The 72089-nt window shown below is 40.1% G+C and overlaps 1 protein-coding gene across 1 annotated transcript; it reads right to left on the reverse strand.

The window, feature by feature from the left end:
- Window positions 1-13215: 13215 nt before the first annotated feature.
- On the reverse strand, window positions 13216-13620 carry LOC142182063 (uncharacterized). The gene is made up of 2 exons (XM_075255962.1): window positions 13378-13620; window positions 13216-13293 (listed from the first exon to the last, which is right to left on the reverse strand). Exons 1-2 carry the CDS (start codon window positions 13618-13620, stop codon window positions 13216-13218), a joined length of 321 nt encoding a protein of 106 aa, XP_075112063.1.
- Window positions 13621-72089: the final 58469 nt, after the last annotated feature.

Genomic DNA, 72089 nt, shown 5'->3' on the forward strand with positions numbered 1-72089 from the left:
AAACCCATTTAGAAGTGGATAATCTTTATGGATATATTATTCTGGTCATATTAAGTTATTTTATCTCCGATAGAGGTTGGGATAGATTAAGTCAACTATGTCTCATGGGATCTAAAGAATTTAATCTTACTTCAATCCTATATCAACTTGGAGTCCAGGATATTTTCTTCAATATGTGGCAACTGTTTACTTTTAGAGTACATGCTATCTCATTGGTTTTCTGTATATAATTTAAATGAGTCGATGATCGATTTTGGCTAAATATCATCACTTATAAATTAGCTTTATATTTGAAATTCAAGAAAGTGATTTTAAGGTTAGAGCTACTCAGACATGTATTGGAGGGTATGGAACCTACTCTATTGGCAAGATAATTTTTTCCTTAAAAGAATCTAGGGAAAAAGAGTTTTGTTAATTAAGTAATATCTGTTAACGTGAATTAATTTAAAACAATTGATTAGTATATGAAAGCGCTAAGATATATTTTAGAATTTAGTATTCATCGTTTCTTTTGGGATGGAGGGGGTGGCGGAGGATCTTATAACCCTAATAAGCTAACATAATTAATTTACTTTTGCATAATCTTTTAAACAAATCATAAGTTCATCTTTAATTTGTGATTTAATTAATCTATTGAATTGTTGTAATCTTTTCATGCATATAGGGTGAACATGTATCTCTGCATTGACTAAATTTATAAACGGTATTAATTACATTCTTAATACCTAATAATAACAGTTACAAAATGCTTCAAAAAGTTTGTTGCAAAAATATGTTACACTTATTAAATAGTACTAATAAATTGACAAAATAATTATTTTTAAAGTGTTTTTTCACGTCTTTAATTACCGCGCGAAGCGCGGGCAGCTTCACTACTTTATTATAAAAAAAGGGCAAGAAAAGGTTTAAGCTTACTCTTCCAAATAGATATATCAAACAAACTGACATATTGTCTAAGAGAGAAACACATCATGTCAAAATTCTACTAATATATTTCATCACAACTATAGAAAAGAGCCTAAGACATGATTCTTCTAGGTAAAAATAGTATGTTTAAACTAAAGAGAATCAGAAACTAAGTCGGACGTTACTTGTTGTGGGGCAGTGAACTAGGACTTTGAGGGCTCAAATCTACCACTCCTTAGCTGTCAAGAATGTAAAAATGGAGACTAAATATTGAGAAGTTTTTCACCGATTGTAAAGCTTGAAATTAAAAGAAAAATGGAGTATGATATAAACTAAGTTTTTCGGTATTTTCCAAAAAAAAATCCCCTTCAGCTAAAGGTTTTAGGAGTATTTATAGGAAGAAAAATCTAGGGTTTCAATTTTGGGCGGGATTTCATTTTAGATCTGAGCATGGTCAAACAATTTTGAATTTCGAATGTTTTAGATTTTGACCAAAGTTGATGATATTTGATTCGTCAAAGAATAGCTAGAAACAGTGAGATTTGGACTGATTTCCTCTTGATTTTGAAATGCCATTGTCACACCTCCTTTTTCTACACCCGTAAGGGTATAAGGGAGTTTTTCCAATTAAAGTGACAATCGAAACGAGATTATTTATTCAGATTCAGAGTCGCCACTTGGGATAATTTATGGTGTCCCAAGTCACCGGTTTAGAATCCCGAATCGAGGAAATTGACTCTTAATTATGGTATGCGAACACAGAAATCCGGGTAAGGAATTCTGTTAACCTGGGAGAAAGTGTTAGGCATTTCCGGGTTCCGTGGTTTTAGCACGGTCGCTTTGATCATACTTGGATTATTAAATTGTTTTACTACTCATTTTTAGAACCTATGTGCTTTCACCTCTTTTAATTAAGAAATTATCTTAAAACGAGTCACGCGTACGTATACTCATTTTGTTTGGCACGTCAACAATCATGTCACGCGTACATGTCCACAATTAATAACGCTTTATTATTATTAAGAAAGTTTGGCCAAAGTTGCGCGAACGCATACTCCAGTTTTGTTTTTTAAAATCGTAACCATGTCACGCGAACGTGTCCACAATCACGACGATAGATTAAATGTGCCTAAAGCAAACTACGAACATTCATCATTTTTTATATCTAGGTTATGAAATTAATACGAGGGCCATAGATGATTAAATTGGATGGCGCACCTCGAACTATATGAACTAAATTGAATTAACAGCTTATTAAAACCATTTTATTAAGAAAGTTTGATCAAAGTTGCACGAACGCATACTCCGAGTTGATTTTTAGAACTGTAATCGTGTCACGCGAACGTGTACACAATCACAATTGTATTTTAAATGTGCCTAAAGGCCTTTCTACGAATATTTATTCTTAATAATCTAATTATAACATTTGCGAGGGCCATCAGCGATTTAATTAAGATGGCACCACCATGCAATTAAAAGAGTTACATTAACCAACGTAATCTAAGGCCACTCTTGCACAACTATTAGTTGAAAGGAAAATGGTGTTCGTACTAGGCCTTTAAGTATTTGGGCCAAGTCTGTTTTGGGCTTTCACCCGCAGAAACTGTTTAAAAGGAAAACTGGGCTCGAAGGCGAGCCTAAGGAATGTGATTAGGCAAGTGCCCGCCCATCTCCAAATGGCCCCAAAATCCAGGCCCAAATCAACATTGTTCTGAGTAAGCTAATTCTGGTGAGAAGTAAAAGCTGAGGGATGTGGGACTCAATATCGAGCCCAAACAGAGTGGAGGAAACATCTGAGGCTTAGGAAAACTGATTGAGCCCATTTGACTATGATCAACATGCAACAATATGATATACAAGTCCTAAATGCTACAACACCCAAATGACCATATCACACATCTAAAAGAAATATTGTTTTGAATTTAATTGAATTAGTAACATGAGGATAAGACTAGTCGTCCTGCTTTAAAGCATACACACAACAAAAGAAGAAAGCTTCCGATTGAATCATAAGGCATAGCAGCGTTCAAATCTCAATTTAGCTCAAGCTGAATTGTAAATAATTTGTAGAAAATTCAAACCTGAATTTTAACTTTTCTAATACAAACAGTATGGAAGTCCTTCACAGTTTGGAATATTTAGCACTTGTCAAACTAACAACCTATTATTTAAATTATAGCTCTTAAAGAACACAAATGCTCAAACCAGATAAGCCAACGAAGTTGTAATATGACCAACCCTGAATCTGAAAATCATCATTGACTTTGAACAGATTTAAACGAAACCAAAAAGAAGTTCATCATCTGACTTAGATCCCTACTGCAGAAAGCTTTAAGCATTCTCTATACCCACGACAGGTTTTTGACCAACTCACAACCCAATATAATAAACTAAAATCCTAATCCAAGACTTAACAATGTGATACAACATCAGTAACATGAAGGAGTAAGCAAAATGCATATAAGAAAGCTAACTTATTACAGAAAAATGAATGAACTTAAGGAACAAGGAATAGGATTCAACAAGCAACACATATTCATTAGATTTCCACATCGGATTGCACATTTACACTTCACATGCTATTCATAGTCCAAGAAGTACTTGAAGGTCAAAATAAAATAAAAGAGGATGAGAATTTCAGCAATAGCAAAAGAGTGAGCAAATCAGCAAATCAACATAGCAATATTCAGCTCCCTTCGACCATCTTTAACCCCAGATAAGTCAGAAGTCCCTTGAAACTTTTAAGTTCTTATTAACAGTGCCAACCAAAGAGTAATTTCAAACAATTTTCAACCAAAAAATAATGCAGAAGCTTTGAGTGTTTTTTTCAGGGTCCGAATATATCCTTTTTGAGTGAAAGAAGGGTCTATATATAGCCCTTTTGGGTGCCATGTGCTGCAGAAACAGAATGAGAATTATTCCCTCACACAAGCATCTTTTTAACAGAATGGGACAGCTGTCAACCTCTAATTGGTTTCAGCAATTTTTGCTGGTCAAATAGGGCCAGCTGCCCCTTATTCTAGATCCTTCCAGTAGGTCCTTTTACCCTATCAAGTTACCCACCCCTCAGATAAACCCCTGAAGTTTTTCTTTTACCATTGAACCCCTCCAAACTTCCAATTGCCTTTGAATTAGTACTAACAAACAAAAGCAAATACTGGTACAACTTGATTGATTGAAAGTACCAAACACTTAGGCAATTAACTCTAAACTTAAACAATTTTATCACTAAGAGAGATCAGAAACATTAATGACACATCATTTAAACAATTGAAACCAATATTAACAATAATTAAGGACTGAACCATCCCTGAGGTTTGAACCTTTTGAATCCAGTTACACACTTTCATTAACAAGCAATCACACTACAATGACAGATTAAACATTCTTGTTCCCAAACTAACTTGCCTAAGCATGAACTAAACCAATCCGGATAAACCCTAACAAAAAACTGAAAATCTAATGACATTGATAGAAAATTCATGAACTAATCCTAAAATAACTGACTAACATTAGTGATTAATCATAAAGAAAAGAAAAGGAAACCTAACAGCCTAAAATTATGACTAACTACACCTTTTCATTTTTTCTGCAAAAAAAAAAATAGAAAAAGTAAAAGAAATCAAAGATGTAAAGAAGAAGCTAAAGAAAGACGGAAGGATGAGGAAATAGAAAAAGGGAAGAAGAACAAGTACCTACTGCAATGAAAGACCAGTGGCTCCGGCTGGACCTGTCCTTTTCCGATTTAAATCCAAAAATAGGTGTCATATGACTGTTCCCATTAAGAACAGACACGTAACACCCATTTCCGGCTCAAATTGTCTTGGAATCTCATGCATGCCAAACCAGATTTGAAATTTGTGAAGTTTGAGAGGGATTCGAGGGGATTGATTTAGGGATCTGGGAAGAAGAGGAGGTGGGGAGTGTTTGGTGTAATTTGGGTGAATTAGGATTTTTGGGGTCCGATTTTAGATCTAAGATTGGAGAGGATTGAGAGGGATTCGAGGGAAACTGTTTTGGGATTTAGAAAGAAGAGGGTGAGGAGATCATATGGTGTTAATTTGGAAGGGATTGGAGTGCCGGAACAGCCGTGAGCATATGGAATGTGGGGGTTCTAGGGCGGCGGTCTCTAGGGTTAGCTTGAGGGAGACAAAGGTTAGGGTTTGACTGGGGGGGGGGTGTACCGGTTCGGACACATATATATCAAATAGGTAATTAGTTCTGAACCGTTGGATTGACCAAATCCAACGGCTGTGAAGAAGGGCCACAAAACGGGGTCGTTTAGCATGGGGAGGGGGAACCCTGGACCGGGTATTTTGTGCTTGGGGTCGGATTTGGGGCGGGTTTGGGGCAGAATTGTTTGGGCTTTAGCATTTTGGCCCAATGAAATTAAAACAAAGCCCCCCTTTTTCCAATTCTCTTTTATTTCCTTTTTCTTTATTATTATTTTTTTAACAAAAATCCTAAAGTAAGCTAGGTAGTAAAATCAAACTAATTATGAAATTATGAAATTTATAAAACTTAACTGACCCTAAATTAAAAGAGAAGAAACTACTGATCTAGAATTAAAATTAAAAAAATGTAAAGTAAACCAATTTTTGTGATTTTCAATTTTAATAAAGCAACTAATTCACTAATTAATCTTAACAATGTAAAAATAAAAGCTAAATGCAATGCATGGTATTTTTGGCATTTTCATAATTTTAACAGAAAAATAAATATGCACAGAAATGAAAACAATTAGTACAAATTCCCACAAAATCTTATAAAATTGTAAAAAATGGAAAAAATTATTTTTTTTTGTATTTTATAGGAGTAATTTCTATAGGGCAAAAATCACGTGCTCACAGCTACGCTCTTTGCTCGGAAACATGAAGAGTATTCGTACAAAGATAAAGTGAGCGGATACGAGCGATTTTTGCCCGTTTGAATACTCTGTGGGAAGCATTTTTGAAAGATTTGACCGCACCTTGCTTCCGAGGTTGCCTACATATCCTTGGCTATAAAAGAATCAGGTTAGTGTAGTTCGGGAAGTTTGGGTAGTTGGGACTACCAGGAAGCTGTGATTTTCACTGTTGTTGTTGCTGCTACTGTTTGCTGAACTCCTTACTACACCAAGACAAAATGAAAAACTAGACTAAACTATAATCTATGAATTTCAAGAATCCTATCTACATATCTTCAAACATGATTTAGAGTTTCTGCTGCTCTGTTGCCTTGTACTCTCCAGGTGAGCTTCCTTTGTTGCTGACTTGAATTGCATTCTGAAGCGAGTTCCCTTATTCCCCAAGTAGGCGCCTGATTGTCAATACTCGAACTGTCTTCTTTTGAAACTTGGACTGCCTTCCCTTGTTCTCCAGGTGGGCGCCTCATTTCCATCACTTGAACTGCTTTCTCTTATTCTCCAGGTGGGCGCCTGATTGCTGAACTTGAACTGCTTTTCCTTGTACATTGAACTACTTTCCCTTGCTTTCCAGGTGGGCGCCTGATTGCTGATTTTCAACTGTTTTTCCTTGAAACTTAAGATACGTTCCCTTGTTTTCCAGGTGGGCGCCTGATTGCTGAACTTGAATCGTCTTCCTTTCCTCTAAAACTTGAATTGTTTTCCCTTGTTCTCCAGGTGGGCTCCTGATTGCTGATCTTGAACCTTTTTTCTTTGAAACTTAAGCCGCTTTCCCTTGTTCTCCTGGTGGGCGCCTGATTGCTGAACTTGAACCATCTTCCTTTCCTCTGAAACTTGAATTGTTTTCCCTTGTTTCCTGGTGGGCGCCTGACTGTAAACACTCGAACCATCTTCTTTTGCTACTTGAAACTGTTTTCCCTTGAAATTGAACCATTTCCCCTTGTTTTCCAGGTGGGCGCCTGATTGATGAGCTCAACCCGCTTTCCTTTGAACTTGTGTCGTCTTCCCTTGTTCTCCAGGTGGGCACCTGATTGCTGAACCTGAACTGCTTTCTCTTGAGACTACTTTTTCTTTGAATTGTCTTCCCTTGTTCTCCAGGTGGGTGCCTGACTGCTGAACCTGAATTGTCCTCTTCTTGAAACTACTTTTCCTTTAAACTGTCTTCCCTTGTTCTCCAGGTAGGTGCCTGATTGCTTGAACCTGGACTGCTTTCTATTCTTGAAACTCGTGTTGTCTTTGCTTGTTCTCCAGGTGGGCACCTGATTTCAATAAAACAGACAAAACAAAAGAAATTTTTCTACCCAGTTTGATATTGCGAACATCTGTGAGTGTTAACCGATTCTTGTTGTCAAAATAAATTCTAAACTAAAGTCCTTTATCCTGAAAATTTCATTGCCTCATCTCGAAAGTGAAAAGCTTAAATGCCAAATTATACTTCCCAAAAGTAGACCTCTCGTCAGACCTTGTCATTTGCGAGGGTCTCAAAACTTACTAAATCCTATTATCCAGGAGGGTACTGGAACTTACTGCCGAGCCTGTCTGGCACCAACTTTCCTCACGGAGGGTTTCTCCGAAACAAACAAAATTTCTTACCCCTATTTCAATCAAAGAAAAATCTTGTCAGTTTGAAAATGTGGTGGTTAGTTTGCGGCATTCTTGCCGAGGGAGGCTTTTCCACTGCCATGCTTCGTTCTGCTCAGCTGCATCTCACTGGCAAAGAGTTATTTCACCTTCTAATTGAACCTCAATCACGAAACCTGAATGACCTGAGTGATCTGTAGTCAACCCGCTGTTTTATCATATCTGTCTTTCCCATCTGAAACTCTGTGTTTCTCCCCACAATTCATGAAACCACTCGATCACTTGAACCTCGGCTAACACCTTATTTCTGGCATGCCGACCACACTTTGCTTTTGTGCAATTTGGAAGTTGGTAATAAGCTTTGCAATCCTTTTTTTTTTGCTTAGCAAGGCTAACATTGAAAAAACCTTAGAGGAATAGACCCAAAAGGAGATGAAATGCAATGACTTCGAGAGTTATGAATAGGGAAAAAAATCAAAACAGAAGGACTATTTGAGGAACTAAAGGAAAAAAGGGACTTATCTAAGTGAGGCTGCTGACATCAATGATCATGACATGCACTTCGAATTAATCAGCCTAGTCCATTGATCAATCCTCTTTCAGTCTTCACACTTTATGCTGGGGTTCCCATAATCCGATTCCTTTGCAAAGTCAACAACCTTATTCGACTTGCGGTGCCCTAAAGGGTTTTCACCAGGAAACCTCTCTCATTTATTCATCTCTCAACTCACCGTTGCCTTACGATACCTGTGAGGGTTTTCACCAATAAGACTTTCTCATTTTTTAATTTCTCTCAGCTTTCTATCTCCTTACGGTGCCCGTGAGGGTTTTCACCAATAAAACTCTCTCATTTTTCATTTTTCCTGCTTAGACTGGAGTGTTGCCCCTGATATGAATCACACCTCTACTTGCTCGACTTGGCATCTCTCGAAGACTGATCGGAAGGTCTTTCTTTGAACCGTAATGTGGGCTTTTGGATAGGGTTAGAAAGAAAAGATATCACAAAGGCTCAAAACATCTTGAATGGGTTCGAAATTACAACTTTTGGAATCAGATCTCTTACAACAACCACAATTTCTGCCCCAGTTTCTTTGCTTGGGGACTTTTGAATTTTTATTTTGATGGGACCGAACCGTGAGGCTGCCTACGTATCCTTAAAAGGAATCAGGTCGAACGTAATTCATGTCGTAGGAATTGCTTTGTTGTCGTTACTCTTCTCTTTCCTTTTTCTTTCTTTTTCCTTTTCTTTTCTTTTCTTTTCTTTTCTTTTCTTTTCTTTTTCTTCTTCTTCTTCTTTTTTTTTCTTCACTCTTTTTCATTCTTTTCTTTCCCTTTTTCTCTTATCTTTTTCTCCTTTTCTTCTTTACTTACCTTTTGCGTCCGTGTTTCTGAATTTTGTTACTGATTCCAAAAGAGGGGTATGAAAGGAGATAAATAAGTCTCAAAAGGGGTAACAAAGGGTGAAGTGTTTAGATAGCAGAATAAAATGCCTTCGTCATTCCAATATTTAAAACACACCAAGTACAAACAACAATCATACAAACCAAAGAAATCATACATAATATCTTTTGACTGCATCAGAATTAATGGCCATATCTGCAAATTTGCCTTCTATATCTGTTAAATATAAAGTAACATTGGACAACACTCTTGTTACAATGAACGACCCTTGCCAATTTGGGGCAAACTTGCCTTTTGCTTCAGCCTGATGTGGAAGGATGCATTTCAATACTTGCTGACCCACTTCAAATTTCCGGGGACGCACCTTCTTGTTGTATGCTCTTGCCATTCTCTTTTGATACAACTATCCATGACACACTGCTGCCAATCATTTCTCGTCAATCAGACTCTATTTCTCCAGACGGGTTTTGACCCACTCATCATTATCAATTTCGGCTTCAGCAACAATCCAAAGGGATGTAATTTCAACTTCCGCGGGTATCACTGCTTCAGTGCCATATACCAGCAAATAAGGAGTTGCACCTACTGAAGTGCGAATAGAAGTGCGATAACCCAACAAAGCAAAGGGCAACTTCTCATGCCATTGCCTGGAACCTTGTACCATTTTCTGAAGTATCCGAAGTATCTTCTTTATGTTCTTGTTGGCTGCCTCGATTTCTCCATTCTCCTTGGGGCGGTATGGGGTGGAGTTTCGATGCGTAATCTCAAACTGTTGACATGCCTCTTTCATCAGATGACTGTTTAGATTAGCACCATTATCTGTGATGATCAGCTTTGGGATTCCGAACCGACAAATGATATTTGAATGAACAAAATCGACCACTGCCTTCTTGGTCACATATTTGAAAGTTTTAGCTTCAACCCACTTAGTGAAATAGTCAATGGCCACCAGAATGAACCTGTGCCCATTGGATGCTGCTAGCTCAATTGGTCCGATGACATCCATACCCCAAGCAATAAAGGGCCATGGTACGGACATTGTGTGCAATTTAGATGGCGGAGAATGAATCAAATCTCTGTGTACTTGGCGTTGATGACACTTGCACACAAAGCTGATGCAATCTCGCTCCATGGTGAGCCAATAATAACCTGCTCGAATAATTTTCCTTGCCAAAACATACCCACTCTTATGCGGCCCGTAGACTCCCGAATGCACTTCGGTCATGATAGTTGTGGCTTTTCTAGCATTTATGCATCTCAACAATCCAAGATCTGGAGTTCTTTTGTACAAAACTATTCCACTGAAGAAAAATCCACTTGCCAAACATCGAATGGTTCTCTTTTGATCCCTCATGGCTTGTACCTGATATACCCCCGACTTGATGTACTCCCTGATATCGTGGAACCAAGGTTCACCATAGAGTTCTTCTTCCACCATGTTAAAGTAAGCATGTTGATCGCGAACCTGAATATGCAAAAGGTCAATATAGGCCTTATCTGGATGACGTAGCATCGACGTCAGAGTAGCCAAAGCATCAACAACCTCATTGTGGATCCTAGGGATATGCCTGAACTCCACTGATCTGAACCGCTAACAAAGATCCTGCAGACATTGTCGATACGGTATGAGCTTCAAATCTCGAGTCTCCCATTCTCCTTGAATCTGGTGTACTAACAGATCTGAATCTCCTAAAACCAGCACTTCCTGGACTCCCATGTCTACAGCTAACCTTAAATCCAGAATGCATGCTTCGTACTCGGCCATGTTATTGGTACAATAGAAACAAAGCTGAGCAATGACAGGGTAGTGATGCCCTACTTCAGAAATGAGTACATCTCCTATTCCAACAGCTTTCATATTAGTAGCCCCATCAAAGAAGAATTTCCAACCGGGCTTTTCGTCCTTCTCGACCTCGTCAATATACATTACCTCTTTATCAAGAAAATAAGTTTTCAAAGGTTCATATTCTTCATCCACCGGGTTCTCGGCCAAGTGATCGGCTAAAGCTTGGGTTTTCATTGATGTCCGAGTCACATATACGATGCCAAACTCTATGAGCAAGATCTGCCACTTTGTGAGCCTTCCTTTGAGCATGGGCTTCTGGAAGATATACTTCAAAGGATCCAGGCGAGAAATGAGGTAAGTAGTGTATGATGACAAATAATGCTTCAATTTCTGTGCTACCCAAGTCAGGGCGCAACATGTCCTCTCAAGGAGGATATACTTAACCTCATAAGATGTGAACTTCTTGCTGAGATAATAGATGGCTTGCTCTTTCCTTCCAGTGATGTCATGCTCACCCAACACACAACCAAATGAATTATCCAGGACTGTCAAATAAAGAATCAAAGGTCTCCAGGTTCCGGCGGGACAAACACAGGTGGGTTCGACAAATACTCTTTGATCTTATCAAATGCTTCCTGGCACTCATCAGTCCATTTGACCGCAACATCCTTCTTCAGCAACTTAAAGATGGGATCACAAGTTTTCGTGAGCTGAGCAATAAACCTGCTGATGTAGTTCAACCTCCCTAGCAGACTCATCACCTCGGTCTTGTTCTTTGGTGGTGGTAACTTCTAGATAGCTTTGTTCTTTGACGTATCCAACTGAATGCCCCGTCGACTGACTATAAACCCTAACAGTTTCCCAGATGGAACATCAAATGCACACTTTGCAGGGTTGAGCTTAAGATTGTACCTGTGGAGCCTCTAGAAAAACATTCTCAAATCTTTGACGTGGTCAGACTGCTTCCTGGACTTTATGATCACATCATCCATGTAAACCTCAATATCCTTGTGTATTATGTCATGGAATATGGTAGTCATTGCCCTCATGTAAGTTGCCCCAGCATTTTTCAAACCAAAGGGCATGAACCGGTAGCAATATGTTCCCCACGGCATGATGAATGCCGTCTTTTCGGCATCCTCTTCCTCCATTAAGATCTGATGATACCCCGCATAGCAATCCACAAAAGACCCAATCTCATGCTTTGCACAATTGTTGATCAAAATATGGATATTTGGAAATGGGAAGTTGTCCTTTGGACTTGCTTTGTTGAGGTTACGGTAATAAACACACACTCTGGTCTTACCATCTTGCTTTGGCACATGCACAACATTGGCTAACCACATGGGATACCCCGTGACTCGAATGACCTTTGCATCAAGCTGCTTTGTAACTTCTTCTTTAATCTTCACACTCATGTCAGTTTTGAACTTTCTCAACTTTTGTTTGACGGGAGGGAATGCTGGATCAATTGTCAATTTGTGGACCACCAAATCAGTACTCAATCCTGGCATGTCATCATACGACTACGCAAAAATATCCTTATATTCAAACAATGCTTTAATTATTTCTTCCCTGATTTGCGGTTCAAGATGGACACTTATCTTAGTTTTTATAACATTATATGGATCTCCTAGATTGATTGCTTCCGTTTCATTCAGATTAGGCTTGGGTTTTTCTTCAAAATGATTTAGTTCCTTAATAATCTCCTCAAGTGCCTCATCCTCATCATATTCTGATTCATCATCACACTCTATTTCTTGGATTATTATTTCAGAATTAGATTGACTTTTAAGACATGGCCGGAGATTCCTCATGCATGTCATGTCATTGAAACCAGTATAAAAAGAAATGTACAAAGAAAAAAAGAAAACAAAAATAACACTATCAGGAATGATGGAAAAAGGGAAATTGCATTTCATTAAAAATAAAGGATAACAGGGTTTGTACATCAAACAAGCGAAAAATAAAAATCTGGGTTACAACCTTAGAATGATCTAGATAGAAAGGAAAACAAAACAAACTACCAAAACTCCTTCCGAGTAGGGAGAGTAGTAGCTTTCCAATTGTTAAGCTTTACGTTCGGCCCAACAAACTGCACGTCTGCTTTGCTAGAACCTTCTCCAGCTTCTACCATGTTCACATTATCAAACAACCTCTGGAACCTTGCAATTAACTCTTCATCAATGTCAACCATAGGACTTGGCGCTGCTGACACTGGACGTTTCCTGGCACCGGGCTTGACAAAAGACCTAGAAAGACGCGGGATAGGCTTTGGAAGTGCCCACGCCTTCCATTTCAACCTTTTAGCTCTTTTCACATCTGCCGTTGTAGGTTTGAATCCAAGACCAAATGTACCTAAGTTTTCAAGAAGGGATACTGGCTGTATGATACCCTGCAAGGATGCACCTAGACCTTTACCTAGCACATAACCATTTTTCAGCATTTCAGAGGTCACTATGACGGATGCAGAGGCTATCTTTGGAGTTGGAATACATTTTCCCTCTGGAACCTTATCGATCGGCATTGTTTCAAAAATTTGATAGACCCAAGGCCCTTTGTCATCTTCGGCCTCAATAAATGGGACAGAGGCATCACTGTGAGCACACAAATTCTCCTCACCATGCATGATGATCTCCTATTTGTCCCACTCAAACTTAACCATCTGGTGCAATGAGGACGGGACTGCTTTGGCGTCATGTATCCAAGGTCGACCCTACAACAAATTGTAAGAGATGACCACGTCCAGTACCTGGAACTCCATGGTGAATTCGACCGGTCCTATTGTCAATTCAAGCACTATATCACCTAGCGAGTCTTTTCCTCCACTGTCAAAACCTCGGACGCATATGTTGTTCTTGTAAATCCTCTCATCGTCCACTTTTAACTTGTTCAAAGTAGAGAGAGGGCAGATGTTTGCATTTGAACCATCGTCAACTAACACCCTGGTGACCATAGAATCTTCACATTTTATTGTAAGATAGAGAGCTTTGTTGTGTTCAGTACCTTCCACGGGCAACTCGTCATCAGAGAATGTGATCATGTTCACCTCAAATATTTTGTTGGAGATCTTCTCCAGATGGTTCACTGAGATTTTGTCGGGGACATGAGCTTCGTTCATAATTTTCATCAAGGCCCGACGATGCTCAGCTGAATGGATCAACAATGATAGCAAGGAAATCTGAGCGGGCGTCTTTCTTAGCTACTCCACAATAGAGTAATCTTGTACCTTCATTTTTCTCAAAAACTCCTTCGCTTCTTCTTCAGTGACTGCTTTATTTACTAGAACTGGATTATCTTTGGATGTTTTAGCTTTCCTTAACTCTTCCGGGGTAAAGCATCTCCCCGAACGAGTTAATCCCTAGGCCTCATTGACTTCTTCTTTCACTTACTTTCCCTTATAGGTCACTAGAACCCGTTCATAGTTCCATGGGATAGCATTGGTGTTGATTACCAACAATTGGGTTATAGGCTTGATGATGATAGGGTCCATACGGGTACCATCTACAATTATGATTGGCTTATTTGCCAACCCTGGCATGACCACTTTTGACTTTTCTTGCTTTTCTACAACATCACTTGGGGATCTTTTCTCAACTACCACAGATGGCTCACCATTTGTCATGCTCAACTTGGGTTACCCCTCCTTGTGTACTATCTCGATCATGTTTGTTTCCTCATGGGTTGGCAATGGGTTCTGATTGATGCTGGGTGCCTCCGGAGTTTGGACTTCAATCCCGTTTGTGTCGATTAGCTCCTGGATAGCATTTTTCAAGTGCCAGAACTTCTCCGTATCATGCCCCGGAGTACCAGAACAATATGCACAGCTTAAGGAGTAATCAAGAGTCTTTGGAGGAGGGTTTGACAATTTTGACTCAATTGGCCTCAGCATATCTAACTACTTCAATCTCTAGAATAAACTGCTATAAGAATTCCCCAACGAGGTGAAAGTTTTCTTCCGATGCAACCTCTCATTTTTGATCGCTGGATTGGGCCGAAAACTTGGGCCGACAGGGTTTTGGTAGGCTCGTAGGGGTGGGTAAGCATTTTGTGAAGCTAAGTAGGTATTTTGTAGGGCTGAGGCATGCCATTTTAAGTATTAAGGAGGTTGAGTATATGACTAGGCGTGGTGGACAGAAATCTGAGGGTCTGGTGATGGGAAGTAATGCTGGAGTGGATTATATGGGGTTTGGGTGTAGGTTTGGTGATAGGGTCGAGGCTGGATATAATGGTGTGACGGGTCCCTCGGTCCAAACCAAGATCCTGAATCAACTGTTGCCATATCTTCTTTCTTCTTCTTTCCGATCACTCTCTCGGTACCATTCTGAATGGCTTGGGTAGTTGCTTTGATGGCCGAGTAACTCATGATTTTGCTTGATTTTTGCCCTTCTTCCACCATGCCACCCATCTTCACTACCTCGTTGAAAGGCTTGCCTATGTCCGATATCAGATGGACAAAATAAGTACGCTCCAGAGCCTGTAGAAAGTACTCCACCATTTCGCTCTCCTCCATTGGGGGGTTAACTCTTGCCGCTTGTTCTCTCCAGCGAAAACCATATTCCTTGAAACTTTCACTAGGATTCTTCTCAATCTTAGTCAAAGACAAACGATCTAGAACAATCTCGATGTTGTATTGGAAATGACGAGCGAATGCTTGGCCCAAATCGTCCCAGGTATACCATCTACTGTGATCCTGACGAGTGTACCACTCCAATGCCGCGCCACTCAGACTCTGGCTAAAGTATGCCATCAACAGCTCATCTTTCCCACTGGTTCCTATCATTTTACTACAGAATCCCCTCAAGTGGGCCACTAGGTCTCCATGCCCGTCATATAGATCAAATTTAGGCATCTTGAATCCCACAAGCAACTGAATATCGGGAAATAGACACAAATCTTTGTAGGCTACGCTCACCTAGCCTCACAAACCCTGCATGTTTGTGAACGATTGTTCCAGGCTTCTTACCTTCCTCAATATCTCCTCTTGTTCTGGGTTTTTAGGTGTTTTCCTTAGTCTCAATAGGGAGGTCGAAACAAGGAGTGTAGGAGTGATGATCTGGGGCGTTGAAAGTTGGCTCCGGGGGATAGTATTGATTATCTTGGGTCTAGAATAATGGCTCACTGGAGGATCGATAGAGTGTAGCAGGCGGGGGTGCTACGAAAATAGGGGTGGCTGGTGGATGGGGGTATGGGATTGGTTTGGCTAGCAGTACTTGTGTGGTTTGGGAAATGGTGCCTTGATAGTGGTGGTAATGGGGAAAGCCTGGAGATGAATCAACAGTGAGAGGTTCTTAGGATTGAGCCAGTGGCAGGACGAAAGCAGGGTTGGCGGGGTATGATGGTGGTAGATTCCCTTTCATCCATGCATGGTACATCTCTGCCATTTGGTGTTTTAATTTATGTAACTCCTCTTTTAGATTCACATCAGACTCTTCCCCCTCCTTTGACGGATCAATAACACTTGCATCTAGTTCTTGGCCAGCCATGATCAACTTGTCTTTGGACCTGGTGTTGTATGGGCGAGTTGCCAGAATGCCAAACAAACTAACCACCTGCCCGAACTTGATGACAACAAGCAAACTTGTTAGTGATTAAGAGCTTAGCAGATAGGCAACCCCACATTGGGGATGCAATGCACCTAAGCATTTAATCATTTCTATTATGCATTTCAAAGAATGCTTGCGTCATCCCGGCTTTCACTAATTTCCATTTTGCAATTTCTTCCTCTCTTGTTTTCATTCCTGCTTTTCTTTGCTTGATTCTTATTTTTTATTCTTTTATTCTCTCATTTTTCCTCTTTTGTTTTGCCATTACTTCTTCCCCGCAATTTTCTTGTTTTCTCTCCTCTGTTTTTCTTTTGATTTCATGGTTATGATCGAATCCTATGGGGATTGCCTACGTATCATGATGCCGCATGAATCAGAGCAATCTTAGTTCTAGGACATGCGCGAAATAAAATAAGAAAACATTTTTGGGGTTTTAAAATTTTCATAAAATAAAATAAAATAAAACATCTTGATTATGACAACTTCCCCTACAGATTTAAGCATAAAAACTGACAGACTCGATGTGTGGACCAACAAACTTCAAAAGAAAACTGAAAATACAGACTCGAAAATGAACTAACAAACTTAGAAGAAACTGACAATATAGACTCAAAAATGAACTAACAAACTTAGAAGAAACTGACAATACATACTCGAAAATGAACTAATAAAATACAGACTCGAACAAACAAAATCAAGAATACATAAGTGCCTCAACTGCTACTCCAATTGGCCTTGCTGCGGGCCTTTGCGCCATATCTTCTTGGAGGCGAAACAAGTCATCCATGATTTGCTGGACAAAAAACTGAAGCGAAGAACATGGACCTGGTCATGTCTTCACACTCGTTGCACTTCATCACAATGTAGTCTGCAATTTTCCTAATCCTTTCCTTGATAATACCCTTCTCCTATAGCAACCATTAGATTTACTGAGATCTGGCATCCAAAACTTGTTTGACTGTATGATTTTGCTCTTGAAGCTACTGCAGGTCTTTCTCTAGCTGTGACATCAGGGCATAGCAGTGCTCCCTTTTTGCTTTGAAGTCTCTCGCCTGCTTAGCCATTTCATTTTCAAGGACATTGACCTTTTTCTTTATACTCACCATTCCTTTGTCATACTTCTCCTTCAGTTGCCGAACGAAACTAGTGCATCCCTCCGCATTCTTAGCTAACTTGGCTCGGGCATTTGCTAGTTCAGCTTCAGTCTTTTGCAAATCGTCCTCACAGTCAGTTACTTTTTGCATAAGGCTATAGATGAGCTTTTCATCTTTTCTGCTTCTGCCCGGGTTCTCAGCTGCTATTCTCATTTTTCGAACTTGGGCTCAGAGAACTTCATTATCTTGGGCCAACCTTCTTCTTTCACCTTCAGCTTCTTGTGCCTAGACATCATTATTGAATTCCATGTTTCTCAGCTTCTCTTCCAAGGTGTGAATCACGGCTTGATATTTTTTCTCCTTTTCTCCCCAGGCCAATCTTTCTCGGATTTTATCATCAAAAGCTTGAACATGAGGTCTCTTGGCAGGCCTCTCGGGCTTGGGCTTTGGCTTAGGCTCTGGCTCGTTGTTTACACAAGACCTTTTCTCAAACCCTGTAGTGTAATCTGGATCTACTTCCCCCTTTTCAACTTCCGGTACCTGGGTGCCATTTTTCAGAGAACGGCAACCATTCCAATCATGCTAAACTAAAGTCTCGGGCAATGCAGCTTCTGGATGTAGCTCAATGACCTAGGTGTGAGATCCTTATCTTCGGGCACCACCTGATATCTTCCTAACTGCCTTAAGACCCTCTGCGGTGCATATGGCTGGACACTCCTCAAACCCATCAACCTTAGGTAACCCTTGGTAGCCATCATGTATATGGCTTCTGTCATCGGGATCCATCCTATAGTTCACTCGACCTGACTTGCTTTGAGAGCTTTCAAGTGGGAGACCCAGGCTTCAAACCCTTCTGGCACGTTGTAGTCTTTCACCCTTTCCTCATAACTCTTGACGAAGTTATCTGTGCTTGAACCATAACTCATGAATTTCGGGGGATGGCGGAGATGCTCGATCAACCACATTTGTAGAAGCATATTGCAACCTTCAAAGAATTGAGCCCCGACTTTGCATAATGTCAATGCTCGATAAATGTCTTCCAGCACTAACGGAGCAAGTGTATGATCTTTCTTGGTAGTGAGGATTTGTGTAATTCTGAACATACAAATATCCACTGCCCCTTCCGCATTTGGAAAAACCATGATCCCCAAAAACGCCACAATAAAAGCGAACCGACGATGAATTTGCCAAAGGCCCTTATCTTATTTGTTGCTCAAACCCTTTTCATGCATTTCGAAACCATCTGAGTGCCCGAACCTGAAGTACAAGAAGTAAAAAGAGCAACACCCTTTGCTTACATAGGCCTTCTTCATCTGTTTACTGATATTCAGGAGATCAAAGAACTTGTGCACCGAAGGAGCCCTTGGAAATATAAGTTGTTGTTTCCTTAAATCCTGGCCAAACTCAATATACCCGGCCATTTCCTCCAAAGTAGGGGTGATCTCAAAATCTGAGAAATGAAAAACATTGTGGACAGGGTCCCAAAAAGTTACCAAAGCCTTGATTAGATCTTCCCATGGTTTGATTTCCAAAATGTTTATAAGGGCACCCAACTGTGTTTTCACCTAATCTTGACCATCTTCATCTAGATCATTCCACAACATACGCAATTGCAGCTGAGCCTATACTATGACCACCTCTGACGGGTTCTAGGCAGTGTTCATTTGGACATGTGGCAGATTAAGGTTAGGTTTGACTTCGGTGGACCCTTTTGTAAAACAGGTTTTTCAATTTCTAAAAAAAATCAACGGACCATGATTCCTTCCCCTACATGCTAATTTTAGCAAAAATAGTCGTTTTTGCAAACGTGGCCCCTTCCCAATTCCTAATAAATTTTGAAGCCGAGGAGAACTACTTTATGGAAAAATGACACTTTAATGACAGAATTGTCCGTTCTTTTATGAAAATATCCCTCTCGGCAAGAACGGTTTAAGACATTGCCAAAGCGGGATCATCTTATTTTGACCAAAAATCAAGATTGCATTCACTCGACCACCGACTCTCTTTTCTTATTTTCTTTCTTCTTCTTTTTTCAAAAATAAGGCCGAACCTTATGTAGGTTGCCTACGTATCCCACATCCAGTGAGAATCAGACCTGCGTAGTTCAGTTAGTTTTGACACATTTGAAAGAACACAGTGTTGACTTATTTGAAATGACTCTTTTCTTTTCTCTTTTTCTTTTTTGAAAATTTTTGGCAGAGTTTCAAGAAAATACCGGGCATTTTCAGAACCAGGCTTTATTTCCTTCCCTATATCACTCTTGGTTTTTCTTTTAATTTAATTTTCCCTAGCTGGTCAGCATGCAGGCCGAAACAAATAAATGTTCACATAGCACATAGGATGCATCTGGATGGTCTGTTATTTTGGGTACACCTGTCCTAGATGGACCCAACCCCTGTGTTGAGTCCCCTAAGTCAAATGCACATGATGCAAACAAACGTTCCTACTAGGGATCCGACATGAGGTTGTGTCTTTCTAGGTTTAAAACCTGGGGTTGTGTTCTAGATCTGGCTTACCCGATCGGACATCTCGAGCCGAAGAGGGGGCAATGTACTGGGAGTACTAAAGTCTACCCAGCCTTGTTGCTGGCCTATCCTCGTTCTATTTGGTATAACTTCTACAGAAAAAGCGGGCCACGCGAACGTGTGCACCATTTTCAGAAGACTCAGAGGGGTGGCATAAGAAGAAAATTATATACAATTCAAACAATATTAAAGCAGTAAACAGATAGCATTTAGCACAAAAGGTTCACAGAATACAGTAATATTAAAAATAAATGTAGCCAAGTAAAAATCATATTAACAAGCTCGAATTCTTTAACCCTAAACTAGAGATTCTGGGTTCGTTCCCCAGCAGAGTCGCCAGAGCTGTCACACCTCCTTTATCTACACCCGTAAGGGTATAAGGGTGTTTTTTCAATTAAAGTGACAATCGAAACGGGATTATTTATTCAGATTCAGAGTCACCACTTGGGATAATTTATGATGTCCCAAATCACTGGTTTAGAATCTCGAATCGAGGAAATTGATTCTTACTTTTGGTCTGCGAACACAGAAATCCGGGTAAGGAATTCTGTTAACCCGGGAGAAGGTGTTAGGCATTCCCGGGTTCTATGGCTTTAGCACGGTCACTTTGATCATACTTAGCTTATTAAATTGTTTAACTACTCATTTTTAAAACCTATGTGCTTTCACCTCTTTTAATTAAGAAATTATCTTGAAATGAGTCACGCGTACATGTACTAATTTTTTTGCTGCGTCAAAAATCATATCACGCGTACATGTCCACAATTAATAACGCTTTATTATTATTAAGAAAGTTTGGCCAAAGTTGTGCGGACGCATACTCCGGTTTTTTTTTTAAAATCGTAACCATGTCATACGAACGTGTTCACAATCACGACGATAGATTAAACGTGCCTAAAGCAAACTACGAACATTCATCATTTTTTATATCTAGGTTATGAAATTAATACGAGGGCCATAGATGCTTAAATTGGATGGCGCACCTCGAACTATATGAACTAAATTAAATTAACAGCTTATTAAAACCATTTTATTATTAAGAAAGTTTGATCGAATTTGTGCGAATGCATACCCCGAGTTAGTTTTTAGAATTGTAATCGTATCAAGCGAACGTGTATACAATCACAATTGTATTTTAAACGCGCCTAAAGGCCTTTCTACCAATATTTATTTTTAATAATCTAATTATAACATTTGTAAGGGCCATCAGCTATTTAATTAAGATGTCACACCTCCATGCAATTAATAGAGTTACTCTAACCAACGTAATCTAAGGCCACTCTTGCACAACTATTAGTTGAAAGTTAAATGTTGTTCGTACTAGGCCTTTAAGTATTTGGGCCAAGTCTGTTTTGGGCTTTCACCTGCAGAAACTGTTTAAAAGGAGAATTGGACTCGAAGGCGAGCCCAAGAAATGTGATTAGGCAAGTGCCCGCCCATCTCCAAATGGCCCCAAAATCCAGGCCCAAATCGGCATTGTTCTGAGTAAGCTAATTCTGGTGAGAAGTAAAAGCTTATGGGTGGACTTAATATCGAGCCCAAACAGAGTGGAGGAAATATCTGAGGCCTAGGAAAACTGATTGAGCCCATTTGACTATGATCAACATGCAACAATATGGTATACAAGCCCTAAATGCTACAACACCCAAATGACTATATCACACATCTAAAAGAAACACTATTTTGAATTTAATTGAATTAGTAACATGAGGATAAGGCTAGTCGTCCTGCTTTAAAGCACGTACACAATAAAAGAAGAAAGCTTCCGATTGAATCATAAGGCATAGTAGCGTTCAAATATCAATTTAGCTCAATATGAATTGTAAACAATTTGTAGGAGATTCAAACCTCAATATTAACTTTTCTAATACAAATAGTATGGAAATCCTACACAGTTTGGAATATTTAGCACTTGTCAAACTAACAACTTATTATTCAAATTATAGCTCTTAAAGAATACAAATGCTCAAACCAGACTCTAGAAGGAAATAAACCAATGAAGTTGTAATATTACCAACCCTGAATCTGAAAATCAACATTGACTTTGAACAGATTTAAACAAAACCAAAAAGAAGTTCATCATCTGACTTAGATCTCTACTGCAGAAAGCATTAAGCATTTTCTATACCCACGACAGGTTTTTGACCAACTCACAACCCAATATAATAAACTAAAATCCTAATCTAAGACTTAACAATGTGATACAACATCAGTAGCATAAAGGAGTAAGTAAAATATATATATAAGAAAGCTAACTTATTACAGAAAACTGAATGAACTTAAGGAATAGGGGAATAAGATTCAACATGCAACACATATTCATTAGATTTCCACATCGGATTGCACATTTACACTTCACATGCTATTGATATTCCAAGAAGTACCTGAAGGTCAAAATAAAACAAAAGAGGATAAGGATTTCAGCAATAGCAGAAGGGTGAGTAAATCAGCAAATCAACACATCAATATTCAGCTCCCTTAGACCATCTTTAACCCCAGATAAGTCAGAAGTCCCTTGAAACTTTTAAGTTCTTATTAACAGTGCCAACCAAAGAGTAATTTCAAACAATTTTCAACCAAAAATGATGCAGAAGCTTTGAGTGTATTTTTCAGGGTCCGAATGTATCCTTTTTGCGCGAAAAAAAGGGTCTATATATAGCCCTTTTGGGTGTCGTGTGCTGCAGAAAGAGAATGAGAATTATTCCCTCACACAAGCATTTTTTTAACAGAATGGTACAGCTGTCAACCTCTAATTGGTTTCAGCAATTTTTGCTGGGCCAACTGCCCCTTATTCTAGATGCTTCCAGTAGGTTCTTTTACCCTATCAAGTTACCCACCCCTCAGATAAACCCCTGAAGTTTTCCATTTACCATTGAACCCCCCCAAACTTCCAATTGCCTATGAATTAGTACTAACAAACAAAAGCCAATACTGGTACAACATAATTGATTAAAAGTACCAAACACTTAGGCGATTAACTCTTGAATTAACTCTAAACTTAAACAATTTTATCACCAAGAGAGATTAGAAATGATACAACATTTAAACAATTGAAACCAATATTAACAATAATTAATGTCTGAACCATCCCTGAGGTTCGAACCTTTTGAATCCAATTACACACTGTCATTAACAAGCAATCACACTACAATGACAGATTAAACATGCTTGTTCTCAAACGAACTTGCCTAAGCATGAACTAAACCAATCGAGATAAACCCTAACCAAAACTGAAAATCTAATGACATTGATAGAAAATTCATGAACTAATCCTTAAATAACTAACTAATATTAATGATTAATCACAGAGAAAAGAAAATGAAAACCTAATAACCTAAAATTATGACTAACTACACCTTTTCATTTTTCGGTTAAAAGAAATAGAAAAAGTAGAAGAAATCAAGTATGTAAAGAAGAAGCTAAAGAAGGACAGGGGGATGACGAAATAGAAAAAGGGAAGAAGAACTAGTACCTACAGTAATGAACGACCAATGGCTCCGGCTGGACCCGTCCTTTTCTGATTTACATCCAAAAATAGGTGTCAAATGACTGTTCCCATTGAGAACAGACATGTAACACCCATTTCCGGCTCAAATCGTCTTGGAAGCTCATGCATGCCAAACCAGATTTGAAATTGGTGATGCTTGAGAGGGATTCGAGGGGATTGATTTAGGGATATGGGAAGAAGAGGAGGTGGGGAGTGTTTGGTGTAATTTGGGTGAATTAGGGTTTTTGGGGTCCGATTTTAGATCTAAGATTGGGGAGGATTGAGAGGGATTCGAGGGAAACTATTTTGGGATTTAGAAAGAGGAGGGTGAAGAGATCATGTGGTGTTAATTTGGAAGGGATCAGAGTGCCAGAACAGCCGTGAGGCGATTTTCGGCGGGTGGAATGTGGGGGTTCTAGGGTGGCGGTCCCTAGGGTTAGCTTGAGGGAGACGAAGGTTAGGGTTTGACTGGGGGGGGGAGGGGGGAGGGTGTACCGGTTCAGACACATATATATCAAATAGGTAATTAGTTCCGAACCTTTGGATTGACCAAATTCAACGGCTGTGAAGAAGAGCCACAAAACGGGTTCGTTTAGCATGGGAGGGAGGGGGAAACCTGGACCGGGTATTTTGTGCTTGGGCTCGATTTTGGGGAAGAATTGTTTGGGCGTCAGCATTTTGGCCCAATGAAATTAAAACAACCGCCCTTTTTCTAATTCTCTTTTATTTCCCTTTTTCTTTTCTTTTTCTTTGTTATTATTATTTTTTACAAATATCCTAAATTAATTTAGGTTGTAAAATCAAACTAATTATCAAATTATGAAATTTATAAAACTTAACTGACCCTAAATTAAAAGAGAAGAAACTACTGACCTAGAATTAAAACTAAAAAAAAATGTAAAGTAAACCAATTTTTGTGATTTTCAATTTTAATAAAGCAACTAATTTACTAATTAATCTTAACAATGTAAAAATAAAACCTAAATGCAATGCATGGTATTTTTTTCATTTTCATGATTTTAACAAAAAAATAAACATGCACAGAAATGTAAACAATTAGCACAAATTCCCACAAAATCCTATAAAATTGTAGAAAATGAAAAAAATTAATTTTCTTTTATTTTATAGGAGTAATTCCTATAGGGCAAAAATCACGTTCTCATAGTCATCATTCACTATATCTATCTATATAGAATAACAAAAGCAAAACTATAATAGGCTGCCAAGTTGAATAACCACAATTCAACACATGTCAAAATTTAGGACAAATGTCCAAGATTGTTGGAGTTTAAAATTGATTTAAACTACAAATCAGGAAATTAACTTGCAACGTGCAAATCTTAAATCAATTTTATACTTCCTCCAATGTTTTGACATTTATTCTATTTATTTATTTATTACACTGCTTTATTAAAAAAAATTCCTCCCACTTTTTTTGGTTGTTTTTAAATAAAAAACTACACACTCAAATTTGCAATTATTTTTATAAATAAAAGTGAAAATAAGCTATCGGAGGATGAACCCATGACTGATCATGCTTCCAAACGTGGGCTTCCAACCAAAAATTCCTACTTTATCTACACCTCCATAACTACTTGATTTATGTGCTTTATATCTTTAAATCCTTTTCAACTCCCTATTTTATCTACTCAGTATACCAGTTTGATTACAACTGCTTTGCAAATATGACTACACAATTTCATGAAATCAGAGAAATTTCAAGCAACTCGATGCAACGAAATGTCAAAGTTAGAGTGTGAGTAATTCCGAATCGATTTAAGCCTGAATTACCATATTCAATGGAATTGGTTTTACAGGATTCAAAGGTAACATATTCAACTTTCACTTAGTTTTGAAGTTCTGCTTCTCTGCAGTATTTCTGTTTTTGAAAGTATGATTAACAATTCATGTCATAACAAAAGTATATACTGAATAAGATGCTTGATAAAAGTCGAATCAATGCAGGAAAAGTTTCAATTATGAAATATCTTAGAATTGAAAAAGGGCAATTTTGAACTGAAAGGGAGAGGAATATAGCATACCATATTTCCGTGGTCTGCCATATTACCACTACCCTATGAAGATGACTTGCAGTGTCATTGACTAATAGTTTTTCTAGAGAAATTTTAGGTCCTCTAATATGTTCCGATCCTAAACCCGGACCCGGTCGTGATGACGCCTCTCATGAAGACAAGGTCAACCGACACTTTCCATTTCAGTATTTAACAATTTAACAGTAAGAAACAGTCTAAAGCATGATAAAATAATCCAAAATTAAGCAGATAATAGTATACAATGCGGAATACAACCCAACACAGCCCGATACCGAGGTGTCACTAGTCACGAGCATCTAAACAATCCAGAATACTCAGAGGAAACTACAAGGTTTAATACAGAAACTAAGAACATGAAGAAATAAGATATGGAAGAGCTCCGGGCTGCGAACGTTGACAGCTCCCTAGAGACTCCTCGGATCCGCCTGATCTGGAACTGATCAGCACTCGGGAGCGGGACCAGATGTGCCTCAACCTGCACACGGGCTGCAGAGAGTAAAGTGAGTACTCCAACTCAGTGAGTAATAATCATAAATAAGGGCTGAAAGCAGGAAATCACGTAAAGCACATTTGCAGACTATAATGAAGCAGTAAAACCAGTGAAAGATAAGTGAAAGTCATTTAACTCAATTTAAACTTCACGAAAACCTTTTTCAACAATTTAAGCAGGTAACTGACAGGCAATCAAGGAAAATAAACATATAAAGGTTTGCCCCTTGGGTAGAGTATCCACAAATCTGCCCCTCGGGCAATATCTCGGAATAATACCAGCCCCTCGGGCTATATCTCACATCACAATGGATACCCGCGCTCACTGGGGGTGTGTAGACTCCTGGAGGGGCCCCTTATGGCCCAAGTGCAATATCAAGTCATCTCGTAGCATCATCACTATGCCCTCAGCCTCACATCAACAAGACACCTCATGGCCTACATATCTCAGGCCCTCAGCCTCATAATCATTATCAAATGTTTCCTCACAACATAGGCCCTCGACCTTACTCAGTCAAAATCCTCACAAACCACTCGGGCAATAATAAAAACAGGATTCTCAGCCCAAAATAACATTTAAAAGATCATTTAAGTATTAAAACAGAGTAAACATGGCTGAGTACGAAAATAGTGAAATATAACATGATTGAGTTCAAGTATAAAGTCAAAAAAATGAAGAAATATCGATAAAAATCCCCTAAGGTTTTAAATAGTTGGCACAAATCCCAAATATGGCATTCAGCGCAAATAATGATGATAGCAAATAGATTTAAGTCAAATACACGGTAAAATAGTCATTCGGGAAGGACTAAGTCACAATCCCCAATAGTGCACGACCCCACTCTCATCATCTAGCGTGTGCGTCACATCAATATAGCACAACGATGTGCAATCCAGGGTTTCATACCCTCAGAACATCATTTACAATTATTACTCACCTCAATCCGGTCAAATCTCAAGCCCGCGACGCTTTTGCCCCGCGAATAGGCCTCCACTCGCGTTGAATCTATCCAAAATCAGAATCACGGCATCAAAATATGCTAAGGGAACGAAGCCCAAGCGAAAATAATCAATTTACAACACAAATCCCGAAATTACCAAAACCTGACCCCTGGGCCCACATCTCAGAATTCAATAATTTTTACATCAATGGATTCCTTATCTCCCCACGAGTTCATATATTTCAAAGTTCTGAAATCCGACCTCAAATAGTCCTTCAAATCCTCAATCAAAGGTCTAAGTTTCCAAGCCCTAGTTTCCCCAAACTTTGATCCTTAAATTCCATAAATTACAAGCCTAATCCATGAAATAATACCATAGAAACGAGTTTTTGGTCCAAAATCCTTATCTCAATGAAGTTCCCCTGAAATCCCTCTTCAAAATCATCCAAAATGCTCCAAAGCCAACTCAAAAATGGTGAAATAGCTCAAAAATCGCGAAGGACACAATTTATACCTTCTTGCCCAGGCATTTTCGCATCTGTGGCCAATATTTCGCTTCTGCGGTACCGCATTTGCGGTCCTTGAATCGCTTCTGCGGAAATCATTTAAACGACCAACTCCGCATCTGCGGTCAACATTCCACACCTGCGCCTTCGCAGGTGCGGTCCCACAACCGCATCTGCCGTTTCTGCCATCTTCCTAGCTTCTGCTTCTGCGACCCTTCTCCCGCATATGCGGCTTCGCACCTGTGGTCCCCAATCCGCAGGTGCGGAAATACTAGAAGAAACAAAAATCTGAAATCTCATAAAGTCTCAAACTCCTCCGTTATCCATCCGAAATCACCCCGAGGCCCCCGAGACCTCAACCAAAAGCACCAACATATCCCAACACCTTATTCAAACTTGTACCAATATTCAAAACACCTCAAACAATATCAAATCAACCAAAACAAATCGGATTTAAGCCTAAGTTCCAAAAATCTTCCAAATTCCACCTTTGATAAAAAACCCAACCAAAACACGTCCAAATGACCTGAAATTTTATACACACATCCCAAATGACACATGGAACTACTGCAACTCTTGTAATTCCATTCCGACCCTTATATCAAAATCTCACCTATCAACCGGAAAATGCCAAAAATCCAATTTCGCCAATTCAAGCCTAAATCTACTTCGGACCTCCAAAACACATTCCGATCACGATCCTAAGTCCCAAATCACCTCCCGAAGCTATCCGAACCATCGGAACTCACATCTGAGCCCTCTAACACATAAGTCAACATCCAGTTGACTTTTTCAAGTTAAGCTTCCTTAAGAGAGACTAAGTGTCTCAAACCTTACCAAAATCCTTTCCGAACCCGAGCCAACCAACCCGATCACATACAGAACCGATAGACAAAGCAATAAGAAGCAGAAATGGGGGAAATAGAGAGGTAACTCATGAGACAACTGGCCGGGTCGTCTCCTCCCCAACTTAAAGAAACGTTCATCCTCGGATGAGTCTAGAAACATACCTGAAGCCTCAAACAAGTGAGGATATCTGCTCCGCATCTCTCGCTCGATCTCCCAGGTAGCCTCCTCCACGGGCCAACCTCTCCACTGCACTTTCACTGAAGCTATATCCTTTGACCTCAACTATCGAACCTGACGACCCAAAATAGCCACTGACTCTACATCATAAGTCAAATCATCATCCAACTGAACCATGCTGAAATACAAAACATGAGACGGATCCCCAATATACTTCCGGAGCATAGAAACATAAAATACCGGATGCACACTCAACAAGATGGGTGGCAAAGCAAGCTCATAAGCCACTTCCCCAATCCTCCAAAGCACCTTAAAAGGCCCAATGAACCGAGGACTCAATTTGCCTTTCTTTCCAAATCTCATAACACCCTTCATGGGAGAAACCTTCAACAGAACCTTCTCGCCAACCATGTAGGACACATCTCGAACCTTCCTATCAGCATAAATCTTTTGCCTCGACTGTGCTGTACGAAGCCTCTCTTGAATCACCTTCACCTTTTCTAAAGCATCCTACACCAAGTCTGTCCCCAATAGCCTAGCCTCACCTAGCTCAAATCAACCAACTGGAGATCTACACCGCCTCCCATACAAAGCCTTATATGGAGCCATCTGAATACTCGACTGGTAGCTGTTGTTATAAGCAAACTTTACAAGCGGTAGAAACTGATCCCATAACCCTCCGAAATCAATGACACAAGCATGCAACATGTCCTCCGTATCTAAATAGTGCGCTCGGACTGCCCGTCCATCTGAGGGTGAAAAGCTGTGCTCAACTCAACCTGAGTACCGAACTCTCACTACACCGACCTCCTAAACTGCGGCGTAAACTGAGTGCCCCTATCTCAAATGATGGAAACGGGGACACCATGCAAATGAACAATCTCCCGGATATAGATCTCTGCCAACCGCTCTGAATAATAGGTAGTACACACAGGAATGAAGTGCGCGGACTTGGTCAACCGATCCACAATCACCCAAATAGCATCGAACTTCTTCAAAGTCCGTGGAAGTACAACTACAAAGTCTATAGTGATCCTCTCCCACTTCCACTCTAGAATATCCATCAGCTGAAGCAAGCCACCCAGTCTCTGATGTTCATATTTCACATGCTGACAATTGAGACACCGAGCTACAAACCCCACAATGTCTTTATTCATTCTTCTCCACCAATAGTGCTGCCTCAAATCCTGATACATCTTTGTGGCACCTAGATGAATGGTACCGCGAGCTTTGGGCCTCCTTCAGAATCAACTCCCGAAGCCCATCCACATTGGGCATACAAATCCGGCACTGCATCCTCAACACCCCATCATAACCAATGGTCACATCAATGGCATCATCGTGCTGAACTCTGTCCTTAAGGACAAGTAAATGGGGGTCATCATATTGGCGCTCTCTAATGCGATCATATAAGGAAGACCGAGAAACCAGACAAGCCAATACCCGACTGGGCTCCAAAATATCTAACCTCATGAACCGATTGGCCAAGGCGTGAACATCAACTGCAAGAGGTCTCTCCCCAACTAGAATATATACCAAACTCCCCATACTCACCTCCTTTCGGCTCAAGGCATCGACCACCATATTGGCCTTTCCTGGATGGTACAATATAGTGATATCATAATCCTTAAGCAACTCCAACCACCTCCGCTGCCTCAAATTGAGATCCTTCTATTTGAAAAAGTGCTGGAGGCTACGATGATCCGTAAACACTTCAAAACACACCATATAAGTAATGCCTCCAAATCTTCAACGCGTGAACTATGACACCCAACTCCAAATAATGAACGAGGTAGTTCTTCGTATGGGGTTTCAACTGACAAGAAGCATAAGCAATAACTCTACCCTCATGCATCAATACACATCCAATACCAACTCTCGAAGAATCACAATACACAGTATATGAACCTAAAACTGATGGCAAAACTAACACTATAGCTGTGGTTAAAACTATTTTGAGCTTCTGAAAGCTCTCCTCATACTCGTCCGAACATACGAATGAAGCACCCTTCTAAGTCAACTTGGTCAAGGGCGATGCGATAGATGAGAATCCCTGAACATACCGGCGATAATATCCTGCCAAACCAAGAAAGCTGCGAATCTCGGTGGCTGAGAACGGTCTGGGCTAACTCTGAACTGCCTCTATCTTCTTCGGATCAACCTGAATACCCTCGCTGGACACCACATGCCCCAAGAAAGCCACTAAACTAAGCCAAAACTCACACATGGAGAATTTTTCATAAAGCTTCTCCTCCCTCAATCTCTACAACACAACTCTTAAAAGCTCAGCGTGCTCCTCCTAACTATGCAAATACACCAAAATATCATCAATGAAGACTATGAGAAACGAGTCGATATAAGGCCGAAACACACTGTTCATCAAATGTATGAATGCTGCTGGGTCATTGGTCAGCCCAAAAGACATCACCAAGAACTCATAATGACCATATTGGGTCATGGAAGCCGTCTTAAGAATATCTGAGTCTCTGATCTTCAACTGGTGATAACCTGAATGGAGATCAATCTTGGAGAACACTCTCGCTCCCTGAAGCTGGTCGAATAAATCATCAATGCGAGGCAAATGATTCTTGTTCTTAACTGCTACCTTGTTCAATTGCCTATAATAAATGCACATTCTCATAGTGCCATCCTTCTTCTTCACAAATAGAACCGGTGCACCCCAAGGTGACAAACTAGGCCAAATGAACCCTTTATCAAGGAGTTCCTGAAGCTGCTCCTATAATCCCTTCAACTTCGCTGGTGCCATATGATACGACGGAATAGAAATGGGCTGAGTGCCCGACACTAGGTCAATACAAAAATCAAATCTCTGTCCGGTGGCATGCTCGGTAGGTCTACAGGAAACACATCGGGAAAATCCCTCACAACTGGAACAGAATCAATACTGGGAGTCTCATCACCGATATCCCTCACAAAGGCTAGATACGAAAGACAACCCTTCCCAACCATACACTCGGCTTTCAAGAATGAGATCACTCTACTGGGAAAATAATCAGTCACATCTCGCCACTCAATCCGTGGCACACCCGGCATAGCCAATGTGACTGTCTTAGCATGACAGTCCAGATAGTGCGGCACGGAGATAGCCTATCCATGCCCAAAATGATATCGAAATCCACCATACACATTAATAAAAGATCCACATGGGTCTACAGACACCCAGTAGTCACCACACACGACCGGTACACACGGTCTACAATAACAGTATCGCCCATCAGGGTAGATACATGAACAGGTGAAGCACGAAACTCACAGAGCATACCCAAATAACAAGCAAAGTATGATGACACATAAGAAAAGGTGGAACCGGGATCAAATAATATAGAGACATCTATGTGACAGACTGAAATAATACCTGTAATAACAACATCAGAAGCAATCGCATCGGGTCTAGCTGAAAGTGCATAGAAACGGGCCTGACTGCCACCTGATCGATCTCCCCCTCTAGGGCGACCCCTGGTAGATGGACCTAGTTGGCTAGGCGGGTGGTGGGGAAGTAATTGGCGCTGAAGTCGATGACTGACCCCTCTATTGAGATGAACTCACAAGACGACGAGGGCACTACCTCCACATATGACCCATCTCACCATACTCATAACAACTCCGAGGTGCTGAAGAAGGGGACTAAAGGGAACCCCTCGCACCGAAGTGACTATCAGATGCACCTGGCATAGAAGAGCCCTGAACTGATGGACAACGGGATGAACTCTAAGCTGGAAGGGCACTAAGTGATGACTGGCCCCGATGAGAACTATGAGAACCATGACCCGATGATGCCCCACGATAACCTGGGCGAGCTGGCTGAGCATGCCTGAATGGACGGCCTCTGCCATGTTGAAACTGACCTCTCTAAGGAGCACCACTATAACTACCAGATCCTCGAGGCCTCTTGGCCTCCCTCTCCTCGCGCTTCTGGCGACGAACATTCTCAATCTCCCGAGCAATGTCTACAACCTCCTCAAAGGTAGCACCAATCACCCTCTCCCTGGTCATGAGAATACAAAACTGATAAGTGAGGCCATCAACAAACCTCCTAATCCTCTCTCTCTATCTTTCGGAACCAACCAAATAGCATGACGAGCTAACTCGGAGAACCTCATCTCACACTACGTCACATTCATCTCTCCCTGACGCAGCCACTCAAACTCCCTACGCAGCTCCTCTTTGTGGGACTACAACACATATTTATCTAGAAAGAGAACGGAGAACTGCTGCCAGGTAAGGGGTGCTGCACCAACAGGCATACGCCTCTCAAAGCCTCCCACCAAGTGAAGGCAGCTCCAGAAAACTGATAAGTAGTGAAAGTGACCCCACTGGTCTCCAGAATACCCGCTGTACGAAGTATCCTCTAACACTTATCCAAGAAGCCCTGGGCATCCTCACCCTATGCACCACCGAAGTTCGGAGGCTGAAGCCTACCAAACCTCTCCAATCTACACTACTCATCCTCTGGCATGGCAGGAACTACATAGTCCTTAGTAGCTGCAACCGACTGGGCTGGAAGGGCCCTCGGCGTCTGAAGTCCCCACACGACCTGCTCAAGTGTGCGAGCGGTGGGAGTCTAAATTGCCTCCCCCGGCCAGAGAAGTAACTGTGGCTGTAGTGGCTGAAATCGCCTGAGCTAGGCCAGTGCAAACCGATAAGATCTGAGCCATGGCCTCCTGAATGCCCGGAATCACAATGGGCACAATTGGTGCCTGAGCTGGTGCTGCTGGAGCATCCATAACTGGGACCTGATCCTGAACTGGGGCGGCTAGAGGATTTGCAGGTGCTGCCCTAGCTACTGTACGGGCCACACCTCTGCCCCTACCGTGACCACGACCGCATCCTCGGCCACTAGTGGCCATAATTGGTGGTACTGGTGGTCGTCCATCCTGACCGGTAGCGCGTGTCCTCACCATATGTGAGAGAATAAAATAACAGAAGTTTAGTACTCGGATCAACAAAGTCGCACAACAAGAATTTCAAGAATATGTAGTTTTTCATAAAGGTTTTGCAGCTTTTCGAGGATAAATATAGACGTCTCCGTACCGATCCGCGAGGCTCTACTAAACCTTCTTATGACTCGTGAGACCTATGTAACCTAGGCTCTGATACCAACTTGACACAACCCTAAACTCGGACCCGGTCGTGATGGCGCCTATCGTGAAGACAAGGCCAACCGACACTTTCCATTTGAGTATTTAACAATTTAACAGTAAGAAGTAGTCTAAAGCATGATAAAATAATCCAAGATTAAGTAGATGATAGTATAATATGCGGAATACAACCCAACACAGCCCGATACTGGGGTGCCACTAGTCACGAGCATCTAAACAATCCAGAATACTCAGAGGAAACTATAAGGTTTAATACATAAACTAAGAACATGAAGAAATAAGATATGGAAGAGCTTTGGGCTGCAAACGCCGATAGCTACCTAGAGGCTCCTCGGATCCGCCTGAGTTGGAACTGATCAGCACTCGGGAGCGAGACCAAATGCACCTGAATCTGTACACGGGGTGCAGGGAATAAAGTGAGTACTCCAACTCAATGAGTGAAAGCAGGAAATCACGTAAAGAACATCTGCAGACTATAATGAAGCAGTAAAACCAGTGAAAGATAAGTGAAAGTCATTTAACTCAATTTAAACTTCACGAAAACCTTTTTCAACAATTTAAGCAGGTAAATGATAGGAAATCAAGGAAAATAAACACATAAAGGTTCGCCCCTCGGGCAGAGTATCTACAAATCTGCCCCTCGGGCAATATCTAAGAACAATACCAGCTCTCGGGCTATATCTCACATCACAATGGGTAACCACACTCACTAGCGGTGTGCAGACTCCTGGAGGGGCCCCTTACGGTCCAAGTGAAATATCAAGCCATCTCGTATCATCATCACTAGGCCCTCGGCCTCATATCAACAAGCCACTTCATGGTGTACATATCTCAGGCCCTCGACCTCATAATCAATATCAAATATTTCCTCACAACATAGGCCCTCGGCCATACTCAGTCAAAATCCTCACAAGCCACTCGGGCAATATCATTTAAAAGATCATTTAAGTGTAAAATAGAGTAAACATGGTTAAGTACGAAATCAGTGAAATATTACATGACTGAGATCAAGTATAAAGTTAAAACAGTAAGGAAATATCGATAAAAATCCCCTAAGGGTTCAAATAGTTGGCACGAAGCCTAAATATGACATTCAACCCAAATAATGATGATAGCAAATAGATTTCAGTCAAATACGTGGCAAAATAGTCATTCAGGACGGACTAAGTCACAATTCCCAACAGTGCACGACCCCACGCTCATCATCTAGCGTGTGCGTCACAACAATATAGTACAACGATATGCAATCCGGGGTTTCATACCCTCAGAACATCATTTACAATCATTACTCACCTCAATCCGGTCAAATCTTTAGCCGCGACGCCTTCGCCCCTCGAATCGGCCTCCACCCGCGCCGAATCTATCCAAAATCAGAATCACGGCTTCAAAATATGCTAAGGGAACGAAGCTCAAGCGAAAATAATCAATTTACAACACAAATCCCGAAATTACCAAAATCCGACCCTCATGCCCACATCTCGGAATTTGATAATTTTTACATCAATGGATTCCTTATCTCCCCACGAGTTCATACATATCAAAAGTTCTGAAATCCAACCTCAAATGCTCCTCCAAATCCTCAATCAAAGGTATAAGTTTCCAAGCCCTAGTTTCCCCAAACTTTGATCCTTAAATTCCATAAATTACAAGCCTAATCCATGAAATAATACTATAGAAACAGGTTTTAGGTCCAAAATCCTTATCTCAATGAAGTTCCCCTGAAATCCCTCTTCAAAATCGTCCAAAATGCTCCAAAGCCGACTCAAAATGGTGAAATAGCTCAAAAATCGCGAAGGACACAATGTATAACTTCTGGCCCAGGCATTTTCACATCTGCGGCCAATATTCCGCTTCTGCGGTACCGCATTTTCAGTCCTTGAACCGCTTCTGCGGAAATCACTTAAACGGCTAACTTCGCATCTGCGGTCAACACTCCGCACCTGCGCCTTCGCAGGTGCGGTCCCACAACCGTATTTGCAGTTCCTGCCATCTTCCCAGCTTCTGCTTCTTTGGCCCCTCTCCCGCATATGCGGCGTCACACCTGCGATCCCCAATCCGCAGGTGCGGAGATACCAGAAGCAGCAAAAATCTGAAATCTCACAAAGTCTCAAACTCCTCCGTCAACCATCCGAAATCACCCCGAGGCCCCCAAGACCTCAACCAAAAGCACCAACATATCCCAACACCTTATTCAAACTTGTACCAATCTTCAAAATGCCTCAAACAACATCAAATCAAACAAAATCCATCGGATTCAAGCCTAAGTTCCCAAAATCTTCCAAATTTCGCATTTGATAAAAAACCCACCCAAAACACGTCTGAATGGCCTGAAATTTTATACACACATCTCAAATGACATAATGGAACTATTGCAACTCTTGGAATTCCATTCTGACCCCTATATCAAAATCTCACCTATCAACTGGAAAACGCCAAAAATCCAATTTCGCCAATTCAAGCCTAAATCTACTCCGGACCTCCAAAATACATTCTGATCACGCTCCTACATCCCAAATCACCTCCCGAAGCTATCCGAACCATCGGAACTCACATCCGAGCCCTCTAACATATAAGTCAACATTCGGCTCCAACTTAAGCTTCCTCAAAAGAGACTAAGTGTCTCAAACCTTACCAAATCCTTTTCGAACCCGAGCCAACCAACCCGATCACATATAGAACCGATAGACAAAGCAATAAGAAGCATAAATGGAGGAAATAAAGCGGTAACTCATGAGAAGACTGGCCGGGTCGTCACAGAATATGTTTTCTAAAATCATGTCATGTTGATCGGCCTAACATACCTAAGCATAATCCTGTTAATCTTATTTTTGTGCCAAAAATATTTTGTAAACATACGTATGTAACCTAAAATATTGTTAATCATTCTGTGATGAATAAACAAGAGGAAGACCATGAAAAAGGATGCATCTTAGAAGGTAGAAGTTGAGTTAAATTTAGGATAGTTTATGAGGTTTAAGATGAAATTTTCTGAAAGTCAGTTTTCAGACTTCTTTAGCCAATTTATACTTTTTTTCCTTCTCATTTCTTTGAATTTAGAGGAGTTTATTAAAGTAACTGCAGGTCGAAGGATGAAAACTGAAGCTAATCTCTGTTTATTTATTTTTTAATAGGTTATCCTCCGAGAAATGCATTTTAAAATATGTCTTATATCAAATAGAGTATGATTGTTGTTGAATTACTAATTCTCGAGTTTCATATATTTCTGGTCAGTTAAAATTGTGATATTGCTTTTGCTCATGATATTTTTGGCTTCTGGTGTAGTTTTACTTTTTAATAGGTGAAGTAAATTCATTATAAAGCAACAAGAAGTTACTATAAATTTACAAGTTCTATGGCTTCCAACATTATTCTCAATAAAACAGGAAATGACAATTGAGAGAAGAGTGCTACTTCTGAAAGAGTATAACTAAACTGTGACAGATTGCTGCCTTAATTTGTCTGTTGATACAATTCCACAACATTGAGCAGAGAGTTAAATTTGTGCATTAGCTACAATCCACTTTCTCCAATCTCCAGTTCACCTTAAAATCTGTTGCTTCACTTTGACACTAACTCTTTCCACGTTTCCTCTTTTAATTTCTGAAAGAAGTGTGGGTTTGGCAGCATGGTAGGGACAATTTATGTCTCTATGGTGCTTCACAGTTATGTTCTTTCCAATGCAGCGTCGCTCATAGACTCAACAACTGACCATACATTTTGAATTTAACGACGTCCTAAGATATGTGTCAATCAGTTTGATTGGAATTAACGCCCAATTTGACATTTCGAAATCTAAACTCTATGCTTTTTGATTGGCGGGGAAGAGAACCATCTGGAGGTTGGACCATCAACAGTTTCTATTAAATGCTACTATTTGGGAGATAACATTGAATCAACTTTTACTGTTTCTATTGATGAATGTAAATAACACATCATTTCTGTGATTGCACACATGAAATAGTATTATTCTCCTAGGTGCAGAAACCTCCACTATAAGCATCAAAATTATTTATAAACGCTACAGTAGTACCTGACAACTAAGGTCTGCTCTAATCTTTTTCTTTCTTCTGCACATTCCTATAAGCTAAGATGCTCCGGCTCATTTATCATCTCCTTTTTTCTCAAATGAGCAGCTTAGTTCAATTATTGAAAATGTTATTTTTATAAGTAGAACTCTATGGTGTGCAGGAAAACTGAAAATACAAAGGTAGTTAATCACTTCTACCCTTTTGTTCTTTTAACATAATCAGTTACATAGGTCCTTCCCCATTAACTGAAAATGTAAAGCAGTTAATTGGTTCTTACTTTTCTTCCTTGTACTAGACTGATTGAATTAAGCAAAGGAAGAACCTGGTTGCTGCAAAATAGGAAAAGTCATATGTTAGTTGCATGGCATGATATTTAATGTAAATTGTAGCAGTAGTAGGAGAACGTCATAGTATTTCTACTGTTTTTTTAAGTTTGAACTGAACGACGTCCTAAAATTTGTGTCAAGCAGTTTAATTGGAGTTAGCGTCGAATTTAACATTTTGAAATCTAAACTCTATGCTTCTTTGTTTGAGGGGAAGAGAACCATGTTTAGATTGTTTCATTAACTGTTTCTATTAAATGCTACTGTTTAGGAGATATCATTGGATCAGCTTTTACTGTGGCTGAATGTTGAATGTCATACATATTATATCTGTGACTGTTAAGGGGTCTTTGTTGAGACCTCAAGGAGATTATGGATTCAATGAATAAAGAAAAATGGCAAATAATCGTGCATCAGTTAAGGCCTATAACACCCTAGAACGTGTCTACGCTCAATAGCATATTGTGAAAGGATAGATTACAAAAGGAATTACAACTGGCATCCTGATAGGTGGAAAAAAGTAAGCAAATTTGGTATTGGTACAATCCATATTAACAAAAACTTGACCTAACCATCACCAGATAAATAGGAGATAACAATCATATATACGAATGAGCACATGAAATTTCAGAGTACTTGATAAATGAACTACAAGATCATACCAGCACCACACATTCTTTGAGTTATTATGATAAGAGATGATAATCTATGCTGCCAACTCAAGCTACTCAACTGACTAAGTAGGCATATGACAGTTAAAATAGTGAACTAACAAAGGTAGTCAAATAACAGGCCAAGAATTACTATCTAAACCAAAAAAGACGGGACAAGTTTGCCAAAGGATCATCTCGGACGTCGCTAGAATCAATAGATACATTTTATTTTTAAGTCCATGTGAGGTGAGATGCTCTTCGAATTCTTTATATACGCGATACCCTATCTCAACGACTGTCAATTTTTTTGATGTGTATCTAGCACTTTCATGCTTCTAGGTTTGTCTACAGTAATTTTCTTCTAAAATAGTGTTGTACTCGAGCCTGTTGTGGCTTCAGAAATTCTCGATAATGAATTAGACGATATCACAACAAAATAGAGTTTGTTTTGCTTCAGAGTCAGCAGACTGAGGGGTTGACAAGTAGCCGAACAAAATTTCACTTTACTTTTCTAAAAGACTCTATAACTTCTCGCGACAAATTCAGATTTTACGGCATGTTGACATGGAAGAACAGAAAAAACTTGTAAGAAAAAATCGAATATGCATACGGAAGCAAAAACAGCTTAAAATTTCCTCGGACGGTATGAACTTTTAACACTATATTCATCATGATTAATTTCACAGTTCTTTCAACAATTGGACGTAACTTCGGTCTCTTACTAAATCATTTTGTTCTACTCTTTGTTTACTTTCATAGTTGCATTAGATGGTCTAATTTAAGTTTAATTTTAATATATATATATATATATATATATATATATATATATATATATATATATGTATGTATGTATGTATGTATGTATATGTATTTTCTGATCCTTACACCATAGTAGTATCTTGTCCCTCTTCATATCTTAATGCATGTTTTAGCCATTAGGAACAAGTTATATGAGCAGGTCCTCCGCTTCATTTTGCTCATATTTATTATAATATATATCCCAGTAATTGAGTTGTCCATATTTTTTTAATAGAACTTATATGCTTTCCATATAATTTGCTATTTTATAGGTTTTGTGTTGTAATCCATGCAGTATTTATATGATTTTAGTTCTGTTATTCTGTTCTCATTGTGATTTACATTGGCAGATGCTAAGCGGTTTACTGGAAGAAGGTTTAGTGATGCATCTGTACAGGGTGACATGAAATTGTGGCCTATTAAGGGTTTTCCAGAATCCGGTGATAAGCCAATGATTGTTGTAAACTACAAGAGTGAATAAAAGCAGTTTGCTGCTGCAGAAATCTCTTTTATGGTGCTGACAAAGATGAAGAAAATTACTGAGACCTACCTTGGATCAACTGTCAAGAATGTCGTGGTGAATGTGACTGCATACTTCAATGATTCGCAGCATCAAGCTAATAAGGATGCTGGTATTATTTCTAGGCTGAATGTTAATGAGTATTATTACTTAGCTTATAGGTGCTGCCACACTGCCTATGGTTTGGACAAGAAAACTTCTAGGTCCTTTTCTCACTACCTATTTTATAAATGATTAAATCTATTTCCATATGACTTGGATGTATTAATATCCAATGCATTTATATGTTCATAATATTATAGCATTTATATGTTCCATTCCGTCTACCGTATTTTCTAAATAATATTTTCTTTTCAAATGTTATATTTTACATTCTTCGCGCAACAGCGGGTACAAATACTAGTTAGAAGAAAGAGGAGGGCTAGGGAACGCCTGGAAATATGTACAGAGCTTACACTAAAATGGAGTAACTAACACTCTTAAGGGTGATGGAAGTTTGGATTATTGTCCAAGAGGGAAAATGGGAGAGAGGCGGCTAGGAGAAAATGAGATTAAAAACCCTAGAGTGAGTTTGTGTTTTAGGGATTAAGAGGGCTGATTAGGCTAGAAAATGGGGGAGAAATTCAAAAATAGTCAGATTTACAACTGGTCATTGAAAAATAGCCATAGTTTTAAAAGACATCGAAATTTAGCCACTTTTCATGTAAAAATAAATCTGAACGAAAACGCTGTTCAAAATTTGGAAAATACTCCAGCATAATATATTGGAATTCCAGTATAATATACTAGAACTCCACTATAATATATTGGAGGTCCAGTATACTTTGCTGTAATATACTGGAGTTCCAACAAAGTATACTGGAACTCCAGTATATTATTCTGGAACCAGCAAAGTATACCGGTCCAGCATAATATGTTGGAAGTTCATATACAGGTGCACCGAACTACAGTATATTGTGCTGGACCGGTCTTTGTTGCAGCAAAATAATGGCTATTTTTCTATGACTTGGCAAACGCTAGCTATTTCTGAATGACCAATCCGAAAATTGGTTAGCCCGTGCTATTTTAGCAGAAAATGGGTATGGTTTTTAGCTGCTGAAAGAGTTGGATACCGATTGGGTTGGATCTGAAGGCTTTGTTTGGGCCGAAAATCATGGCCTTTTCCTTCTTCAAATTAATTTAATTTGGGCTTCCTTATCTTAATAATTTGGGCATACTAATTATATAAATAGACATTTAGATTAATAAAAGTAAATTAATTTATATGAAATAAAGATAATACTAATACTAATAATAATAATAATAATAATAATAATAATAATAATAATAATTCGGCTGGGGGCTATGGTGACGTGCATGGTGGGTTCGGCTTGGGGGATAGGAACGTAGGAGGTGCTACTCTATTGGATTTCACTAGGGCTTTTGAGTTGGTGATTGCGAACTCTAGTTTCCCGAAGAGGGAGGAGCATTTGGTTACCTTCCGGAGTATGGTGGGAAAGACCCAGATTGATTATATCCTCCTCAGGAGGTGTGATAGGGGGGGGGGGTGCGAGGATTGTAAGGTAATCCCGAGTGAGACCCTCGCGACTCAACATAGGCTCCTGGTGATAGATGTTGGTATCGTGATAAAGAAGAAGAAGAGGTTTGTACGGGGTCAACCTAGGATCAGGTGGGGTGCTTTGGCTAAGGATAATGCACATAAGTTGGAGGGGCGGCTGTTGGCTATGGGTGCCTGGAAGAGTAGTAGGGATGGAAGCGCTATGTGGACGACGACGACGAACTGTATTATGAAGGCGACAAGAGAGGTGTTAGGGGTATCTAAGGGCTACTATGGCGGGCACCAAGGCAACTGGTGGTGGAATAATGTGGTCCAAGGTAAAGTGGAAGCAAAGAAATTGGCGTACCTTGCGTTAGTGGAGAGTACCGATGAGGATCAGAGGAGAACAAACAGAGTGAGGTATAAGGAAGCTAGGAAAGAGGCAAAATTAGCGGTCACAGATGCTAAGACTATTGCGTTTGATCGTTTGTATGAGGAAATGGGGGGCAAAAGTGGGGACAATAAGCTATTTTGGCTGGCTAAAGCGAGAGAGAGGAAGGCTCATGACCTGGATCAAGTGAGGTGCATCAAATACGAGGAAGGCAGAGTATTGACGAAAAACTCCCAGATTAAGCATAAATGGCAGACGTACTTTCATAAATTTCTCAATGAAGAGGGGAGCAGTAGCATCATGCTAGGGGAGTGGGGACACTCCGAGAGTCACCATGACTTTACGTACTATAGGCGTATCAAGGTTGAGGAGGTAGTGAAAGCTATGGGTAAGATGAGTCGGGGCAAACCGACAGGACCAGACGAGATTCCAGTAGAATTTTTGAGGTATGTGGGTAGAGCGAGATTTGAATGGATGACTGGGTTGTTTAATGCTATTTTCAAGACGAAGAGGATGCCAGATGAGTGGAGATGTAGTTTGATGATTCTTCTGTTTAAGAACAAAGGTGATATCCAAAATTGTAACAATTATAGGGGCATTAAGTTGTTAAGTCATACCATGAAAGTTTGGGAGAGGGTGGTGGAAGAGAGGGTGAGGAGGGCGGTATCTATTTCTGAAAATCAGTTTGGATTCATGCTGGGACGTTCTACTATGAAAGCTAGCTACCTGGTAAGGAGGTTGGTGGAACAACATAGTGAGAGGAAGAGGGATTTGCACATGGTGTTTATTGACCTAGAAGAGGCGTATGACAGGATCCCTAGGGATGTTCTTTGGCGATGCCTGGAAGTGAAAGGGGTGCCGGTAGCATACATTGAATCGATAAAGGATATGTATGATGGAGCTAAGACTCAGGCCAGGACTGCGGGAGGTGACACCGAGCTTTTTCCGGTGATTATGGGGTTACACCAAGGATCTGTGCTTAGCCCTTTCTTATTTGCTCTGACGATGGATGCCTTGACACACCATATTCAAGGGGAGGTGCCATGGTGTATGTTGTTCGCTAATGATATAGTTTTGATCGATGAGTCGCGTAGCAGTGTTAATGAGAGATTGGAGGTGTGGAGGAAGGCTCTAGAGTCCAAAGTTTCAAGTTGAGTAGGACCAAGACGGAATATTTGGAGTGTAAGTTTAGCGGTATGTCGGGGGAAGCGGACGAGGTGGTGAGGCTCGACTCACAAGTCATCCCCAAGAGAGAAAGTTTCAAGTACCTAGGGTCTATTATCCAGGGAGATTAGGAGATCGACGAGGATGTCACGCACCACATTGGGTGGGGTGGATGAAATGGCGGCTAGCATCTGGAGTCCTGTGTGACAAGAGGGTACCATTGAAACTCAAAGGTAAGTTCTACAGAGCGGTGGTTAGGCCGGCTATGTTATATGGGGCTGAGTGTTGGCCAGTTAAGAATTCACATATCTAGAAGATGAAAGTAGCTGAGATGATGATGTTGAGTTGGTTGTGCGGGCATATCAAACTGGACAAGATAAGGAATGAAGTTATAAGGGAGAAGGTGGGCGTTGCTCCCGTGGACGACAAGATGCGGGAAGTGAGGCTTAGGTGGTTTGGACACATGCGGAGGAAAACCATAGATTTCCCGGTTAGGAGGTGTGAGCGGTTGGCTTTGGCAAGTACGAGAAGAGGTAGAGGGCGGCCTAAAAAGAATTGGGGTGAGGTGATCAGGCAAGACATGACGTGACTCGAGATTTCCGAGGACATGGCTCTTGATAGGAAAGCGTGCAGGTCGAGCATTAGGGTTTTAGGCTAGGGGGTAGTTCATAGTTTTTCCCTCTTTGTACCGGGTAGTCTGATAAAGTTTTGCCTATGTCTGGTAGCGGTATATGTTATATTAACACTATTTTGTTATTTTGCATATGATTATATTATTGCACTCCATTTCACTTATTTGGTCTATTTTAAGATATTATTATCACTTCTCTTGCTTCTTTTGTTGTTACCTATCTCTTCTTTCGTTTCTTTTCTGAAATTATTATCTCTTCTGTTGAGCCGAGTGTCTCCCGAAAACAGCCTCTCTACCCTTCCGGGGTAGGGGTTAGGTATGCATACATCCTATCCTCCCAGACCCCACTAGTGGGATTTTACTGGGTATGTTGTTGTTGTTGTTAGTTTGTGATAAAATGGTAAAATACAATTCTTACATTATTAGTGATATTAGAAGCTTAAAGGAATAGTTTGGAAGAAAGGAGGGACAAAATTAGATGTCAACAGCCGTCCCTCTTTGACTTGAAACAAGTTTTCGGGCAAAGAATATTGACTTAGTAGCCAATTTTGTCCCGAACATCAAGGTTGGAATGGGACAAAGGGGACGTGAAAAATATGATTGCGGCCGAACTCTGATTTCGAGTTGCCTACATATCTCGGGTTTCACGAGAATCAGGCAATATGTAGTTCAAGACTTATGGTACCCTCTCACTTAAAGATGCGTATCTTAAAATACTGCCCCCGTGTTAAATAATAGAAACACTAGATATCATGATTGAAAGAAAGATGTTTGAAAATTATCAATTTTGCAAGTCTGGCTGAGCGGAGTCCGAAAGTAGACCACTAAATTTTGTTGGTGAGTCTGATTTTCTTCCCAACAAATTGCTCCAATTTACTGCTTAGATAGGATTCCACATTGCGCTATACATGCATAAGGGATGTAGTTCCTGCCAAGTTTAGGACAAAGTTGTTATCAAATATATTAAAGAAGAAAATATTAATGATGCCTTATAACCGAGACCGTGAAAACAAAGCATTGATGTTTTTATCCAATGCAGTATTTTCTTCTGATCATAACCGGTAGCCTCGACTGTGAATCTTGTAAAGTCTAATACACTAAGTAGAAGTGATAGTAAGAAAATACATGAATATAAATTTTTGTATTCATTGCAAGGATTTCACGAAATTAAAAGGGAGTGCATGCAGTGCTTAATAGCATTTGCGAAAAATAAAACTTAGCGATACATCTTATTCAAGGCGGGAAATACTAAATATTCAATTGAAGGCAAATGAGTCTAAATGTTTAATTAACAAGAAAATGTGCTTAAATAAGCTACTAAAGGCGGATGAGCCTAAATGTTCTATTGAAGGCGTATGATCCTAAATACATAATCAAAGGCATGTCATGTCTAAATGTCCTATTGAAGGCGAACAAGCCTAAATATCATATTAAAGGCAAGTATGCTTAAATATCCAATTAAAGGCGGATAAGCCTAAATAAAATTAAAGGCAAATGAGCCTAAATATTTAAAGTCAAAATGTAACGACCCGACTGGTCGTTTTGTTTTCTAGAATACCGTTTCCCTAAATAAGACTTTCTATACTTGCTTTTACTAATTTATAACTTGCGGGGATTGTTGGTTCGGGATTTAGAAGAGTTTGGGTTGAAATCAGAACACTTGGTTCCTTAAAGTTGACTTAAAAGGCCAAGTTTGATTTTGGTTAACATTTTGAGTAAATGACCTCAGAATCGGGATTTGAAGGTTCCAACAGGTTTGTATGATAATTTCGGACTTGGGCGTATGTCCGAATCGGATTTTGGATGACCCAGGAGCGTTTTGGCACCTAATAGTAAAAGTTGATTCCTTAAGGATTTTGAAGTTCTTTAAATTTGGTTGGGAGCGGGTTGTTTTTGATATCAAGGTCCGAACGGAATTCCAAGATTGGAAATAGTTCCATAATGTCATTTAAGACATGCACGCAAAATTTGGTATCATTCCGAGTGGTATAAGTATGTTTCGGCATATTGGAAGTAGATTGAAGAACTTGAAGTTCATAAATTTGATTCAATTGGTTTTAGGGTATGATTCTTAGTTTTAATGTTGTTTCGGACGTTCCTAGGGTTCGAGCGCATCCGTTTTATAATTCTAAACTTGTCGATAAGTTTGGGCGGGACCCCGGGAGCCCCGAGCGTCAATCGGACGAGGCTCGAACTAAGTTGAAAATTTGAGAAGGAGCTGAAGCTCCAGTTGCTATCATAACCGCACCTACGGTTGGCCAGCCGCAAGTGCAAGCCCGCAAATGCGGCTGAAGCATCGCAGATTCGGCCCAAGGGGAGGAGCCCAGGTTCCGAAGATGCGGCTCCTCTTCCACAGAAGCGGAATCGCATAAGTGGTCACCCTTCCGCAGATACGGCCCCAACTCGCCCGTCCCATTTCCGCAGAAGTGGACAACCGCCCGTAGAAGCGAGACCGTGGATACGGTTAATGCACCGTAGGTGCGGAAATCGCTGAAGGCAGTGACCTTCATTTAATACGGGAGTTTGTCATTTTTGAATTATTTCACTCCATCCTTGGGCGATTTGGGAGCTTCAAAAGGGGAGATTTCAACCTAACTTTGTGAGGTAACTGATTTCTACTTATTGTGAGTTTAATACATAGTTTATGGGTGGATTACAACATGTAAATTAGTGAAAATTATGAGTTTGGAGTAAAACCTAGTGTTTTGATATAAATGAGATTTATCCACGAAATTTATTATGGAATGTAGTAGAAATCATATATTCTTGATCCTAAGGTTATGGGTACCAAATTTCTTCAAAAATTTCAGGGATGCAAGCCAGCTGGCGCTCCATCCAGATTCTATGCTTTTCCGGCCAGAGCAGATGCATTGGCCTTAGATGCCGTTATCACAGGTATTATTTCCGTCTGCGGTAGGGATGCTTCAGTACTATTTGATCCAGGTTCTACCTATTCATATGTGTCATCTCTATTTGATCATTTCCTGGATATTCCTCGTGAGTCTTTGGGTACTTCTGTTCACGTGTCCACTTCTGTGGGTGATCTTGTGGTTGTGGATCGAGTCTATCGGTCTTGTGTGGTCACATTCTATGGTTTTGAGACTTGATCAGATCTCTTATTGCTTAATATGACCGACTTTGAGGTCATCCTAGGCACGGACCGGTTATTCCCATATCACGCCTGTTGCTCCCCTTTATTCCCTTTTCGACTTAGAAGTCCGGGTTTCAACATTATGGGGGGAAATAACTCGTTTCCTTTTAGGAATTGGGTGTTTGAAGAATCGCCACCTAACGGATTATGGTGCGTTAGGGCACCATAGAGCAATTAACTCATGGACTAGTTTGATTACTAGAGATCTAGGGTAAGGACTCGAAATAACCTTTAGGGGAAGGTGTTAGGCACCCCTTGCGGTCCACAACAGTGGGCCCCGACCGAACTTAAACTATGTGAATTAGTCATTTTAACAAATAAATAGTTTTAACATGTACTTGCAAGTAAAAGCATGTTTTTGACATTCTAAGGACATGTACGATCCAAGTAATGAAACAAGGGAAAAGGTTCGAACAAGTTGCACATATATAAAGAAAAGTAAATTTATTTAAACAACATGAGTTGGGAAAGATGGGTCCTAGGTTGGTTAGCCTATAGGATCATACCCACACAATGCCCGGTAAACACTCCTCAATGAGGGGCTACACATGACATTAGCACGTGGTCATCATATTCTTTACTACCCGATCCCCTCCCATGGTCATAGCCTAAAGCGTTCTAGCAACCTTGAAAGATATCCTATGCGTACACTACCCGTCCCTTCCTTGTGGCCCTGGAGGTATTTAGGACCTCTAATTTAGGTAGTTCTAGACCATCATAAGGTATTTAAAGGAGAACAGTCTAAGAGTCAATCAAAACAATTAGGACTATATTTAAAGAAGGAATAATTAAAGGCTCACATTTTTACCTCCGCAAACAGAACAACTAAGTGCACGTTTCAAACAATGGTTTTAGGCATTAAAAAAACATAAAACATGATATCTAGGTGAGCAGAAAGCATACAACATTGCATTAGAACCAGAGTGTCAAAGACCTTGCCTACTGATTTTTATAGCTGTTTGAATATGAGTAGTCATAGATAACAGGACACAGTTTTATCGTTTGCAAAATTTTAATCGCCCTACAAGCTTGCCTAGACATATAACAGTGATGTCCTATGAGCATGATATATATTATTGATTAAGAATGTAACTAAGCAGTAGATAGTTTTAGACGGCAGTTTGGATCCTATAGGTATGCTTTCTAGCAATATTATTTAGGCAGCATTGAAACTTATCAAAGAAGTGGACAAATTTGTTGATTAAACCAATTCAAAATAAATAAACATGAATTAAACTGATTTTCTAACCAAACTGGTTTTAGGTCCTATAGGCATGATTTCTAATTAAACATAATGTGAAGCAAGCAGAATTCATTTGACCAAAGTGAAACCCTTATAGGCATGATTTCTATTAAAGCTGATTTTAACTCCTATAGGCATGATATCTAGTTATTAAAAACTGATTTAGATCCTATAGGCATGTTATATAACAAACATATTAGAATCAATATGGACCCTATAAGCATGGTATCTACCCAATTTTACCCATAATATATAACTACCCTGCCTTTTTCACTAATCACCCCACTGTTTGTTTGCAAAAGTTATTACAGACCAATGAATACATAAGTAGAACAGAAATTAATCTATAGGGAGCCAGAAGTAGGCCCAAATGATTTCCATTCCTCCAATAGTCTCAAATTCCAAAGTTCCATAGCCAATTGCGAGTCGTTGGTGAATTGCTGAACATGAGCTCTCTTAGCAGGTCTCTCCGGAATCTGGAACCTTTTACCGAACCAAATAATGTACTTGGGTCTACTTCACCTCTAGCTAGATCCCGCACCATAGTCTTAGGTTCAAGAAATCTACATTCATTCCACACCTGACGAATTCTCCCTTCTGGAAATACGGCTTTTGGGCCTAATTCAATGACATGTTTACTCAAATCTTCGTCATGGGGAACGGTTTGAAATCTTCCTAATTGGCGCAAAACCCTGTAGGGGGCATACGGCTGGATGCTCCGGATGCCCATCAGGAGGAGATAACACAGTTCAGCTGACATGTATACTACTTCGGTGACAGGAAGCCATCCGAATGCCCACTCAATTTTATCGGAGGTCAAGGAGCTCAAATGTGCAAGCCAAGCTTCAGTACCCTCGGGGAATTCAATACCCACTACTCGGCTTTCAAATTTTTCAATGCAACTCAAATCGGTCATATCGTAATTCATATACCTGACCCGGTGACAGAGATGTTCTTGTATCCATAATTATAGTAACAGACTGCAGCCTTGGAAGAACTTTCCCCCTTCCCGACAGATAGTCAAGGCTCGGTAGATTTCAGATAAGATCAGGGGAACCACAGTGCTGTTGGCTTTCTTGATTGCAACATCGATCATTCCTACGAGACCCACCTCTATGTTACCATCTTTTCGCGGACAGACTACAACACCCAAAAAGGCTACTATAAAAGCCAAACTTCGCCTTGCCTCCCATTTATCTTTATTCCCGGCATGGGTCAGACCAGTGTTCGGCTCTTCAAAACCTCAGGGTTTACCATAGCATTGGTACAAGAACTGGAGAGTGCAAAAACCTTCAGATAAATTTCCATCCTGGATATCCCGACTTGGTTACAAATCCAAAAATCTGTGTGGAGATACCGGTCTTGGTAACAATAGTTATCGACTTCTAAAGTTTCCATTAAGGCCCGCATAACCCGCAACTTCCTCCAGCGTGGGTGTGAGCTCAAAGTCAGAGAAATGAAATACATTGTGAGTTGGGTACCAAAAAGGTACTAATGCTTCAATTATGTCCAACCTTGGCTTGATGTTCAATAGTCCGACGAGACCTCCCAGAACCTTTTCCACGGTTTCTCTACTGCCTTTTCCTATATCATTCCACCACATGTGGAGCTAAGGGGATCTCTTTAAGGTCTGCGAAGGGTTCAATTTCATTTGTGCTCATCCTGCACATTTATTAAGGTGATTTAATAACTTATTTTGACCCCCTCAAAAAAAAGTAATACAATTTTTCACAATTTTACTTCAAAAATAAACCCGATTTTTGCAGATACGGCCTTTCAGCACTTCGGGGAAAAAGATTTTAAGGCCATACCTGCTAACCGGTCAAAAAATAAAAATGACCAAAAGTGACTGTTCTTGCAAAAACAGCCTTCCAACGCCCTTTTGGGGACATTTGGCTTATTTTAAACAAGAATGTCATCACCCTGCAAAAATAAAATTTTGTTTTTTTTGGGCTATTTTTTTAAAAGGGAAGTTGGACCCGATGGGGGTTGCCTACGTATCCCATATCCAGTGAGAATCAGACAGGCGTAGTTCGGGCAGATTTGACAAAAATAAAAACCAACTAGTTTTAAAGACAAAACTTTCTTTTTCTTTTTTTTTTCTTTCTTTTTTCTTTCAAAATTTTGATAGAGTTTCAGTATATTTTGGACACTGATTTTTCAAAACAAGTAACTACCTCTCTGAGCCTTCACACTATTATTTTCTTTTCTCAATTTCTTCTATTATCCACAAGCCGGTTAACACGCGAATCCAAAGAAAATAAATGCACAAGTAACACGTAAGATGCATCAGGATGGTCTTTTCATTTCGGGTATACCTGTCCTAGAAAGACCCAACCCCTGTGTTGAGTCTCCTAAGTCAAATTCACGTGATGCAAACAAATGTTACTACTAGGGATCCGACATGAGGCTTTGTTATACTAGGTTTAAAACCTGGGTTTATTGTTCTAGACCTGGCTTATCCGAGCGGACAACTCGAGCCGAGGGGGAGCAGCGTATCGGGAATACAGAAGCTTCACCGGCTTAGCAACTTATCCGAACCTCATTCTAAAATGGGATAAGACCCTAGATAGAAGAGAAGTCACACGAAGTGCACCCTTCTCTATGATTTAGAAGACTCAGAGAGAGGAAGGGTTTCGTAGCAGTTTATATACAGTTCACAGAATATCAAAACGGTAAAATCACTTAGAACATAATGCTCAAATATGTAGGAAAATCAGATAACAGATAAAGCCAATCATAACAACTATTCTAAGCTCGAATTCATGAACCTTGAACCAGAGATTCTGGGTTCGATCCCCAGCGGAGTTGCCAGAGCTGTCACACCTCCTTTTTACTACATCCGAGGGTACCACAAGGGAGTTTTTCCAATTAAAGTGACATTATTTGACATGGGATTATTTATTCATTTTTATTCAGAGTCGCCACTTGGGATGGTTTGTTTTCTGGTATCCCAAGTCACCGGTTTATTTTAAAATTCCAAATCGAGAATTTCGACTTTCCTTTTGAAGTCTGCGAACCAGAAATTCTAAGTAAGGAATTCTGTTAACCCGAGGGAAGGTGTTAGGCACCCTCGGATTCCGTGGTTCTAGCACGGTCGCTTAAACTATTACAATTGGCCTATTATTTGATTTTAATACATATTTTAGACTATGGTATAATTTTAAATTATCAATCACTTTAATTAATTTTAAAGAAGATTTAACGTCATCTAAAACATGTCTTTGGACCGCGCCACATGAAATACACCCGCAATCCGAAACACATTTTTTTCAACGTTATTAAGATTTGGATTTGGGTCACATGAAATGCGCACCTGAATTTAGGAAGGTAATATTATTAAAATAACGCACCTAAAGCAACTACGCGTCGTTAACTTTGCGAGGGCCATAGAAATTTGCTAAATGGCACGCTTCGGATTCTAAGGATTTTAAAAATTAATTAAATGAGGGCCATGCATTTTGAGATTTTATTTGGCATGGCTCACCTCGACCAATTTTAAAGGAATTCAAACAAAAGCTTTTGAGGGCTGTAACTATATCTTAATATGGCACACCTCCATTCTAATTGTTTTAAAATATTTCTTATTTTTAATCATGAGAGCCATAAGCTATTGGTGTTATCTAATATGGCACACCTCAACTAGCTAAAGGACCTAGCTAATTGATTAAAAGACTAAGAGAATATCTATTTTATTCAAAGCAAATGTTTAAGCTCATCTCGATAACCAGTAACTAACAATAAGCAAAACCAAAGTTTAGTAGTTGAAAGGGGGCCTCGGATGGCTATAGGCCCAATGGCCAGTTGCCAATCGCATGATAAGCATGAGAACACAACGGGGCTTAACATGAAGCCCAGATCATGCATCCGACTACCGAGGGAGAAATTTGGCACAACTGGGCCAGCGCTAATAGCCCAGTTCAGTGATTTAGCATTAACACTTGAGAACAAATGCGAATATCAACGATCCTTGACAGATAGGAAACACACTTTTAATGCCAATATACATTCCATAATGAAGAGACAATTCTTTGTTGTGAAAACAGCTCATACCCAGACTATTTCATCAATTAATGTTACGAATTCAAATTTTCAGTAAAGATTGATCATAATTTCAGAACAACTTCAATTATTAACATGGACTTAAACCTGTCCGACTCCATACATTGAAAGTAAAATATATTTGCTAATTTTAATACAGAAAGAACCAAATGAGGCCCAGAAAACTAATTTAAGGTTCGTCATTGACAATTTCAACAAAATATCTAAACAGTAAAGGCTTCCAAAACTTTGCCTATGACACTTACAAAGCAGACAATGAACCTGAAATTATTCAAAAATCCAAACCAGAACAAACAAGACCATAGAAATTGATCAAGAACAAAACACCACCATACAACTTAGATGTTATTCACCTAAGTATATCCAGACCATGACAGTCCAAAATTAAGTACAATGCTAAGAGTTCAACTATCGAAACTAGAAATTAGCTAGAAGATTCAACGAATCAAGCAATAAACGCGATGTAATGCAGAACATATAACTAAATCATAAATAGATGGATTGAGGCCATGCTTTAAACTCCATTTCCATTCTATACTTCAAGTCTAGCTTCAAATTCAGTAAAGTCCACGAATATGTACCTGAATACAGCAAGATAACAGAGGAAATAAGCTTAGAGCTTAAGAAGGAACATCAGCAGTAAAGCAACAGCAATGTAACAATGCCAAATTAGTAAATCAAGCAAACTTTCAAACCAGCTCAACCAATTTGAAACCCAGATGCTCAACTTGTAAATTTCAGAAACTCTAATGAACCAAAAAGGAAACAAAGAACCAGAATCCAAAAGCAATTTTTTCAACAAATTTCAGTGTTTTAAAGTTTGAAAGAGACTCAGCCGTTTGCCTAAAATTTCACTGTTTTTTGTTCTTCCAAAATCTTACTTGAGAGTGAAGAAACAATGCCCTTTATAGGTAGCTTTAGGGCAACAGAAATGAGTCAAGTTATTTGCCCTTTACCCTTTTTCAAATTTTCATTTTTGCTATTGAATCCTTAGTTTAAAATCAGTTTTTTCAAAACAGGTCCTAATTCCCCACCTTCTAGGCAGCTTCCTACATCAGTTACTAAAGATTCCCTTACCTAAATTCCCCAAACTAACCTTTAAACCCCTGTCAATTACCCCAGCCTACCTCATGGGTCATGTTGACCCAATAGCTTAAACCCAATTGAGCGGGCTTCCCTTGAAAATGGGTCAGAAATGACCCCAAAGCCCAAAGTCAATCAGAAAATCCATTTGGCAATTCATGAAAAATAGAAGAAGAAACCAATTAAATGATTCAAAACCAAAATCTAAACTAAACGACTGATTTAAACCAAATAATGAGCTAGAATTAACTATATTACCAAGTCAACAACATCTAATTAAACTAATCATACGACTAAAAATCAGAAGCTTAAAGTCATGAGTGACAATTAAGCATGACGAGTGAATAAAGCAATGTTTAAAAGTTGAAAGGAAAACAGAAAAACAGTCGGAACAAATACAGACATGGATCGATCTAGAAAAAACAAATCCTAGGTTTAGAACCTTGGTCAATTTTCAGTCTACTCACAAAAAATGAGAAGAAAGGAAGAGGAGTAAGTGGTGAAATATGGACAAAAAAGATATGAGAAAGAAGGACTTACCAACTCAAATAAACACTTCTGAATGCCCTGATTTAAACAAAATTGATGCTAGTCGCTTGTTCTTTGTCAAGAACAAGCAGACAATATTAATTTTGTTTTGAATCAGATTTCAAAACTCGGAAAACTGGAAGCCTATGTCATGCATGCCACAAATTCAAGAGATTCTGATTTTGGGCTTTTAAAGCTTCAACTTCGATTCAAGATTCAACGAAAGTTAGGGTAATTTGAGGGAAAACAAATGGGAATTTGGAGTGAGGGAGCCTTGGAGGTCCTCTAGTGTTAGTTTGGGGTTGAACAGAGGTGGCACCGCCACTGGAGAAAACAATGGCGGCGCTAGGGTTTCTCCTTTGAATCAAGATTCGAGACGTTCCAAGTAGTTTTGAGGGAAGGTGATTGGAGATTCGGGGTTGGGTGGCGAAGAGGATTCAGGGGTGTATTTTTTGTGGTGATTTGTGGTGGCGCCGCCACTGGTGGCGGGTGGAGATAAGGGAGGCATTAGGGTTTTGTTAGGCTGGGGTGAGAGAGATGAGAGACGAGGGGGTAGGGGTGAGTGTTTGGATAGTTATATATTAGAGGGAGTTCAGTTCCGGACCATCCGATCAAGTGAGATCGACAGTCCTGATTTAAAGGCGTGAAACAACATCGTTTGGCTTGAGTGAGGCGATGAGGTCAGGTAAAGGCAAAACTGGGCCGGATTTTGGGGCTATTTGGACGGGTATTAGGAGAATAAATGATTGGGCTTGGGGTTTTAATTGGATTTGGCTCAATATATTTCCTTCACCTATTTTGTTTTCAATTCCCTTGTCTTTTCTTAAATTAATTCTTTTTTTCCTTTTTCCAAAATTAAATAAAAATCCAAATTAAATCCGAGAATTTAATTACCCTAAAAACACCAATTAAACCTAAATAAAAAATTATCGCAATTAATTAAAACAACACATTAAAGAAAAACTACTAAAATAAAAAATTAACATTAAAAGGTGCAAATTAAACTATTTTTTTGTGTTTTTCCTTTTTTATAAAACAACTTAATTAATTAATTAAAATAAAAAATTCATCTCCGCTACTTTCATCTTCTGGATAAGATTAGGAATGAAGATATTCGAGAGAAGGTGGGCGTGGCCCCCATAGAGGACAAGATGCGGGAAGCAAGACTCAGATGGTTCGGGCACATTCAGAGGAGGAGCACTGATGCACCGGTGAGGAGGTGTGAGCGACTGGCTGTAGTGGACACGCGGAGAGGTAGAGGACGACCTAAGAAGTATTGGGGAGAGGTGATCAGACAGGACATGGCGCGACTTCGGATTACTGAGGACATGGCCCTTAACAGGGAATTATGGAGGTCGAGTATTAAGGTTGTAGGTTAGGGGAGAGTTGTGAATATTTCTACATCACAATAGAGTGAGACTAGCCAGTTAGGAGTTAGACTAAGAATGTCATTGGTCATCTATTGATGCAAGGCTTTACCTGCTAGTCTTACTATACCAGTCATCTTTTTCGTATGTCGTATTCTGTATTTCATATCTATTGTATTGCTATTATTGTATTGCTGTTATTTTATTATGCATTTTTATGGTACTAATATATCGGCTTATGTTGCTTTATGAGTCGAGGGTCTCCTGGAAACAGCCTCTCTACCCTTCGGGGTAGGGGTAAGGTCTGCGTACATATTACCCTCCCCAGACCCCACGTGTGGGATTATACTGGGTTGTTGTTGTTGTTGTAAACCCTAAATGAAAATGCACATATATTGTTTTTGTATTTTTATGACTTAAACAAAAATTAGACATGCGCACAAAAAATGCAAACAAAAAGAAAAATTCTACAATAATTTCTAAAATAACAAATAATTAAAAGGAAAAATCTAATTCTTGGGATTATGTAGGAGCAATTTAGGTGAGGCAAAAATCACGTGCTCACAACAAGGATTAGCCTCATGCAAGTATGGAGGCAAGGATTAACCTCATGCAGGTACGGAAGCAGGGATTAGCCTCATGCAGATATGGAGGCAAGGAATAGTTTCATGCAAATATGAAGGCAAGGATTATCCTCATGCAAGTTTGGAGGCAAGGATTAGCCTCATGCAGATATGGAGCCAGGGATTAGCCTCAAGCAGATATGGAGGCAGTGATTAGCCTCATGCAAATATGGAGGCAAGGATTAGCCTCATGCAATTATGTGGGACATGGCTTAGTCCCATGCAAAGAGCGAGTAGCAAATAAGATTAGTTTGTGTCTTAGCTGGAGATATATTCGGCGTCTGATGGGCTGATTGGTAGTGAATTTGCTTTGTGTATACATGTTTGTGAATGCTATCGCTACGTCAAATGTGCCTGCGTTCAAAGAAAAATTGTGAGTTTTGTGAGGGGAGGTTGGTTCGAGCTTCTGTCTGCTGGCCTTGCTTTGTTCACTCTGAAGGCCTCATTTGAGTTTCCCTGGGTAATGCCTGACTGTTATGAAAAAATAGAGTTTTCGAAAATATGCAATTAGTGACAAAAATAGAGTCATTTTACAAACATATTGAGACTTAGCTAATTTTTTACCGTCTGGTATATGTTGGCATTGGCGGGACTTGCTCCGGAATTTTGAGGGTCCTCCTCAAAATTCTTCCCCAGTTTATGACTTTGGGGGAAAATGAAAATTTTATTATGATATGACTGAACCCACAGGGCTGCCGACGTATCCCCTCTTAAACGGGAATCAGTTCAAGCATAGTTCAATTACATCAGATGAAGAAATGTAAATAGTCTAAACATATTATCTCTTGACTGCATCTGAATTGATTGGTTTTGGCCAAACTTCTTCGTCCATTTCTGCAAGTATGAGTGCTCCTCATGTTAGCACCCCGTGAACCATGTAGGGACCTTGCCAATTGGGAGAGAATTTCCCTTTGGCTTCATCTTGATGTGGGAATATCTTCTTCAGTACCAGCTGTCCTGGCGCAATTTGTCTTGGTTTGACCCTTTTGTTAAAAGCTCTGGACATTCTATTCTGATAGAGTTGACCGTGACGCACTTCGTTTATCCTCTTTCCATCAATAAAGGCCAATTGTTCATAGCGGCTTCTTATCCATTCTGCATCACTGAGTTCAGCTTCCTGTATGATTCTTAAAGAAGGAATCTCTACCTCGGCTGGGATGACAACCTCAGTACCATAAACCATCATGTAGGGAGTTGCTCCGGTCGATATGCAAACTATAGTTCGGTATCTCAACAAAGCGAAAGGTAGCTTCTCGTGCCATTGTTTGTGGTTTTCTATCATCTTCCTTAGTATCTTCGTCATGTTTTCGTTGGCAGCTTTTACAGCTCTATTTATCTGAGGTCTACAGGCTGTGGAAGTTTTGTGCTTGATTTTGAAAGTTTCACACATGGCTTTGATCAGATCGCTGTTGAGGTTAGAGGCGTTATTAGTAACAATGGACTTGGGAACTCCAAACCGGCAAGTGATGCGATCCTTGACAAAGTCTACGACGACCTTCTTGGTTATAACTTTGTAAGATGCAACCTCTACCCACTTTATGAAGTAATCAATGGCTACCAGAATAAACCCGTGTAAGTTTGAAGTAGTGGGATCAATTGGACCAATGACATCCATTACCCAGGCGGCAAATGGACAAGGTGCACTTGTTGCATTGAGCTCATTCAGCGACACTTTTATCATATCGGCATGCACTTGGCATTGGTAGCATTTGCGGACATACTGGATGCAATCTGTCTCCATGGTCATCCAAAAGTAATCGACCCTAAGTATCTTCTTAGCCAACATACAACCATTCATGTGCGGGCCACAAGTCCCAACATGTACATCCTCAAGTAGTTTAGAAGTTTCTTTTGCGTCGACCCATCTTAGCAATCCCAAATCGTGAGTTTTCCTGTACAAGTTTTCTCCGCCGTGGAAGAAGTGATTGGACAATCTTCGGAGTGTGCGTTTCTGAGTATGGTTTGCATGCTACGAATATTCTCCTTTCGCCAAATACTCCTTAATGTCATGGAACCAAGGCTTTCCATCTGTTTCTTCTTCAACAAGGGCACAATATGCCGGCTGATTATGAATTTTCACCGGTATGGGATTAATGAAATTCTTATCCGGATGTTGTATCATGGATGACAAAGTAGCCAATGCATCGGCAAACTCATTCTGAATTCTGGGTACATGTCGAAACACTATCTTCGTGGACCTCTTTCTCAATTCATGTACATGGTGCAGATATGGCAATATCATGGAATTCTTGGTGGCCCACTCTCCTTGTACCTGGTGCGCAAACAAATCTGAATCACCGATTACCAGTAGCTCCTGAATATTCATGTTGATTGCCATGTTAACTCCTAGAATGCAAGCTTCATACTATGCCATGTTGTTGGTGCAGGAAAATCTAAGTTTAGCAGATATCGGATAATGTTGACCCGTTTCTGATACCAAAACTGCTCCAATGTCCACTCCTTTGAAATTTGCAGCTCCATCGAAGAACATCCTCCAGCTGTCGTATGCTTCGGTAATGTTCTCTCCTACGAATGATACCTCTTCATCAGGAATATAAATTTTCAAAGGTTCGTATTCTCCTCCCACCGAATTTTCATCAAAATGATCTGCCAATGTTTGTCCTATGACCACCTTTTGAGTTACGTAGACGATATCAAACTCACTTAACAGTATCTGCCATTTGGCTAACTTCCCAGTTGGCATGGGTTTCTGAAATATGTACTTTAAAGGGTCTATCCTGGATATGAGGTATGTGTATAAGCATAGAAGTAATGCCTCAACTTCTGGGCTATCCAGGTCAAAGCACAGCAAGTGCACTCTAGTAGATAGTACAATGCTTTGTAAGGCGTGAACTTCTTACTCAAGTAATATATGACTTGCTATTTTCTTCCTGTCACATCATGTTATCCTAGAACACATCCGAAGGCTCTATCTAATACAGATAGATAGAGTAGCAAAGGTCGTCCTGGTTCTGACGGGACCAAAACTGGTGGTGCGGACAGGTACTCCTTGATTTTGTCAAAATCTTTCTGACAATCCTCGGTCCAGCTTGTCTCGGCATCTTTCCTTAGCATCTTGAAGATGGGTTTGCATATGACTGTGGACTGTGCTATGAAGCGACTGATATAATTGAGATGTCCCAGGAAGATTATCACCTCCTTTTTGCTCCTAGGTGGCGATAACTCCTGAATAGCCTTGACTTTAGACGGATATAACTCGATCCCTCGATGGCTGATGACGAATCCCAATAACTTTCTTGTAGGAACCCCGAACGCACACTTTGCGGGGTTCAGCTTCAAATTATACCTCCTTAACCTGTCAAAGAACTTCCTCAAGTCCGCTATGTGATCGGCGACCCTCTTGGATTTGATAATGACGTCGTCCACACACACCTCTATTTCTTTGTGTATCATATCATGGAAGATGGTTTTCATGGCTCTCACGTAGGTAGCCCCAGCATTCTTTAGACCAAATGGCATCATCTTGTAGCAGTATACTCCCCATGGTGTAATAAAAGCTATTTTTTTCTGCGTCTTCTTCATCCATCTAGATCTGGTGATAACCCACGAAGAAATATACAAAGGATTGGAGTTCATGCTTTTGCACAGTTGTCGATTAGGATGTGTATATTTGGCAGTGGGAAGTCATCCTTGGGACTTGCTCTGTTTAAATCTCGATAGTCAACACATACTTTGACTTTGCCATCTTTCTTCGGTACTGGAACAATGTTAGCTAACCAGGTTGGGTACTCAACCACCCTGAGAACTTTGGCTTTGATCTGCTTGGTAACTTCCTCCTTGATTTTCAGGCTCATGTCTGGTTTGAACTTTCTGAGTTTCTGTTTCACTAGCGGACACATGGGATTAGTAGGAAACTTGTAATCCACTATGGATGTTCTTAAATCGGTCATGTCATCATATCACAATGCGAAAATGTCCTCATATTCTTTTAAGAAACGGATGTACTCTTCCTTATCTATTGGTGACAAGTGAATGCTGATGCGAGTCTCCTTGATGGTCTCAACGTCCCCCAAGTTTACTGCTTCGGTCTTGTCCAAGTTGGACTTAGGCTTATTCTCAAAGTTTTCAACCTCCCTCACAACTTCCTCAGGTATCTCGTCTTCTTAATCCGAATCACTATTCTCATATTGCGTTGCCTTATTACATGTCACAGTCACCGGTTCATCAGGAAAAGTAACAATAACGCTGTAGAAGGAAAAATATGAAAGATAATAATAAATAATAAAGAGCAATGCATTTGATTAATACTTAAAACATCCAAACAAGCACGGCTCGATGAATCGAGCATTTATTTTGAAAGAAGTAAATTTTTTTTAAATCAAATTACTGATAATTTTAAATGCCTAGAATGGCTATAGGAATAAAATCTACCAAGATAACTAGGGACTCGGTGGGCTCGATATGGTGTGGCGGTCCAGTTCCTGAGAATAGCTTCCTTCTCCACAGTCTGAATAGTGAGGCCTTCTTCCTCCTCCTCCTCAATTATTGCACTGCAGTCCATGTCTTCATCCTCCAAGAACAGATTCCTCAACCCCGCTAACGCTTCTTCTTATGCAATTTCCCATACTGTGTCAGCTTGGTGAAAAGTCTGATCCAGATATGGCACCGGTTTCTCTAGGGGGTAATAAGGTCCACGCCGTGGAGGTGACCAATCATTATACTCTTGCCATGTGTACTGATATCTGAGCCCAAAGGTAGTACCATGACCCTTCAGCCGTATCGATTTAGCGATATCCCTGGAGATTCTTTCAAAGCCCTTTGCCGTGTTCATACCTAGACCATGCGAGTATGCTCTCTATTTTGCTGTTCCACCATTTGTCTTTCTCAACGGCATTAACACGTTCAATGTGGTGATAGGTTTCCCCTCCTAGCCTTCTTCTGTTTTTGATAACCGAGATGGTTTGGATGATGTAAATAGGGTTACTCCCATCTCTGTGAATGATCATTTCTTGATGGTTCCATTCGAATTTCACGGCTTGATATAGTGTGGAAGGCACGGCCCTAGCGGCATGGATCCATGGTCGGCCCTACAGAAGATTGTATGAGGCCGGTATGTCGAGCACCTAAAATTCAACGTCGAACCAAGTTGGCCCCATCTGCATGCAAAGGTTAATTTCCCTGATCGTGGCCCTTTGAGATCCATCAAAAGCTTTAATGTTCATGCTTCCTGCCTGTATTTCATGAAAACCTTTGTCCAACCTTTTTAGAATATCCGACATACAAATATTAAGGCTTGAACCTCCATCAACTAAGACCATGGCAATGAACTTGTCTTCAAATTGCACTGTGATATGCAATGCTCTGTTGTGATTCAACCCTTCAAGCAACAACTCATCTTCGTAAAAGATTATCTTGTGACTTTCCAGCACCTACCCTACCATATTGGACATCTCTCCGCATGTGATATTATTGTGTACATAAGCTTCGCTCAACACCTTCATTAAAGTGTTCTTATGCGCCTCCGAATTTTGCAATAGTGACACTATGTATATCTAAGCTGGGGTTTTGTTCAAATGATCAACGACGGAATACTCCCTTGCATGTGCTTTCCTCCAAAGGTTATCCGGTCCCTTCTCAATGGCAGGCTACTTGGTAGCGGCATCCTTACTTAGTCCTCCCAAGTGTTCGGGTGTGTAGATCCTTCCAGTCCTAGTCATTCCCTGTGAAGCATCAGATTCCTCCATCTTTGCCTTCCCCTTTTGCCTAGTTTCAGCAACGTAATCCCAAGGTATGGCTTTTGAATTGAAAGGAGGTGTGGTTGATACTGTCACCGTGAAAGGTGTGGCCACTTCCACTTCAAATAGAACAGGGATGGCCGCAGGTGGAGCTACCTCTACCTCCAATGGAACTGATGCAGTTATCTCAACTTCGATCGGTGACTGAGTCTGTACTACAATAGGAGTAATGACATAACTAGCAACTTTCAACCTTTCATACAACTGGTCAATGAGTTCAACAATAACAGTGTACTGTTTGGGTGGCTTACGGTCAAAATTGGGTCGTGGTCTTGGAAAATTTTGGTGAGTTGGAGGTGATTGAGATGGTTGGGAATTATAGGTATGATAGGTAGTTGCTAGTTGGGAATATCTGGGAGATGAGGGTTAACATATGGGTGGTGGTGCTTGGTATGTGGGTGGAGATGTCTGATATGTAAGTGGAGATTTCGGGCCTTGAGCTACCATTACCGCCCAACTATCTCTTTTCTTTGATATGCCACGTGATTGCAATGCTTTATTTGTCGTCTGCAATGCCTCAAAATTCATTACCATCCCACTTTTGATGCCTTCCTCAATTCTTTCCCCAAGCTTGATGATATCAGAGGATTTATGATTTTCAATAACCATCAGTCTTTCATAATACTGCGGATCCTGTGCTCTAATGAAGAACTTGTTCATCTGTTCCTCGTCCGAAGATAGCCTGATCTTGGCCGCTTTTGACTTCTAACGAGTAGCATACTCGCGAAAGGTTTCGATGGGTTTCTTCTTAAGATTCTGGATGTAGAAAACATTTGGTGCATTCTCTGTATTGAACCTGAACCGGTCCATGAAATATGACACCATACTCAGCCAATTGGACCATTTCTTAGGATCTTGACTGATGTACTAGGACAAAGCATCTTCAGTAATACTCCTTATAAAGAGTTTCATTCGGATTTTTTCGTCTTTCCCGACCCCAACAAGCTTGTCACAATAGGTTCTCAGATGAACCCTGAGATCACTTGTACCATCAAACATCTCAAACTTGGGAGGTTTGTATCCCTCTGGCAGTTCTACATTTGGCTGTATGCATAGGTCTTCATAGTTCAAACCTTCTTTTCCCTTGCCACCTTCGACACCCTTAACTCGACTTGTCAGCTTCTTGAGTTCTTCAGCCATGTTTTTAATGAGCAGGTCCTTCTCGGAGGATTCTGGGGTATAGGCGATGGGTTGGATAGAGTGAGGCACGGTTTCCACGTATATGGGGTTGTTTTGGTGAGTGCCTGGGTGTAATGGTGGTCGTTGGTAGAGTTTTAGGGATCGGGAATGGGTTGTGGTGTGTTTTGTGGAGTATGATAAGAGGCAGCTGGCAGGTAATGAATTGGTTGATGATGGTGTTGTGGCGGAGATGGTATTGGTAGGGTATTAAGATTTTGGGGTGGGGTTGCGTATTGATGCGGTGCAGAAGGGGTTTGCGGATGTTGGTTTGGTGTGTTTTGGGGAAGTGCTAGGTTCTTTGTGTTTTGTTGGTTGATGTCGGGGACATTCAAGGTGAGTGATAAGTTTGCCAAGTTGCGAACCTGCTCAAGCTCTTCCTGTAGCTCCAATATCTTTTGTTCCAACCTCAAGACTAGATCATTTGGTGCCAGATTACTCCGACCATCTGAAGCTTCTGTGTTCTCAGCATTATCCTTTCGACTACCACTTAAGTCATCCATTTTTGCTTCTCCTTTGCCTTTTGTATTGCTTGGAAGAGGAGGAGGTAGAGGGCCTCTAGATCTGGTGTAATATGTTGATGATGCCAGTTGTGAGCACGTGATTTTTGCCCTATATGAATTACTCCCATAATTCAAAACAAAATAATTTCTTTTCATTATCTGCAATATTTGTGGATTTTGTGGCATTTTATGTTAATTGTTTGCATCTGTCTATGCATTTCATTTTGTTTAATTAATGAAAAATACAAAAATATGTTACATTTGCATTTATGATTTAATTTTACATTTTTAGGATTAGTTGACAAATTAGTTGTTTTATAGAAGTGGGAAAATCACAAAAAAATAGTTTATTTTGCACTTTTAATTATAATTTTGAATTTCAAGTAGTTTTCTTTTTAATTTACTTTCTTCATTAATTATGATAATTATTATTTGGGTTTAAGTAGTGTTTTTATGGGGTAATTAGGTTTTAGGATTTAATTTGATTTTTAATTTAGTTTTGAAAAAAAAAAGAAGAAAGAAAAGAATTGTTGAAAAAATTTTCACAAATTTGGGTTGCCTTTAATTAAAATCCGCACAGGCCCAAAACTTTTCCCCTTGCCCATCCAAAATGGCCCAAAACCCGTCCCAAACCCGGGTCCAACCGGTATCTCCCCCAATAACCAAAACGGCGTCGTTGTATACCCTTTTGATCATGACCGTTGGACCTCTTTAATCCAACGGTCCGAAACTGGGGAGGTAACGATATTTATATGTCCAAACGGAACCCTACCCCCCTTCTCAGAACTCCCCCACACTTCATCTCCCTCACCTCACCCTCCACCTGAGACCCCTTACCCAAAACCCTAACGCCGCTCTGAAATCCCACCGCCTCAGGCCGGCGGCGCCGGTCCCAATCAACACCAGATCAACACCCCACACTCCCCTTCACCTCCCCTTTCCGAATCCTCACTTCTATTCTTTCAAATCTGTTCGAAACCCCTCGAATTTCAAATCAAAGGAGAAACCCTAGCACCGCCTTGTTCTCTCCGGTGGCGGCGCCACCTCTGTTCAACCTCAAATCTACACCACAGAACCTCCTTCACCTCTTCTGCCCCAATCCCTAATCCTTTTCCCTCAAATCACCCCAGAACTCTTCGAATTTTAGATCAAAGTCGAACCCTAGAACCCCAATCGAGATTCTGCAGATGATTCGTGTTTAATATGATTTTATTCGTCTATTCTCTACGAGAACATGCGATTAATATCATATTTGACCTGAAACTTGAAGATTTGAAGATTCACGCTTATCTCTTCTTGGTCCGAACTTTAATATGTATCTTTCCTTTTGTTTTTTGGTTTAATCTTTCCTTCAGTGTTCTTTTCCCATGCTCTGTTCTCTTCGTATCTTCTTTTCATTTTGTCTCAAAATTTCTTTGAGACATGCATGAGCAAATGGTGTCGTTTTCTTAATAAGTAGTAAGCTAATTAACCTAAAATGGTTAGTTTGGGTTAATGATAGATTAGTAAGTCATTTAGGCTAACTTCTCGCAAATTGTCAGTATGTGCTCTTGTGGGTTGCAATTCGATAGTAGGGCAAATGCCAATTGAGGCTGTTTGGGTTCTTGATCTTGTGAGGTTGGGCTTGGGTTAGAGTCCGACTCACTTTGTTTTAGAAAAATTCGGTCAAATTAGACCCATGACCCATTTGAGTCCAAAGGTAATTTTCAGAGGTTTAGAGGGTAATTTGGGGAAATTGGGGTAGAGAATCTAGGTGTAGCTAACCAAGGAAGCTTCTAGGAAATTGGGGTTGGGGTTATTCTGAATTTCTAGATTGTACATTGAGGACTCCTAAGCAAAAATGAAAATTTCAGAAGGTTTTAAGTGCAATGTTGAACTCTTTAAGGCTGCCCTAGTAGCTTGCCTATAAAGGCATTATTACTTAGAGCTCAAGTCAGATCTTTAAGAGCTAAGAGACCCAAGAGCTAAGAGAACCAAGAGCTGAAAATCCAGAAAATATAGAAAACTGCACAAATTTACTGTTTCATAAGGGAGTGAATAGAAAAAATCAGAAAAATACAAAAAAAGTGGTTGAAAACTTTAGCGAAACACTGTTCCATTGAATTTTATTTGGTAATTTTGCAGTTTTCCAAGTTCTGAATTAAATCTCTGGCTTATTTGAGTTGAAAATGGTTTAAGCATTCATGCGATTAGCATATGAGGTTTTTTAAGCTCCTGGGGTTGTTTTAAGTTTTAAACTTGGGCATTCAAGCTTGGTTTGAGCTGATTTCTGCTGCTTGACACTGTTTTGCTGTTGCTGATTCCCTGCTTTCCTCTTATTTTGTTTTCCCAGGTATTTCCTCATACCATTTACTAACAAATGAGGTGCTACAAGTTAGAACCAGACTGAACCTGTACATAAAGTTGGAGATCTAACCTGGAATTTGAATAGAAATCCTGTTTAAATGTTAAAATTCTGTTAGCTTTTGCGTTTTACACCTTTAATTTCCCTGTTATGAAGTAGATCATCACCTTTTCTTTCAAATATGTTAAGTCGTTCATCCATGCTCAATGACTTAATTTTGTTTTTTGGCCATTTAGAAAGAACATTTGGATTTTGGCTATGTAAATGGACTGTTAAACATTTTACAAGGACTGACTGCCTGAATATCTTAGTTTGTTTGTTTTTCTGTAGTTTGGAATTAGGATCTGGGTATGAAGAAGTTTTGGTACTGAATCTGGTATAGCATGTTTTGAATCTGGATTTTCGAAATTGTGATGTTAGAGGGTTTAATTAATTCATGCATGTTTATATTTGTTTCAGTCAAACTTGAAGTTAGTTTGTGCTTTGGTATTCATTACTGTTAAGCTTACTGAAATCACAAGTATAGAATGAGGTACCATCTTTCAATTGGAATTCATGTTAGATATTGTTTCGTTTATGCCTGAAATCCAAACCATGCAATACTGTTTGTTTAAAAGTTAAGGGAGAGTATTAATTTTTTAGTAACAAGGTGATAATGTATAAGTCATCATAGGATAATACCCTTCATTACAAATTTGTTTTGACATCAAAATGCATTTTGATCATGCTTAAGGATAATCAATTCTAGTTTAGCATTTCTGGAATATTTTGAAGCATTGTGGTTATGATTGTGATGGGAATATTTTGAATCACGAAATTGGACTATAGCGTATGGCTCAATAACTCTAAGGGGTACATTGATGCATCTGTTCTTTTGGGTTTCAGGCAAGCCTATTTTTCCTTTCGCGTGTATGGGCGTCTGACTCTATCATTTGGGCCTCTTTGTGGATTTTGGACCATAAGTCCACTTGAGTTGAAATTGCCAGCTTCATCAGTTGGGCCAGTGCAAGTGGCCTCAAGAATTTAGGCTGGGATAGCCCTATCACGCTGTTGGGCTCACGCTGGGCCCAAACGAGGCAACTTTTGCTCTTTAAAACATTAGTTCGCTTAAGAGCTGCATTGAACCCCACTTGCTTTAAAATTAACATAAGCCATGTCGAGAATTTCTAATTAGTTTAGAGACCTTTCAAGTAGAATAAATTGGGGCGCACAAAGCCAAACAAAATTACAAATGCCTGGCCCTCGTGTGACAATTTCTTTTAATTCTAGAATTCGGGGCGTACCGTTTAACAAATTTCCACGACCCTCACGAAGTTAATAACGCATTATGTGCTTTAGGCGCACACTTTAATAAAATTACCTTCTTAAACTCGGGTGCACATTTATGTGACCCAAATCCAAATCTCAATAACGTTAGATAAAATGTGTCAAAAATCATGGGTGCATTTATGTGACGAGGTTCGAGACGTGTTTTAATAACGTTGCAATTTTCTTTTAAAAATGAATAAAAGCGGTTAAAACTAAAATTTGCACATAGGTTCAAAATTGTTTAAAATCAGATAATTAAGCCGAATATAACAGTTGAGCGACCGTGCTAGAACCACGGAACTTGGGAATGCCTAACACCTTCTCCCAGGTTAATAGAATTCCTTACTCGGATTTCTGGTTCACGGACTGTTAAACAGAGTCAATCTTTTCCTCGATTCGGAATTCAATCGGTGACTTGGAAAACCATAAATCTCCCAAGTGGTGACTCTGAATCTTTTAACAATAAATCCTATTTCGATTGTCCTTTAATTTGGAAAACTCCCTTATATACTACCATTTACCGGGGTGTAGATAAAAAGGAGGTGTGACAGCTCTGGCGACTATGCTGGGGAACGAACCCAGAATCTCTGGTTCAGGGTTTAGAATTCGAGCATAGATGAATTGTTATAGTTTGCTCTATTTATTATCTGATTTTATTACATGTTTGGGCATCATATGCTAAAATATTGCATTTACTGCTTTGATATTATCTGAACTGTATATAAACTACTACGAAACCCTTCTCTTCTCATCTTCGGGGATGTGCTCGCTGGTCGAGACTCCATATTCTGTTAGTGTCATACATTGAAATAAGAAAGAGGCTCGGACAAGTTACTAAGCCGGATGGCCTCTTGGTCCCTGGTACGTAGCCCCCTCCTCGGCTCGAGTTGTCCGCTGGGGTACATAGTCTAGAACATATACCCAGGTTTTAAACCTAGAATAACTCAGCCTCATGCCGGATCCCTAGTAGGAACGTTTGTTTGCATCATGTGTATTTTGACTTTGGAGACTCAACACAGAGGTTGGGTCTGTCTAGGACAGGTGTACCCGAAATGTAAAGACCATTATGATGCATCTTATTGCTACTTGTGCATTCATTTGCTTCGGATTTGCATGTCGACCAACTTATAAGGAAAATTAGAAGGGTTAATGAGATGGTTGAGAGGGATAAGTGTCTGTTTTGAAAAACCAATATCCCAAACATACCAAAACTTTGCCAAAATTTTGAAAAAGATAGAATTTTGTAGTTTTCAAGAAAAGAAAAAAAGGGGGAAACTCTTTGTGTTTTATAAAGGAAAAATAGTTGGTTTTATTTTGACAAATTTGTCCGAACTACGCCAGTTTGATTCCCACCGAATGTGGGAAACATAGGCAACCCCCATCGGGTCCAAGTTCCTTTTTTGCAAAAATAGCCCAAAAGAACAAAAAGTTTACTTTTATTTTAAAAATAATTAGGGTGATGCCATTCTTGTCAGAAATAGCCGAATGTCTCTAAAAGGGTGCCGGAAGGCTATTTTTGCAAGAACAGTCGCCTGTGGTCATTTTTTCAAGGTTTTCGCCGGTTAGCCAACACAGCCTTAAAATCCTCGTCTTCGAGGTACTGAAAGGTCGTACTTGCAAAACCGGATTTTATATTTAAATAAAAAAAAAGAAAAAAAGTGTCAATTTTGTCTTTGAGTCAAATGAGTCTTGATTTTTGCTTAATCACCCTAATAAATGTGCAGAATGAGCACGAGTCCAAGTTTGCCGATAACAGTCATGAACAAGATCCCTTTGGAGTTGCATATGTGGTGGGAAGATCTGGGAAATCGGAGCAAGATAAAGTCAATCTACATTTGGGTGGTCTCACCGGGTTGTTGAAAATAAGACCTAGAGGAGATATCATAAAGGCTTTGGTTACGTTTTGGGACACGGCCCACAACATATTTCATTTCTCAGATTTTTAACTTACCCCAACATTGGAAGAAATAGCCGAATATATTGGGAATCCCAAATTTCCCCCGAGACACCAGTACCTGATTGCTCCAAGGGCCGTAGCCGTCTACAAGTTCTTAGACTTTTTGAAAATAAGCAAGGGGGTCCACAACCCAGACTTGGCAGCTGGTTTTTGTACTTTGCAGTTTATATACAACAGATATGGTCATGTAGGAGGGTTCAACAAGCCGAAAAACAAAATCTGCAGCAAAGGAAACCGCCTAAAGTGGGAAGAACACAGGTGTTTCGCATTTATGGTGGCTTTCTTGGGACTTTTGGTGTTTCCTAGAAAAGATGGGAATATTGACATATGAATAGCCGGAGTTGTCAATACTTTGCTTACTCAGTCCAACAGTACCCTCGCACCCATAATAGTAGCTGAAATCTTCCGCGCCCTCACAGCCTGCAAAGCCGGAGGAGACTTTTTTGAGGGGTGCAACGTGTTGTTGCAGATGTGGATGATCGAACACTTATGCCATCGTCCTCAATTTATGAGCTATGGGTTGACAGAGAAGACATGCATAAAAGAATTTTACACAAGGGTTAACGGGATCAACCTGCCGGAGGGGGTCACAGAGTGGGAAGCGTGCCTCCGTTCCATCACTGCAAACCAAATAGAGTAGACGTTTGGATGGTTGTCTGTGGATGAGGTCATATACATGCTAGCCACCGAGCCTCATTTCCTCTTGATGGGACTTAGGAGTATCCAACCTTATGCTCCATATCGGATTTTAAGGCAGCTAGGGAGAAGCCAGATAGTTCCGAGAGATGAAGATCTTAGTGCCCAAGTAGTCGAGATCAGACCTAACGGTCAATTTCATGAAGCAGCAGTCCGCCAAATCTGGAGCGAATGTCAATACTTAATAGCCAATACCTGTGTACGTGATCGATCCAAAGGTGAGGTTTCACCAGGGTACCTTGTTTGGTATAGGAGAGCGAGTATAGGGCTACCATAAGCAAATTGGAAAAACAAGTCAGGGACCTTCAGTTTGAAAATAGCTTGCAAACCGTGGTGGACGAAGGAGAAAATAAAAATCTAGCCATAGAAAATGAGGCCCTTCGAGCCCAGATTCGGAAAATAAAAATAGCGGCAGAAAACCCAGCTCGAAGTGCCAAAGATGAGAAACTCATAGCTAACTTGAGGCAGAAAGTGAGTGACTATAGTTTTAATTTGAACAAAGCAGAAGGTGAACTAGCCAAGGCTCGAAAACAGTTGGCTAAAAATGCTGATGAACGAGCATGCCTGGTTAAGCAGCTGAAAGAAAAGTACGATGATGAGGTCGCGGGATTAAAGAAAAGGGCCATCACCACAGAAAACAAAATGATCAAACATGCGAAAGACTTCAAGGCTGAAAGGGAACAGTGTTATACGGTAATGGCACGGCTAGAAAAAGACTTGCAACAACTCCAAGAGCAGAACCAGGTAGCCGAACAAACTTTGGAAGCCAGAACCGAATAGATTGGGCATTTGTTGCAAGAGAAGGGCGTCATAAGAGAGCGAGTCAAAAATGTCGCCAACTACATCGCGATATAGTGCAGTAGCTGTGAGGATATGACTAGATCTATGTTCTTCACTACTGTGATGATTTTTATTCGCCGGGTAATGGAAGATCTCTACCACCTCCAAGGGGATTTAGCGAGTCGTCCTGCAGCGAGGCCGAATGATGCCCCACGGGTCCCGGGGGCAATTGAGGCACTGATGTATTCGTGATTTCTTGATCGATGAGAAGAGACTGGCAGCAGTGTGTCATGGCCAGTTATATCAACAGAGAATGGCAAGAGCATACAACAAGAAGGTGTTTCCACGAAAGTTTGAAGCGGGGCAGTTAGTATTGAAACACATTCTTCTTCATCAGGTTGAAGCAAAAGGAAAATTCGCCCCAAATTAGAAGGGGCCATTCGTTGTGACTAGAGTGTTGTCCAATGGTGCATTGTATTTGACAGATGTAAAAGGCAAATGTGTAGAAATGGCTATCAATTCTGATGCAGTCAAGAGATATTATGTATGATTTCTTTATTTGATTGTACTTGTTTGTATTTGGCATGTCTCGAATATTGAAATGACTAAGGCATTTTGTTCTGCTATATAAACAATTTATCCCTCGTTACCCCTTTGAGCCTCATTTATTTTCATTCACACCCTCCTTAGAAATCAATGGCAAATCTCGGAAACACAAGCGTAAAGATAAGTAAAGGAAGGAGAGAAAAAGAGAAAGGAAAAAGAAAAGAGAAAGAAAGAAGAAAGAGAAAGAAAAGAATGGAAGGAGAAAGAAAAGAATGAAAAGAAAAAGAAAAAGAAAAAGGAAAAAAGAAAACACAACAAAAGGAAAAACAAAAGAGGAAAAGAAGAGAAAGAAAAAGAGAAGAAAAATCACAACAAACAAAGTAATTCCTATGTCATGAACTACGTTCGACCTGTTTCCTTTTAAGGATACATAGGCAGCCTCACTATTCGGTCCCATCAAAGTAAAAATCCAAAAGTCCCAAAACAAGAAACCGGGGCAGAAGTTGTGGTTGTTATTAGAAATCTGATTCCGAAGGTTGTAAGTTAGAACCCAATCAAACTGTTTTGAGCTTTTTATACCCTTCCTTTCTAAACCCATCCAAAAACCACATTATGGTCCAAAGAAAGACCTTCCGACCAGTCTTCGGGAAATGCCAAGTCAAGCTGGTAGCGGTGATTCACATCAGGGGCAACTCTCTGGTCCAAAGAGGGAAAAGAAGTCAAAAATGAGATAGTCTTATTAGTGAAAACATTCACGGGTACCATAAGGTGATAGGAGCTGAGAGAAATCAAAATGAGAGAGTCTTATTGGTGAAAACCCTCACGGGCACCTTAAGGCAAAAGTGAGTTGATAGATGAAGGAATGAGAGAGGTCTGCTGGTGAAAACCTTTCAAGGCACCGCAGGATGAACAAGGTCGGGACTTGAGGTGAAGAAATCAGGTTATGGAAATTCTGGGGCAACAAAGTATGACAACTGAAAGTTGATTGGTTGGACATATTGGGCCGATTAATCCAAATTGCATGTCATGATCATTGGTGCCAATTGTTCTACTCAGATAAGTTTTTTTTCCTTTTCTCTTCAAATAGTCTTCCAGTTTTGTACTTCCTTATCCTTAACTCTGAAAGTCATTACATTTCATTTTTTTGGGTTTATTTCTCTAATATGTTCCCAAATAAAAAGGAATTTCAAAGCTCACTACCAGCTTCAGGATTGCAAAGCACAACGTGGCCAGAGCATACCAAAGATAGCATGATGTAAAATGGGGTAAAGTGCCAGCAAGAGTTCCATTGGCAAAATGATTTGGTAATTTCATGGGAGATGCAGGGGTTCGGTTAAAAGGGTTAGAGGTGTGAAACAACGGTTCGGGTATAGAACACTCGGGTCATCCAAGGTCATGGGGTTTTGAAAGTCAGTCGAAAAGTCAAGCGGTTCAAGGTTAGTGTAGGAAGCTAGTCAAAACAAAACAATGTAGAAGAGAGACCTTCAGCAAAGAATGCCATCAACTAACCACCACATTTTAAACTGACAAAATTTTTCTTTGATTAAAACAGGGGC

This window comes from Nicotiana tabacum, chromosome 6 (assembly GCF_000715075.1).
Source record: "Nicotiana tabacum cultivar K326 chromosome 6, ASM71507v2, whole genome shotgun sequence".
Taxonomy (NCBI): domain Eukaryota; kingdom Viridiplantae; phylum Streptophyta; class Magnoliopsida; order Solanales; family Solanaceae; genus Nicotiana; species Nicotiana tabacum.

Coding starts and splice junctions, on each gene's coding strand:
- LOC142182063 (XM_075255962.1), bottom strand. CDS start 13,620: ATGATCACATTCTCTGATGACGAGTTGCCCGTGGAAGGTACTGAACAC. Junction 13,294..13,377: donor AAGACTCGCTAGGTGATATA/GTGCTTGAATTG, acceptor AATTTGTTGTAG/GGTCGACCTTGGATACATGA.